We start from the raw sequence: 72,089 nt of genomic DNA, 5'->3' as shown, positions 1-72,089 counted from the left end.
GATCACCTCGCTAGTGCATTGCTTGCATCTATTCCCCCCTCTAATCACACCTTGAGACACCCATCAATCACCTCCTGTCACCCTCTAGCACACCTACCCATCAGATCAGGCCCTAATTTGCCCCGTGTGGGCTCCTGATCACTCGGCCAAACCCTTAGATCCCCCTCAGACCCCCTTCCGATCACCTCCCCAGTGCATTGATTGCATCTATTTTCCCCTCTAACCACCCCCTGAGACACCCATCAATCACCTCCTGTCACCCCCCTAGCACTCCTATCCATCAGATCAGGCCCAATACAACCTGTCATCTAAAAGGCCACCCTGCTTATGACCGGTTCCACAAAATTCGCCCCCTCATAGACCACCTGTCATCAAAATTTGCAGATGCTTATACCCCTGAACAGTCATTTTGAGACATTTGGTTTCCAGACTACTCACGGTTTTGGGCCCGTAAAATGCCAGGGCGGTATAGGAACCCCACAAGTGACCCCATTTTAGAAAAAAAGACACCCCAAGGTATTCTGTTAGGTGTATGACGAGTTCATAGAAGATTTTATTTTTTGTCAAAAGTTAGCGGAAATTGATTTTTATTGTTTTTTTTCACAAAGTGTCATTTTTCACTAACTTGTGACAAAAAATAAAATCTTCTATGAACTCGCCATACACCTAACGGAATACCTTGGGGTGTCTTCTTTCTAAAATGGGGTCACTTGTGGGGTTCCTATACTGCCCTGGCATTTTAGGGGCCCTAAACCGCGAGGAGTAGTCTAGAAAACAAATGCCTCAAAATGACCTGTGAATAGGACGTTGGGCCCCTTAGCGCACCTAGGCTGCAAAAAAGTGTCACACGTGGTACCGCCGTACTCAGGAGAAGTAGTATAATGTGTTTTGGGGTGTATTTTTACACATACCCATGCTGGGTGGGAGAAATCTCTCTGTAAATGGACAATTGTGTGTAAAAAAAATCAAACAATTGTCATTTACAGAGATATTTCTCCCACCCAGCATGGGTATGTGTAAAAATACACCCCAAAACACATAATACTACTTCTCCTGAGTACGGCGGTACCACATGTGCGCCACTTTTTTACACCCTAAGTATGCTAAGGGTCCCAAAGTCCAATGAGTACCTTTTAGATTTCACAGGTCATTTTGCGACATTTGGTTTCAAGACTACTCCTCACGGTTTAGGGCCCCTAAAATGCCAGGGCAGTATAGGAACCCCACAAATGACCCCATTCTAGAGAGAAGACAACCAAAGGTATTCCGTTAGGAGTATGGCGAGTTCATAGAAGTTTTTATTTTTTTGTCACAAGTTAGCGGAAATTGATTTTTATTGGTTTTTTTTCAGAAAGTGTCATTTTCCGCTAACTTGTGACAAAAAATAAAATCTTCTATGAACTCACCGTACTACTAACAGAATACCTTGGGGGTGTCTTCTTTCTAAAATGGGGTCATTTGTGGGGTTTCTATACTGTCCTGGCATTTTAGGGGCCCTAAACCGTGAGGAGTAGTCTTGAAAACAAATGTCTGAAAATGACCTGTGAAATCCTTAAGGTACTCATTGGACTTTGGGCCCCTTAGCGCAGTTAGGGTGCAAAAAAGTGCCACACATGTGGTATCGCCGTACTCAGGAGAAGTAGTATAATGTGTTTTGGGGTGTATTTTTACACATACCCATGCTGAGTGGGAGAAAGATCTCTGTAAATGGACAATTGTGTGTAAAAAAAATTAAAAAATTGTCATTTACAGAGATATTTCTCCCACCCAGCATCGGTATGTGTAAAAATACACCCCAAAACACATTATACTACTTCTACTGAGTACGGCAATACCACATGTGTGGCACTTTTTTGCACCCTAACTGCGCTAAGTGGCCCAAAGTCCAATGAGCACCTTTAGGCTTTACAGGGGTGCTTACAAATTAGCACCCCCCAAAATGTGAGGACAGTAAACACACCCCACAAATGACCCCATTTTGGAAAGTAGACACTTCAAGGTATTCAGAGAGGGGCATGGTGAGTCCATGGCAGATTTCATTTTTTTTGGTGCAAGTTAGAAGAAATGGAAACTTTTTTTTTTTTTTTTTTGTCACAAAGTGTCATTTTCCGCTTACTTGTGACAAAAAATAATATCTTCTATGAACTCACTATGCCTCTCAGTGAATACTTTGGGATGTCTTCTTTCCAAAATGGGGTCATTTGGGGGGTATTTATACTATCCTGGAATTCTAGCCCCTTATGAAACATGACAGGCGGTCAGAAAAGTCATAGATGCTTGAAAATGGGAAAATTCACTTTTTGCACCATAGTTTGTAAACGCTATAACTTTTACCCAAACCAATAAATATAGGCTGAATGGGTTTTTTTTTTATCAAAAACATGTTTGTCCACATTTTTCGCGCTGCATGTATACAGAAATTTTACTTTATTTAAAAAATGTCAGCACAGAAAGTTAAAAAAATCATTTTTTTGCCAAAATTCATGTCTTTTTTGATGAATATAATAAAAAGTAAAAATCGCAGGAGCAATCAAATAGCACCAAAAGAAAGCTTTATTAGTGACAAGAAAAGGAGCCAAAATTCATTTAGGTGGTAGGTTGTATGAGCGAGCAATAAACCGTGAAAGCTGCAGTGGTCTGAATGGAAAAAAAGTGGCCGGTCCTTAAGGGGGGTAAAGCCCTAGGTCCTCAAGTGGTTAAAAGCCAAAATAAACATACACAAGTCATACTTACCTCCCATGTAGTCTACTCCTCAATCTCTTTCTCCTCTCCTGCGTCCTGTTTGTCCACTGTGATCAATTAAATTCTCCGTCCTCCATTTTGAAAATGGCCATTACCCCATAACAGCTTTCTGGTCAGCACACTGTTAAACTGTAACATCGCCCACTTGAGCCACAGGGAAACATGGACACATCAGTTCTCCTCTCAGCTATAACTGACAGCAACTGATATATTTCACTTCTGACAAAATGTTGTCAGAACTAGAAGGGACAATTGTCAGAAGAAAATGGTGAGCTTCTAAAGAGGAACTGATGGCAAGGTAACTATGTAATGTTCATTTGAAGTTGCCTCATGTGTTTATTTTAAATAATTTTACTCAGTACAGGTTCACTTTAAGAAAAACCTACTTGAGGTTCATTCAGCCCATGGTGGGAATAAATGGAATTATGAAGGATATGCAGTGTTGTATTTTGTTGCAAAAATGTCTGCAGAATACATTTTTATAGTTTTTGTTTTTTTTTACAGCACTTTCAGCTATATACACTCAGGTCTGTAACTGTCAGCTTAAAGAGACTCTGAAGTCTCCCGAAAATGAGGTTTTTACTTTAAAAACCTCATTAACATTATTGCCCCTCTTAAAACGCCGCAGAATCACGGCTGAAAACCTCCTCAATCACCCCAAACTCACCCCACTTTCTTGGTAGTGGATAGGCGGGCGGGGGGGAGAGACGGCGATCTGGGCTGATTGATGCGCATATAGGCAGAGCTGCGCTGCCTCTATGCGGAAGGAGCCTGCGATGTACCCCCGTGAGTTTGGGGTGATTGAGGGGGTTTTCAGCTACGGTTCTGCGGCGTTTTCAGATTAGATAAGCAATAATGTTAATGAGGTTTTTAAAGTAAAGACCTAATTTTCGGAAGACTTCAGAGTCTCTTTAAGGCCACGTTCGCATCATGAAACGCGGATGGCCGTGCTTTCCGAACGCAACGTGTACAAACGCACGCCATCTGCGTTTGTATGCATTGTGTGGCTGATCCCATTCACTGAAAGTGAATGAGTCAGCCGCCCGTTTTGTTAAAAAATGCGTGCAGCATGCGTTTGCGGACCACACTGGTCCGGAGCGCATGCAGTGTGAACATCAGAAAGTGCACTCTATGCACTTTCTGATGTCGTGCGTGTCTGCCTCCTGCACGCGTTGCCAAAACATGGACGGCAACCCATGCAGTGTGAACGGGGCCTTAATTTGAAGGTATTTACATCCAAATCAGGCGAACAGTGTAATAATTACAACTCAAACTGCAGAGTTTCAGATAGGTTGGAGTAAACTACGTCCACACTATTCGACCAATCACTATGTTTCTTGCTGTAAGAGGGTGCTGTGATTAGAGAACTGTTCCCTATGAGGTTTCCTGTTGGGTCCCCTAAACTAGACTAGTGCCACGCAGTGGGCCAAAGTGAAAGCCCTAGTGTGCAATTTTAGCGTGTGTCCCGCTGGGTTTCTATTTTGTAAAAATTAGTGGACACGACTAAAAATCATTGGATTCATTAGTACTGGAGGTGCAGAGCCAGCCCGGTACATGCATGTACAGGTCCTTCTCAAAAAATTAGCATATTGTGATAAAGTTCATTATTTTCTGTAATGTACTGATAAACATTAGACTTTCATATATTTTAGATTCATTACACGCAACTGAAGTAGTTCAAGCCTTTTATTGTTTTAATATTGATGATTTTGGCATACAGCTCATGAAAACCCCAATTCCCATCTCAAAAAATTAGCATATTTCATCCGACCAATAAAAGAAAAGTGTTTTTAAAACAAAAAAAAGTCAACCTTCAAATAATTATATAGCACATAGAAGAAATGCTGTGCACCTTTCTCTTGCAATGCTTTTATTCAATCTTTCAGCCAACAACCAGCGTAAATGACATTAGAAACAAGAATTGTCAAACCTGGATCAGTGAAGGTGCTGGGGTGAGCGGGGAAGAGGTAACCAGGGGAGGGACTAAGGGCGGTTCGGAGGTCCTGGACAGGACGAACAAGGACGAAGGGTACAAAGACTTCATCTGTGATTGTCTGAGGTTCATCCTAACACACAATGCGTTTTTGTTTGATGGAAGGTGGTACCACCAGATATCTGGGACGGCCATGGGGGACATCTGTGGCATGTACCTATGCGGGCCTCTTCCTGGGAGCATGGGAGGAGGACTACGTGTCGAACTCTAGGAACCCCTATAGATGTAACATCAAGATTTGGGCCCGGTATGTGGATGATGTGTTGGTCGTGTGGCAGGGGGGCATGGAGGAGTTTGAGGCCTCCATGGGTTACCTCAATGATAACCGGGTAAACATGCGTTTCACTTCGGAAATAAGGGAGGACTCCATCAGTTTTTTAGACCTTAAGATAAGGCCAGATGGAACCAACCTGGTGTGTGAGGGCTTCAGGAAAGCGACAGCTGTTAACTCCCTGCTACACAGGAGTAGTTTCCATCCAAAACATGTCAAAACCTCCCTGCCATACGGCCAGTACTTGCGATTAAGACGGAATAATTCCAGTCTGGACACTTTTGAGCTACAGGCACAGGAGTTGACCGTGCGACTGGAGGCAAGAAAGTATGATAGACGCTCCCTTGAGGTGGCCCAGGATAGGGAGAGAAGAGCAGATAGGAGCTCCCTCCTCACCAGAGGTTCCGAAAGCCGGGAGGAGGATACTTTTACCTTCACTTTTGATTATACTCCGATGTCCAAGAATTCGACCCAAATTATTAAGAAAAACTGGGGGATAATAGCGAGAGAGCCTACCCTCCAGAAAGTGTTCCCTGACCCCCCCCCCCCCCCCCAGAGTAGCATATAGGAGAGCTCCGACCCTGGGGGGGTACTCTTACACGGAGCGAGTATCGCTCGCCCCCCGTCCACAATTGGTTATCAAGTAGACGCCCTAGGGGGAACCATAGGTGCGGCAACTGTAATTTCTGTGGGAATATGTGGGAGGGCACTAACTACCGATTGGGTGGCAGTGGGAGGTGAGAGCCGTCATTACGTGCCAAACCAAGTTTATTTCATATGTGATTTTTTTGCCCCTGCCTCTTCTATTATGTGGGCAAAACCACTCGCCCCTTAAGGGAAAGAGTAGGGGAGCATTTTAAATCGATCAAGTCGGGCAAAGGTAGCCCGAGGTTGATCGAACACGTAACGGAGGCCCATGGTGGCAGGGCTAGATGTTTGAGATTTTCAGGCCTCTTGCACGTTGCCCCATCACGCAGGGGAGGTGACCGTGACCGAGAACTAACTAGACAAGAGTCACAGGTCATCCTACGTGCAGAGGCCATGGGGCCGCTAGGCCTGAATGATAAACTAGAGCTATCTTGCTTTCTGGATCCTTGAGGATCCCTACTAGGTCTTTTAAGTTCCTCCGTTCACTTTCCATCCTACTCTATTGCTTAACCCCCTTAATCTTCTGGTCTGGGTTAATTACTTTCCTCTTTTGGGTCTGCTTTGGGTACATCTCCGTTTCTTGAACCCTCCTCTATCGGTGTATGAGTGTGCCCAACATGGACTGGTTGCGGTGAAGTAGGTGCAGTACGCACAGCCAGGTTCTCAATAGTAGACTAGGCTCTCCTTCATTTTTCCTTACTACGACTGCTACCAGTTGTCTGACATTTATGTTGAAATAGTCTTATCACCCAATGACTCATGCATGCAGTGTTCTACTTTCCCCCCTTTTTAGGTAAGGGGTGGAGCTGCCCCTGAGATGGGGCTTTGGCATACACGGGCCGGGTTTGGCAACTGGTCCTGGATTTTGGGACACCCTCTTTGGGGGACTTCGTGGTGTTTTGGTCACCTTTTTCCCATGGATTCGACCACCCTGGTCTGTCTGGTGTTGGCTGGGTCTGCCCCCGCATGGAGCCCACGAGTGTCCTCTATTTCTGATTTCTTTTTCGCTCTCTTCCCCTTCCATATTGGTAAGCCAGACACCTGTTAAAGTGTGGACCTGGTTTGATACACCTGGCTAGGGACCAGAGTGCTGGTTCTTTAGCCACCTCCCTAATGAGGGAATGACCTGTCCCCACTTTTGGCAAATGAATGGGGTAACTTCCGGTCTTTTGCTTATGGTGTGGGCTGTCTTGAATTCCCATCTCGATTCTGCAGGACGCAGATATAATATAAATAAAAGGAGAATGGGTATACTTTTGAAGGCGAATACGCCCTATTAGGTCTCGCTGCCCGCAACTTTGCCCCCTGGTCTTTTTTAATGGGAGCCCCTTTAGGGTGGGTCTAATGGGGTGATCCTTTTTAGGGTATATGTTAATAAAATGTATAGTTTTAAAGGATACCACAACCGAATGGTTGTGGTAAAATTGATTGCTGGACTGTGTAGGGGGTGATGAGAACATACCTGCATTTCCTCCCGCCCCCCTCCGTCTGCCGCCGTTCATACGTTATACACTCCGGTGTGCAGCGACTTGCTTGACCTCTGCCCCGGACATACTGCGCCCTGTGTGCGCAGTATGTCCTTCCCCCTTCGCTTCTGGCCGGCGCATAGTGCCAGGCTCAGAAGCACGCTGTCCCCTTTTTGCTGCATGTGCGCTCCATTACACCGAGCGTCACATGATTAGCATGTGACGCTCGGTGTAATGGAGCGCACACGCAGCAAAAAGGGGACAGCGTGCTTCTGAGCCTGGCACTATGCGCCGGCCAGAAGCGAAGGGGGAAGGACATACTGCGCACACAGGGCGCAGTATGTCCGGGACAGAGGTCAAGCAAGTCGCCGCACACCGGAGTGTATAACGTATATGAACGGCGGCAGACGGAGGGGGGCGGAAGGAAATGCAGGTATGCTCTCATCACCCCCTACACAGTCCAGCAATCAATTTTACCACAACCATTCGGTTGTGGTATCCTTTAAACATATGGTATTTAGGATACAGTCCAGCTATGTTACAATGCCAGCGCTTGTGTATGCACTCAATTATGCACTGTTGCACTTTGCAATTTAAGCACAGTAATTTTTCCATTATGTTGTTTAGGAATATGAGTGATGTTTTAGATGTTAATATGTTCAATATTGTATATGGACAATGCGCAATCCTGTTCCTGCACGTACACTTTACTTTTATTCTGGCTGCATAGTTCAGTCCAGCACTATGACACAAGCTGGACGCCCCTTCACCCCTGACCTTCACTCTCATGCACTCCACACCAATGGGACAGCGCTGGGGGCGGGGCTTGAAGACTATGTAGGAAGCCGCGCAGCGCTGCCCCGTAGTGCCGCCCGTACATCCCCTGGTTACCTCTTCCCCGCTCACCCCAGCACCTTCACTGATCCAGGTTTGACAATTCTTGTTTCTAATGTCATTTACGCTGGTTGTTGGCTGAAAGATTGAATAAAAGCATTGCAAGAGGAAGGTGCACAGCATTTCTTCTATGTGCTATGTGTCTAAGTTTGTGCTCTGCACTGCCAAAAGCTTGCTGCACTTCTCTCTGCTTGGACTGTAAAAGAGCCAACCTATAGGTGTAAACGTATGGGGTGAAGTTTTCGCAGATTTATTGGAGCCAGCTCTACCCCCTGCTTAACCAGCTGTGTGCCGAGTGACTTTTTCTACTAAAGTGTGCTTCAAATAATTATGTTCAGTTATGCACTCAATAATACTTGGTTGGGAATCCTTTGGCAGAAATGACTGCTTCAATGCGGCGTGGCATGGAGGCAATCAGCCTGTGGCAATGCTCAGGTGTTATGGAGGCCCAGGATGCTTCGATAGCAGCCTTAAGCTCATCCAGAGTTTTGGGTCTTGCGTCTCTCTATGGGGTTCAGGTCAGGAGAGTTGGCAGGCCAATTGAGCACAGTAATACCATGGTCAGTAAACCATTTACCAGTGGTTTTGGCACTGTGAGCAGGTGTCAGGCCGTGCTGAAAAATGAAATCTTCATCTCCATAAAGCGTTTCAGCAGATGGAAGCATGATGTGCTCCAAAATCTCCTGATAGCTAGCTGCATTGACTCTGCCCTTGATAAAACACAGTGGACCAACACCAGCAGCTGACATGGCACCCCAGACCATCACTGACTGTGGGTACTTGACACTGGACTTCAGGCATTTTGGCATTTCCCTCTCCCCTGTCTTCCTCCAGACTCTGGCACCTTGATTTCCGAATAACATGCAAAAGTTGCTTTCATCCGAAAAAAGTACTTTGGACCACTGAGCAACAGTCCAGTGTTGCTTCTCTGTAGCCCAGGTCAGGCGCTTCTGCCGCTGTTTCTGGTTCAAAAGTGGCTTGACCTGGGGAATGCGGCACCTGTAGCCCATTTCCTACACACGCTTGTACACAGTGGCTCTGGATGTTTCTACTCCAGACTCAGTCCACTGCTTCCGCAGGTCCCCCAAGGTCTGGAATCGGTCCTTCTCCACAATCTTCCTCAGGGTCCGGTCAACTCTTCTCGTTGTGCAGCATTTTCTGCCACACTTTTTCCTTCCCACTGAGGTGCCTTGATACAGCACTCTGGGAACAGCCTATTCGTTCAGAAATTTTCTTTCTGTGCCTTACCCTCTTGCTTGAGGGTGTCAATGATGGCCTTCTGGACAGCAGTCATGTCGGCAGTCTTACCCATGATTGCGGTTTTGAGTAATGAACCAGGCTGGGAGTTTATAAAAGCCTCAGGAATCATTTGCAGGTGTTTAGAGTTCAATAGTTGATTCAGATGATTAGGTTAATGTCAGGGATGGTGGAATTACCTTCCGGGCGGATGGCGGCGCGTCCGCCGCTTCCACGTCGAACGTCACGACGGTCGCTGCTGCGGTGTCTCCAGCCTCTCCGCGGTCTCTAGCAGGTCCGGGCTGTCTGAGGCGCATAGAGGGCGGCTGGCTCACGCTCGCAGCGCCAGCATCTTTATGGGCTGCGGAGACGTGTCAGCTGACCTGGAGGTCGGCTGACAACAGCCTGTCTTCTGATTGGCTGGACCTTCTGGGCGGCTTTGTACCTATACTAACCGATTTGTTAACGACATTGCCTGTACGACTACGCTCTCAGTTAGTGATAGCCCCTGTCACTAAGGGCTATCACTTGCACGTATTCCAGAATATTGCTGTGCACCAAATCACGTGTGATCACACTCTAAATAAAGTACTGACTATTGTGCTGATAGAGCTTGTTCTGTTTATCAGATACATCACTGATCATTACAGTTAATAGCTCGTTTAGAGAACCTTTTCATGATATGCTAATTTTTTTGAGATAGGAATTGGGGTTTTTATGAGCTGTATGCCAAAATCATCAATATTAAAACAATAAAAGGCTTGAACTACTTCAGTTGTGTGTAATGAATCTAAAATATATGAACGTCTAATGTTTATCAGTACATTACAGAAAATAATGAACTTTATCACAATATGCTGATTTTTTGAGAAGGACCTGTATAATGCATCCAGGGCTGCCATCAGTAATTTCTGGTGCCCATGCTGGACAGAACAAAAACAGCTGTCCAGTGGTCCAACTCCTCCCTATAGTATTCCTTGGTAGTCTAATGGTCCCACAATCCTCATATAACTTTTCTGGTGTAATGCTTTCCCCTAACAATATTCTGTGGTGATCTTGTGGTACACCCATATAACTCTTCCTGGTGGTCCCCCGATCTCCCTCACAGTATTCCCCGGTGGATGGTCTAATGCCCCTTCCTCCCCACATAATTTTCCTTTTCCTAGTGGTCCACCAGTAAGGTGTGTACACACGCACTACCAAATGCAACGACAGGTCCGCCGGACGCTCCCGCTGGGCAGTCTTTAGCCGACAGTATGCGCATGGTCGATACGACAAGAGGGGAGGTTTAGGGAATATCTTTCTCAGTCTGTGATCTTTGTGTAAAATGGGATGAATAGATTGTGAACCTGGTATCGTTACACAAGCATCACACACTGAGAAAGATATTCCCTAAACCTCCCCTCTTGTCATATCGGCAACCACACAATCTAAAACAGATGATTGTCAGGAGTTCTTTGAATAGGCCTCAACAAAACGGAACATCACCCTGCCGACAAAAAATATGTGGGACCTGCAGACACATTTACTCCACTGACAGGGTAACGATACCAGGTTCACAACAGGAGTACAGAGTACAAGGTACATTTCCCTGTGGTTCCACCAATCTGGTATATCTGATCATGTGTGCTAAATGCCCCAATATTCTGTACGTGGGAGAAACTGGACAAACTCTGCACAAACGTATGAATGGACACAGGCACACTATTAATGATACCAAATCTGGACTCCCAGTTGCTACACACTTTCGTTCCAACGGACACAGCATGGATGATCTTCGTGTCACTGCCCTGAAGGGTGGCTTCAAAAAGTCAAATGATCGTTTAATAGCAGAAACAAAATTTATAAATTGGTTCAAAGCTGTGCAGAACGGTTTGAATAAGGACAACAATTTTTTATATTGGTATGAGACTGATGATATTTAAACCTTCTCAGCCATTCTAGCTGAACTTGTGAACTAAGAATTTACGATACCTCTGGGTCAATCCTAATCCCAGGTCTGTGAGCATGGCGTAAACAAGGATCCTTATCTTAGCTAATAACCTCTAACCCCATTCAGATGGTCTGTTAGAATTAAGGCATCTTAATGACATGTATTTATGCTTGGAAAAAAATATCTGTTTTCCCTTTTGATGTTGCATGTATATAAGCTGTCTGTACCACCAGCCTGCAAACTAACAGGATATAAGCCCGATGAAGGCTGCAAGGCCGAAAGCTTGCTTATTTTTATTCATTTTTAGTTAGCCAATAAATGGTATCATCCTGATTTAAAACTTCTTGCTTTTACTGATGGCTAACACGGTACAATACCCTACTGCTACAATATATTAACATGCACATTGATAATACAGCAACTAATGTGATTCCATAAAGCAGAGTTCCCCAACCCTCTCCTCAAGGCCCACCAACAGTGCATGTTTTGCAGGAAACCACAAGAATTCACAGGTGAGGTAATTAGTTCTTTAGCAGAGCTGATTAACCACTTGAGGACCACAGTGTTAACCCACACCCACACTAGTGACCAGGCAATTTTTAACTAAATAGGCCACTGCAGCTTTAAGGGCTCGCTGCAGGGCCACACAGCTCAGCACACAAGTGACCCCCCCCCCCCCTTTTCTCCCCACCAACAGTGTATACAATGAACAGAGGCGCTAAAAGTATAAAATTAGATTAAATGAGTTTAAAAACCAACTCAAATAGCAAAAATGAAGGAGGAAGTGGTGGTCTTACCTCCCTCAAGCAGACACAACGACTGTGATTCAGACAGTCAAACATTTATTTGAAACTCCCAAAAAATTTTGCAACACGTTTCGCAGGCTCAATCCCGCCCCATCAGGCAAAACAGGGAGGAGAATCAAGCGATCTGCACAAGGATTCAAGTTAAGCACCTCTGTTGGTGGGGTCTGATGGCTCCCCCAATGTTGTTGGTTTTTTTTTTTTTACAAATATTTCTTATTTTTATTAAAAATAAAGCCTATTTTTTTTCAGCCTATCACTGCCGATCGCTTCTGTGTGCATACATTTGAAATCGGCGCCGGTAGACTTGGGCGTAGGATACAGCCGGTATATGGCTGATCCTGCTTCTGTGCACAAGGCCGTGTTAATTACTATTCCCCCTCCAGGCCGCCATAGATAGTGGGGAATGATATAATTCGGCTTCCAAATTATTGTTTTTAACCACTTAAGCCCGAAGGGTTGAAATTTTTTTACATCCGAGCAACTTTCACCTCCCATTCATTTGCCAATAACTTTATCACTACTCATCACAATGAATTGATCTATATCTTGTTTTTTCCGCCACCAATTAGGCTTTCTGTGGGTGGTACATTTTGCTAAGAGGCACTTTACTGTAAATGCATTTTAACAGGAAGAATAAGAAAAAAACTGAAAAAATTCATTATTTCTAAGTTTTCAGCCATTATAGTTTTAAAATAATACATGCCTCCATAATTAAAACTCACGTATTGTATTTGCCCATATGCCCCGGGTATTACACCATTAAAATTATGTCCCTATCACAATGTATGGCGACAATATTTTATTTGGAAATAAAGGTGCATTTTTTCCGTTTTGCGTCCATCACTATTTAGAAGCCCATAATTTATTAAATCATATTGATATACTCCTTTGACATGCATATTTAAAAAGTTCAGACCCTTAGGTAACTATTTATGTTTTTTTTTTTTATTATTGTAATTTTTTTTTTTTTTTATTTAAACTTGTATGTGGATATTTTTTGGTGTGGGAGGTAAACAGGGGTTTTTTAATGTATTTAAATATATTTATTTAATACCAAGTGTGTTTTGGGTGTAATTTGCTATTTGGCCACAAGATGGCCAGAATCAAAAAGTCCTGGGAGCGATCGATCTCGCTCTCAGGCAGAAGAAAGGAGACCAGAGCTCAGAAAAGCTGCAGCGCCTGAAGAGACGCTGTCGGCTTTTCTCCGGGGGGGGGGGGGGGGGGCGATCAATGAAAGGGATTTATAATCCCTTTCACTGATCGGTGGGCTAGCGGCCAGCAGCGGGGGCGCACACGGGGGGGGGGCCCGCGGGAGCGAGCGCGACCCGCGGGAGTGCGCGCAGCCCAACTGGACGAAAATTTTCGTCCAGTTGGGCTTAAGTGGTTAAGCAACTTCAGCTTCGTCTTCTGACGTCGCCGACATTATTCACTGAGAGCCACTATAGATGTGATTCCCATTATAGTCTATGGTGGCGCTGGCTGCGCCCAAATCTAGCAGCACTGGAAAGCGCTGCTCCATTCTGTGTCCCCCCAAGGGGACAGGTGTGCCACAGAGCTGCCTTAGATTGTAGTGTTGTACAGCCCTATTAGACGGCGGTTTTGCTGTCCAACAGTCTCCGAGCGGCGATCGCTGCTGCGAGACTGATGGCGGAGCTGAGCGAGAGATGCGTGCGCGTTGGCATGCGCACTCTCCTGCTAGCCCCATAGAAGGCCGTTCACGTTAGTCGGCGTGGAGCGGTCCTGGGGCTGCCGCCGCGTTCACGCCAATTGCCGTGGATCGGTCGGCAAGAAGTTAACCACCTCTGTGGATTTCGACAAAACATTCACCGTTGGTGGGCCTTGAAAACAGGGTTGGGGAACACTGCGCATAAAGCATAGAACAGATAGCACAGATTAAAGCGGAACTGTAAACTCCTTCAAAAACAAACATCCTTATATACTGAACTAAGATCCCTCAGAGTCTTATTGGGAAAAACCTTGCTTCTAATGCGCTCTGGTCACACCTAGGGTTGCAATGGTATTAAATATTCACGGTATGATAACAAAGTTAAAAAATACCACAGTATGACGGTATACGGTATTACTGTTCCGCCCACCCCCTCCCCCGTTCCTTCTACTGTCCAGTAATAATGGTATTATTACCATGCACAATCAAACCACTGTATACCATGGCAACACTACTCACACCATCACCCCATTCCTTTCACCTCTAATTTTCTCTCTTAGGCCTTGTTCACAGTGGTCAGTTGCACAGCAGAATAATTCTGTCTGTCAACTCACTGCCCATACAACTCTTTGGACCTGTTCACAATAAAACTTTGCATTATTCTAGCTCGCTACATACAGGCTTTGTTTTAAAGAAATCCTGTAATAAAAAATACCCCTCTGGGGGATACGTACCTTGGGTGGGGGAAGTCTCAGGATCCTAACAAGGTTTCCCCCATCCTCCTCCGTTGTTCCGTTAGCCTGCCCGGGTCGGAGCAGTGCTTTTCAGCGCTGCTAGCTTTGGGCGCAGCCAGCGCCGCCATAGACTGTAATGGGAATCAGTCTATAGCGGCGCTCAGTGAGGAAGGTCGGCTCCGTCAGAAGACGGAGCCAAAGTTGTTTAAAAAACACAATAATTCGGCCTCCAGCAATCGCTGGAAGCCGAATTATTTCATTCCCCCACTATCCATGTCGGCCTGGAGGGGGAATAGTAATTAAAACGCCCTGGACTTGTGCAGAAGCAGGACCAGCCATTTAACAGCTGGATCCTGCGCCCAAGTCTACCAGCGCCGTATTCAAATGTATGCGCCCGGGTCCCCCGAAGTGCGGAAATGTAAATATTTACCTCTCCACAATCCAGCGCAGGCATACTAGTGGCTTTTCGTTCTGGTAAGGCGAAAAAAGCCGAACCTGATCGATCCGCTCCACTGCGCAGGCGCAAAAGGACTCTCGCCTGCGCAGTAGAGCGGATACGATCGGGTACAGCTATTTCCTAGTCAGAAGGAAGAGCCGCTACTGCGTCTGCGCTGGATCCCGGCGAGGTAAATATATCAAGCCTTGTCAGGCTTGTAGGGAGAGGATTGTGGGAGGTTTCGGGGGAGCCAGCGCCGGATTGCCTGCAGCTACAGGGATGGGGAAGCCTCACTGTGACCCTGAGGCTTCCCCCTCCCGAGGTAAGTAGCCCTCAGGGGAATTTTTTTATGATACAGAGTCTCTTTAAAGTCTATGTCCAGTCTGCATTGTAGTTTACAGCTCGATACATACACTATTCGATACAGTACAATGTTACGGGCCGTCGATCTACGACCACTCCACCACTGTGTGCAATTGACTGAAATTTACTGTTTGATTTGCCACGGATCGATTGAAATTACAATTGATGTGGAAAGTAGATAACCAGCAGATTCGATCATAGTGAAGAATCTGTCAGTAAAAATCAATGCATGCTTTAGGTTAGGGTTACTAATAACAGGATTGGGGTGATTACATTGTGAGGGTAGAGGAGAGAAAAGTGGAAAGGCAGTAAGGGGAGAAAAGGGGAGAGAGAAGAAGATATTTGCCTCACCAGGATTACACTACTATTTAGCTTTTCTACATAACAAAAAGACACAGACACCCAGCACTAGGAGAAGGGAGGACGAAGCAAGCGAAAACAGCGACAGAGATTTCGGTGCAGCCATAGGCCGTAATAGGAATTACAGCTAAAGCGGCGCTTAGACAAAATTTGGGCACAGACAAAAGATGAAATCCAAATTACTTTAAAAACCGCTTACTTGCTGGCAGCCAAATTACATTTTTCCCCAATGTCCATGACAGCCTGGAGGGGTAATAGTAATTAGCCGTTTTTCAGTTTCACCCTGCGCCCAAAATTCCCTGCGGGTTAAACATAGGTAAGCAAGGAGGAAACAAAGGTGAATGAGGGAAAGAGGAGTGGAAAGAGACTGAGGATAACAGAATAGCTTGAGATGGAGCAGAGCTCTACTCTGTATTGCAAAGTCCAACATAACACAGAAGTTGTATTTGCTGCTAATATGACTCCTGCCCCTGCCAAACTCTCACACAAGAATGCAAGCAGCCATCCTAGAGACTAGGGATAGTGTAAAACTTTTCAACCTGCGTAATACCTCATCTAGCTGTATACATGCTGTCTTTAGAACAATGGCGAGAGAGCACATTTTTTTTCTACGGACCCTACAAGAGGCAAGCCTCTGCTTTTCTGCTATGTAGTTTTAGGAAAGCAAATTTTTGTTTTTCTTAACATCTTAGTAAGGGGGCTTTTAGGACCATTGTAGTCCCTTACACACTCCAATGAGTTCTGGGTCACCATGAGCTTGCTGGTTAGTCTGTACTGCTATGTATATGTAAATCTCCCCTTCCCCGTCTGCGCATGCCTGTAGAAGAGCGTCTGGGTGGGAAGTCCTCAGGCTGCACGTTACTGGGGCATACAGATGCTGGCTCCATGTGACGAGTGATCGACTGTACTCTGCACTGGTCTTTCGTGCGCCATAACATGGAAAACAAAGGGAGTGGAGTGTACCAAAAGAGAGGGCCTGCTGAGCCGACTGAGTGTTCGCTGGAGACAGGTAAGCAATCCGGAACTAGTTTACACAGGATGTGACGTACACGGGGTAACCATTTCTATTATGGGCAACAGAAATGCTGTTGAAACAGTACTGAGTGTATATAGGTGTGCAATACATAATACTGTATATTACTAATGCTGGCATTAACAGGTCAGCTGAAGAAACTTTGCTAATTCATGAGATAATTAAAAACATATATATATATATTTATCATTGCTGCTACAGTGCACCATTTAAAACTTGAGTTTCTATTTTTTACATCACAGCTTCTGCAGTACTAGGAAGTTTTTATGAGTAATATTAATCAATTCAGATGCTTTTGCAGAATCCCAATATATTAGTAGTTTAACAATCAGAGGTTGTGACTGCACCTGGAGCACAGGAGCAGCTGCGACCCACACATGACGAGTTCACCTCTGTTACTATGGAATGTCTCCAATGTTTACCAGTGAAATACATTTAAAGGACAACTGAAGTGAGAAGAATATGGAGGCTGCCATATTTATTTCCTTTTAAACAATACCAGTTGCCTGGCAGTCCTGCTAATTTATTTAGCTGCAAATCTGTCTGATTCACAGAAACAAGCATACAGCTAATCTTGTCAGATCTGCCAATAATGTCAGAAACCTCTGATTTGCTGCATACTTGTTCAGGGTCTATGGCTAACAGCATTAGATGCAGATGATCGGCAGGACAGCCAGGCAACTGGTATTGCTTAAAAGGAAATACATATGACAGCCTCCATAGCCCTCTCACTTCAGTTGCTCTTTGAAGCTAATGGGAGTCGTTTAAAAAAAAGTGAAGTAGATACTCCCCTAAGGAGAAGGAAGGCTCTGGGTTCTATAGAGCCTTTTTTCTCCTCTCCCGGTGCCCTCGGTGCAGCACTAGCTTCCCCTTACGAAACCCCTGCTGTGGGGAACACCAGGAGCCGAGTGCTCCTGAACACGGGTGGCTCTGTACTGTGCCTCCGTAATCATGTTAGAGAGCGTGATCGCGCAGTATGGAGCTGATCGCCTTCGGGAGCACTCTGTCTCCCCAAAGACTTCCGAAGCCTGTTTTGGCAGCGAAAGAGCAGTATTTGACTAATTTAGTTAAATATTGCTACCAGGGGAGCCAGCGCTGGAAAAGGGGATCCTTGAGGAGACTGGGAAGGCTCTATAGGCGAGTATCTACTTCCTTTTTTTAAAATTCAGTTCCCATTGATTGTAATGGCACCAGCATTCATGTCCAGACCTATAGCACAGGGATATGTGTTGGAAACTGGGGGGGGGGGGGGGGGGGGAAACAAAGCAGCCCCTCACACATAAAAGTATAGATAGTAAGATTACTCTGTCAAGGTAATCAAATTTGCAGATGACACCACCATAGTCGGCCTGATCTCCAATGATGACGAGCAGGCATACCGCCACCAGGTGGACAGCATCTGCCACTGGTGCAAGGTGAACAAGCTGGTCCTCAACAATGCAAAAACGGTTGAGATTATCATTGACTTTAGGAAACATGCCTCCACCCCACCTCCACTGCACATTGGTGGAACGGAGGTAGAGAAAGTGCCCTGTGTCCGCCTCCTGGGCTCCACCATCTCCAACACCCTGAAGTGGAAGGCAAACACTGTTTCCACCCAGAGGAAAGCCCAGCAGAGGCTCTTCTTCCTCCGCCAACTGAAGAAGTTCGGCATGTCACGGGAACTCCTGACGAACTTCTATACCGCAACCATCGAATCCGTCCTCTGTTCTTCCATCACTGTCTGGTATGCTGGCTCCACCGAAGACGACAGACGCAAACTACAGAGGGTCATCAGGTCAGCGGAAAGGATCATCGGGAATACACTCCCTGCCCTAGACTTCCTCTATAATGCCAGACTACGCCCCAGAGCACTGAAGATCGCCAAGGATCCCTCCCACCCTGGCCACCAGTTTTTCAATCAGCTCCCCTTGGGGCGGAGGTACCTGAGGTACCGGTCCATCGCCACAAAGACCACGAGACACAAAAACAGCTTCTTCCCCTCAGCTGTAACTTCGCTGAACTCTATAAACTCTGCCCGTGCTCTCCCCCCACAGACCCCCCATGCTGACTTTCTGCCTGTAAACCACATGGCTGATGTTTGAAAAAGTATTATGTATGTTTTGAGATTTGACTAGGTTCTATGCTCTTGACTCCTATGTTCTATATATATGCCCTGTATTCATGTGCCAAACCCAATTCCGGGCACGAACCAGTCGTGCTTGGCGAAATAAATGCGATTCTGATTACGTAGATGCTGCCTTTGATTTTTATTTGTCAGCAAGGGTCCTGCCAAGGTTTTTGCAGCCCCAGCTGGGAAATTATGCTATACTGAAGGGAGCGGTGCACGCTGTGGAGAAAAATGTGCATGTGTGACCCCCTGAAAATGGGTGTGGCCTTGACATGATGTGAGTGGAGCCAACTGCATTATGCTAGCATGTCAATATAGACCAAAAATCTCTGAAGAATAGCGATGCTCATTACGAGGAGCTACGTCCTTGTAGCTACTCGTAATCAAAATTTAAATTAGTTCGGATGTTAGTTAGATGCTGGATCACTTAAAGGAGTGGTCCAAGGAAAATAAAAATAAAAAATCCACTTACCTGGGGCTTTTTCCAGCCCCTGGCTTCCGTCCTGTGCCCTTGCTGCAGCTCCAATGGCTCCCTGTCCCCTCCGGTGGCGAAGCCAACCTTGCTAGGTCGGCTTCCGTGTTGGCTCCCTCTACGCTCCAGTGTGTGGTTCACTGGTCGAGCTGATGTCATCTGGACTGTACAGCGCAGGCACAGTAGTTCTGCGCCTGCGCTGTACAGTCCAGATGACGTCAGCGTGGCTCTGAGAGTAGGAATCCTGCGCCGGAGGGGACCCAGGACCACCAGCTTGGAGCAAAGCTGTGGCATGGGCACAAAACAGCAGGCAGGGGCTGTAGGTAGCCCCAGGTAAGTGGTTTTATTTTATTTTTATTCTGCTTTAAAGGGCTTGTCTTGCTTGTCCTTTAAAGTGAGCTCAGTCCACCCACACTGACAAACAAGGGCGCCGCCAAGGTACAAGCAAGACAAGCCTTTGCTTGGGGCCTCACTGTCCCTGGTGACTGCCTTGTGGTCTGCAGCCCCCGGCCCCCTCTACCGTAACTCACATGCCCCCATCCAGCATCAAATATCACCGCTCTCTTGCTGTCACTTCGTGTCCTGGCCGGGAGTAACCATGGTGGCTGGAGCTAAGCGGCTGGCAGGAGAGTGGTGAGATTTTGCACTGGATCGGGGGCCGCCCCGATCTAGTGCCAAATCTCACAGCTCTCACCACAACCACAGCTGTGGTCAGGGATCGTTCGCAGTGGACAACAGTACCCTATAGGGCAGTGGAACTACAGCGAGGAACCTGATAGACTGCTAGGGGCTGAAAAAAGCCCAAAGGTAAATAAATCTAAACTTCCCCCTTTCCCAACCCGGATATCCTTTAAATAGTAAGGTCGTGACTGCTCTTTCCAACAGAAAAATTAGATCTTCCAATCATGTATGTAACATACCCTTAGAATCTGATTTTAAAAAACAGCAAAAGTCAAACTTACTGGTCTATAGTTTTCTACTTGTAGCCATTTGCCCTGGTACAACTTCAGCTAAATATACTTACAACTGTACTTTGCTTGTAACTTGCAGCATAGGGCTTCAATTATGCAGTTATTTTTATGATTACCTCACAAGTAATTATTGGGTTTCTGTTAGAAATATCTTCTTCAAAAGCAATACGCCTGTCAGGCAAGTTATTCACTTAATGAACTAGTAAATCAAGTGCTTGGAAACCTTGACAGTTCATTATATGCTGGTCCTGTACCTGAAAAGCAGGGTTCTGCAGGGTTGACTCTCTAGTGTTCCAAAATATACAAGGGGTGTTTTACTTTACAATGACCCTGTAGTACATCTGTGCATATGAATCCACTCTTATACTGCAGCAAACATATTTATTACAAGCACAGATGTTGTTTCTTATCCTGAACACAATATCTTCTATCCAGCTTGGTCATTTCTGGGACTGAACCCCATGTGCTTACTCCTCACATTTTTGATGACTCATGCTGTCATCTCTCCACCCAGACAGCAAAAGTCCTCTGGTAAGAAGAAGGGATCAGCAAGTTCTGCATGACTTCACCACAGAGTAGTTGACTAGAACTCATGCCTGGATTTACATCACAGGAGCCTATAGGCACAGATGTCCTGGCACCCTAGACTTTGCACTCCATGAGCCTACAAACCCCCTCCGAACCGTAGTACAGGTGTGCTTTCTAGCCCAGCTGTCACTTGTTCATTACTTCCCTTGCCCAGCATAGGTAGCTTACAGGACACTTACATGGCACAGCAGTGAATTCATATACCTGGATTCACTGCAGGGTTACTAAATGTGAACCGTTTCATGTTCCCAACCACAACTTATAGCTGGAGTATACTGTCTACGCTGCCTTATTCTAATGGTAGGTCAGGGGCTTCTCTGCCTGTTTACAAAACAACATTAGCCCTAAAGGAAGTAATTTTTTCTAATATATATTTTGTATTTATTTATTAACAGGTCATCTGCTAACCAAGCCAATTGGATACATTGAATCCTGCTTTGCAGCAAAAAATGGGACACCCAGGCAGCCGTCTGTTTGCAGTTTATCTCGTGGCTGTTTGAAAATAAGCAAGACTATTTTCAATAATCCTGAGCATTCTTTGATGGACCTGCAGTTCTTTTCCCATGTATGGTGAGTCCCCCTTCCAAGCCTCTTTAACCCCTTGTCCCCCATGCAGGCTGCTTAACTAGTTAAGCCTTTTGAACGTAGCTGCTAAGCCCAAAAGTCTGCTGCATGCTCCCGGGGCCGATCACATGTGCTCCTGTGCCGCCGCCCGTTAGCCCGGAGATCAATGAATGTAGGATCGAAGTCCCTGTTAGAAAGACCGACGGCTTCTATGAGAAGCCGCGATCATTCTATGTTCTACATCCCCCTCTGCACTTCCTGTAAGCGTACATGTTACCCTTGCAGGACGCATAAAAAAAAACTGAGGGCATCTTGTGGCCAAATAGTAAAACTACATCCACATACATTTATTGTAATAAACAGACACACAATTACATTTAAAATTAACAGTTTACCTCCCACACTCTTCAAAAAATACCCAAATAACCTTTTTAATAAAAAAAAAAATTACAATAAAAAAACAACAACAAAAACATATAGTTACCTAAGGGTCTGAACATTTTTAATATGCATGCCAAGAGGGTATATTATTATTATTTTTTAAATTTTAAGCTTGTAAATAGTGATGGATGCAAAACTGAAAAGATGCACCTTTATTTCCAAATAAAATATTGGCGCCGTACATTGTGATAGGGACATAATGTAAATGGTGTAATAACCGGGACAAATAGGCAAATAAAATACATTGGTTTTAATCATGGTAGCATGTATTATTTCAAAGCTATAATGGCCGAAAACGAAGAAATAATGATTTTTTTTCCATTTTTTTTCCTTAATATTCCTGTTAAAATGCATGTAGAAAAAAAATAATTCTTAGCAAAATGTACCACCCAAAGAAAGCCTAATTGGTGGCTGAAAAAACAAGATATAGATAAATTCATTGTGATAAGTAGTAGTCATTGGCGAATTAATGGGAGGTGAAAATTGCTTGGATGCAGAGGGCGAAAAAACGCTGAAGTGCTTAAAGAGAATCTGTACTCTAAAATTCTTACAATAAAAAGCATACCATTCTATTCATTATGTTCTCCTAGGCCCCTCTGTGCTGTTTATGCCTTTCCCTGCTGCAGTCCTGGCTTGTAATTGCCAGTTTTAGGCAGTGTTTACAAACAAAAAACATAGCATGTGATAGGCTGAGAGGAACTCAGTCTGTGACCCATACTGAGCCTGCAGGGGGCGTGGAGAGGGTGTGTATAGCTTCTGGCTATAACAAGCAGAGAAGCACATTCTTGCCTGAGTGCCTGAGCCCGACAAAGCCGTCAGAGGAAAGAAGATTAGATTATATAACAGAGATAATACAGCCACTGTGCAACTAGGAAAGGCTGCAGTAAGACAGACCACATTAGAACAGGTATAGGAACTTATAGGATAGAATAAATAAGGCTGAACATTTTGTTACAGAGTCTCTTCAAAGGAAACCTGAGATAAAAAAAAAAGAAAAATATATACATACCTGTGGTTTCCTCCAGCCCCCTTCAGGCTGATTGGTCCCACGCCATCCTCCCTGGCTGCCTGAATCCTCCGCTAGGCGGACAGGTAATTTAGCCAGCCGGTGCAGGCACAATCTGGCCACGTGTGCTCCCCCTTCGCGCTCCTGTCCCCAGGAACATTCTCCCCCCACCATATATACTTCATATCATATATAAACCCCCCTCCCCCATATAAACACCCATCAGATGTCACTGCTACCGATTGAGTGTTGTGATTGGCCGGTCTGGTGCCAGCAAACCCACCTGATTGCTTACATGCTAAAGCTTCCCCTCTGACTATCCATGGTGATCTCTCGCCAGTGATTGGGTTGTACCATAGCATGCCTCGATAAGGGGCATATATCCACACCTCACATGCTTATGATGTCATAGAGAAGGGCAGCAGGTGCCGTCGGTGGAATGAGGACCGGGATGCATGGATGAGGAGGGTAGTGTGTGCAAGAAAGGAGGGCGGTAGATCAAAGAGGAGGCAGGCGCCAGGTGGCCCAAACTGTTTGTTCAAATGCCACCCCCTAGATTTTGCCATCTGACTCGCGTGATTCAGGTGGCTTTATGGTAGGTCCGCCCCTGATATATATCATGCAGCAAACCTGCACTGAACTTTTTAAAGATTGTCTTTTATTAAAAAATTAAACATTCCTGCCTGGGTCATATTGGACATAGTTGGAGGTTGCTGAAAGGTTAGTGAATTAGAAGCATGAATGCCAGCGTGTAGCTTTATGTAAAAAGGAAATATGTTGTTGATGGAAATGTTATCACAATTTTGTAGAATCCGTACTATTATCTGATATGACCCACATGGTGTTGGTAACCACTTACTAACAGAAAATTATTAATTTAAGCAGTCCGGGATTTCTGGATCAATTACGATATTGTCACTGAAGATCCTTAGAGATCTCTGGAGATTACTTGGTAAATCAGAAATTGGTACTCCCAGAGTACTGTTAATGTAGTGAACCAAATGGCATAGTAAGCAAGGGTGTTCTTTACTGCAGAACTAGAACAGACGACAGCAAATCTAAACTGATGCAAAGTCTACCAGCACTATACAGTGGAAATAAGGGAATCATTCATAAAATGGATGCCAAGGCACATCCTACAGTAGATGGCCTCCACTCTGAAGTATTTGCATGTGCAGAATAGCTGCTGCTTGCCTGGAGCTGTCTAATATGCAGATCAGAAATGCAGGATGCTTTTCAGAGAAACAGTGGCCTCCATATGTATTCTTAGCCATCAGATGTGTGTTGCTTCCTGTCCTATGGGCTCTGTATTAAACAACTTGGTTTATTGTGGAGGCTTTTACTTAGGAGTCTGTTTGTTAACTGAAGATTGGGTGCTGAACAATTTTTTCACTTCAGTTCCTACACTCTGATATGATTTATTCATTCAGTATGAAGCATAGTCATAGCTTTAATGTAATATGATTGAACCACTTCAGGACGAGAACAATTTTCACATATCAGCGCTTATCCCATTCATTCACCAATAACTTTATTACTACTTATCAGACCTAAATGATCTATAAATTGTTTTTTCAAGACAAATTAGGCTTTTAGCGGGTAATAATTTTGTATAGAAAAAACACACTATTTCTCAATTTACATCCAGTATAGCTTTACAATAAACAGTTCTAACTATAAGTTAAACCCACACATTTTATTTGCTTATCCATCCTGGTTACAACAACATTTAGATTATGTTCCTAGTACAATGTATGGTGACAATATTGTATTTGGAAATAAAGGTGTCTATTTTCTGTTTTTCATTTTCTCATTGTACACTATCAATTACACATTATTTGCAAAAATAATAGAACTATACCTTCATGGCATACATATTTAAAAAGCCAAGTTCTTAAAGGGAACCTTAACTGAACGGGGGGGGTAAAGAGTTTCACTTACCTGGGGCTATTACCAGCCGCCTGCAGCAGTCCTGTGCCCTCGGAGCCGCTCTGGAATCCTCCGGTCCCCCGCTGTCACTTAGTTTTGTTTTTGACGACTCGCCAGTCGGCCAGCCACCATGCGTATTATTGGACGCATTCCCTACAGCAATTAGCACTGTTTCGGACCGCAATGCATATAAAAATACGCGTTGCCGCATTCTGCACGCGTAGATTTGCGGCAACGCGTATTTTTGTACGCGTTGCGGTCCGCAACAGCGCTAATTGCAGTAGGGAATGCGTCAAATAATACGCATGGCGGCTGGCCGACTGGTGAGTCATCAAAAACGAAACTAAGTGACAGCGGGGGACCAGAGGATTCCAGACCGGCTCCGAGGGCACAGGACTGCTGCAGGGGGCTGGTAATAGCCCCAGGTAAGTGAAACTCTTTACCCCCCGTTCAGTTAAGGTTCCCTTTAAGGTAAAAATATATGTTTTCTTTTATATTCTGTAACTTTGTTTTAATTTCTATTGTGGTACAGAATATGTAATTGCTTTTGATTCAGTTGGTGACTAAAAAGAATACACAAGACATGGGCCTCAACCTTAACACTCTTCAACTTTATTCTACTACCTATCATGGTTAATATGTTACCACATATGTCTCTTGTAGTTTTCCTACAACTTTTCCAAGTGTGTTTAAAATTTTGAAATTGACTTTTTCTGTTTTGATTGCGTTTGTCCCTACCTATTTTTTTTATGTGACGTGGATAGAAGCTTTAAGAAGCTCCAAAATGTATTCTACAACTTGTCACGGTTAAAATGATACCACATGTGCCACATTTATTAACAAACTGGAACACTCTCCACAAATACAGTGGACGTATATATACATCGTGTTGTCATGAAGTGGTTAAAGAATGACAATAATTAATAATCGGTGCATGGAGCTTTCATGCAACAATGTTTAGTAGCACACACACACACACACACACACACACACACACACACACACACACACACACACACACACACACACACACACACACACACACACACACACACACACACACACACACACACACACACACACACACACACACACACACACACACACACACACACACACACACACACACACACACACACACACACATTATACAGCTCACCTATTCCTCCTCTCTATTACATATTGCATCCCCACGTAGTCACAGATAAGGAGAGCTGCCAAATTATCCATCTGAGCCCTGCACATGTCACTGACTGAGCAAGGAAGTGGGTGCTTGTTGCACATCTGTAGCTTCCTGCTTCCTCTCCAGTCAGGTTGGTTTCGGCAAGTAAGAGGACACTGCAGCAAAACATACTAGGAATTTCCCCCTGAAGGTGGCTGGTGAGCGTTCACAGGTATGAATCTAGGTGAATGCAAGCATGTGCCCTGCACCCCCAGTCATCTGGAGCCCATGGCACAAGCCATGTCTGCCCTACCCTATAAATCTTAGATTGCCTAGCAATCTAACTGCTCCAGTATTGTCAGATGGGCCTTGGAGACTTGGCTACAGTCCCAAATTTGGTCATAAGCCTATACCAGAGAAATTACAGAGGGCACAGGAAAGTAGCGCTACCCCTTTACATATGCTAAAATTTACACTGTCGCTTATTTTGCAGGATTTTGTTTGTTTTTCACAAAAATGGACGATTGAGTTGCAAAGCAAAGGTTCAGCCACCAAGACTGAATGGAGCAAAAACTGGAGTGTTCTCTACAAGAAGTCCTCATAGACCCAATGCAATTGGACTGACCCTTGCTAAACTGGATAAAATAGAAGGTAACTTTAAAGTATTGTAGTGAAAATACAGAGTGCACTGATCCGCTTCTCTTACTAGCAACGCTATTTTAGATGAGAACATGAACAGATCAGGATAACTGTTGAAAAAAATGTGAAAAAATTGAAGCATAGTAAAAGAATCTTTTGTTTTGTACTCCTTTAACGAAGACAGATATGCGGCTCTATTTGCGTATTAAGGGGAAGTTAAACACCAGCTTTTTTAGTTCATGGATATGTCAAGACTCAGGGGGCACTAATAGTTTATCTCTTTTACTCAAGAAGGTAGCCCTTATTTTTTCAGATAAATGTAGGATACAGGGTGTAAGTGTATATAGACACTTAGGGTCAGCTCACATATCTATGTTTCACTGATACGTACAGTCAGGACATCATAAGTATGACTGGTATACACTTTGCTGTGGTCTTGTGTGGAGATGTGCTATTCATCGTGATGAATGGCAGCTACTTCTACTGCCTGAAAAAAATGTCCCTGCTTGCACTGTTGTGCAGCGCACAAAACCACAGTGGTCCGATTTGAAGGGGTTCATGTGAAAATATGGATGCATATGAAAATATGCACATGGATCCATATGTCCATTGCCCGCTGTTGTACACCGCATCACAGCAGAGCCATTGGAAACCGACTCTTAAAGGACAGTAGTGATAAAGTTATTGGCGAATGAATGGGAGGTGAACGTTGCTCGGATGCATAAGGTGAAACGACACTGTACAGGAAAATTGTAGGAGGCGCCCTTGTTGTAGGTAGAATGTTGTTTGTACACAGTGCAAAGTATAATGGTTAAGTAAAACCGCCTACCTTATGAACCGACACTTCACTCAGTAGGGGTAACGAATAACATTTATTGGTAGAATGCACTCAGGACAACGCGTTTCACGGCATAAACCGCTTCATCAGGTCTATATATGGTGCTTTGGGAAAAAGAACATAGCAATAATGGACACTCAGTACGCTACCATAGTAAAAACATAATCTCATTAGTCAAAAAATAAATAAATAAATAAAATTACAATTCAGATGAGTAGAGAGTATATGGATTAAATAAGTAAAATATAAATAAATACATTGCAGTTATATTTGCTGTAGATCCCAGGTTTAAAACCATGTAAACAAAATACCATTAGTGTGTGTATATGTATATCTATATCGTTCTAGGTTTGTATTCCCCTTATCAGTAATTGTGACATGTACGGATCCAGGCTTCCCCATCCCGTTCTTTATATGAAGGGGTCCTAATGTGGAAAAGTAGTGTGACTCCAATGTACTAGCTAAATAAAGAAGAGAGCCTGTAGAGAGCAATATGAGTGAGGTGGTGGGTAGAAGAATCCCTCTGCGCTGTTCTTATCCTCCTATGTATAAAAGTCAGTTATAGAACAGTGCGGGCTGAAATGGTAAGGTAGTGACACTAACCTGATCTTAGGAGTAAACGGACTGGGCGCCAAGCCGAACTGTGGCTGAGCGCTCCTAGATATAGTAATCCCTTTTCTGGTAGAGAGAGAATGGTAGAGCGGCGTGGACATGAGGGGGTGGGTTGTCCGCCCTGTGATACAATCGTGGATAGGTAGATAGGCCTGTCAACATAGGCTGTCTCGTATCTCTAACTGGTTTGGGGGTGTGTCTGCACTTATGTGATTGGCCAGTATCGCCTCAGCGGGCGGGAGTTGGCCGTGACTGTATCCGGAGAGGTACAAATGTACCTAGCGCATGCGCGGAATTCCGACGCGGCCATGTTGGTAAAGGGCAGGTTTCCGGGCAATAAGTTACATAGTGGAGAAAGAGCGGAGGTCTGAATAGACGCAGGGAAACGTAGTATACATGCCCAGCGCTAGACAGGGAGGTGGTAGTGGCCATCATAATGAAAGGCAAGGAGCTGGATAAGGGATGAAAGGATTTCGGTATATAGATGGGTGTATGAAAATGGACGATTTAGGGGATAGTGAAAGCCATAGTAACAGCTAATAAATAAATTACAGCAACCAGTTCAAAATATGTAGTTATAACACCGGGTGAAGGCTGCCACCCGGTGGGGAACAAATACATTACAGAGAATTCAAGATTTAAATTTGCTAAAGATAAATAAAACTAATAAATATATGTATATATATATATATATATATATATATATATATATATATATATATATATATATATATATATATATATATATATAATAAAAGGTATATGACCATAATATATATACATATATACATATATTTATTAGTTTTATTTATCTTTAGCAAATTTAAATCTTGAATTCTCTGTAATGTATTTGTTCCCCACCGGGTGGCAGCCTTCACCCGGTGTTATAACTACATATTTTGAACTGGTTGCTGTAATTTATTTATTAGCTGTTACTATGGCTTTCACTATCCCCTAATCGTCCATTTTCATACACCCATCTATATACCGAAATCCTTTCATCCCTTATCCAGCTCCTTGCCTTTCATTATGATGGCCACTACCACCTCCCTGTCTAGCGCTGGGCATGTATACTACGTTTCCCTGCGTCTATTCAGACATCCGCTCTTTCTCCACTATGTAACTTATTGCCCGGAAACCTGCCCTTTACCAACATGGCCGCGTCGGAATTCCGCGCATGCGCTAGGTACATTTGTACCTCTCCGGATACAGTCACGGCCAACTCCCGCCCGCTGAGGCGATACTGGCCAATCACATAAGTGCAGACACACCCCCAAACCAGTTAGAGATACGAGACAGCCTATGTTGACAGGCCTATCTACCTATCCACGATTGTATCACAGGGCGGACAACCCACCCCCTCATGTCCACGCCGCTCTACCATTCTCTCTCTACCAGAAAAGGGATTACTATATCTAGGAGCGCTCAGCCACAGTTCGGCTTGGCGCCCAGTCCGTTTACTCCTAAGATCAGGTTAGTGTCACTACCTTACCATTTCAGCCCGCACTGTTCTATAACTGACTTTTATACATAGGAGGATAAGAACAGCGCAGAGGGATTCTTCTACCCACCACCTCACTCATATTGCTCTCTACAGGCTCTCTCCTTTATTTAGCTAGTACATTGGAGTCACACTACTTTTCCACATTAGGACCCCTTCATATAAAGAACGGGATGGGGAAGCCTGGATCCGTACATGTCACAATTACTGATAAGGGGAATACAAACCTAGAACGATATAGATATACATATACACACACTAATGGTATTTTGTTTACATGGTTTTAAACCTGGGATCTACAGCAAATATAACTGCAATGTATTTATTTATATTTTACTTATTTAATCCATATACTCTCTACTCATCTGAATTGTAATTTTATTTATTTATTTATTTTTTGACTAATGAGATTATGTTTTTACTATGGTAGCGTACTGAGTGTCCATTATTGCTATGTTCTTTTTCCCAAAGCACCATATATAGACCTGATGAAGCGGTTTATGCCGTGAAACGCGTTGTCCTGAGTGCATTCTACCAATAAATGTTATTCGTTACCCCTACTGAGTGAAGTGTCGGTTCATAAGGTAGGCGGTTTTACTTAACCATTATACTTTGCACTGTGTACAAACAACATTCTACCTACAACAAGGGCGCCTCCTACAATTTTCCTGTATATGTATAGCATCCCACTCAGCTGGAGTGCTATTCTTGCCACAAGTTTGTGGTAAGAAACTTTTTCCTAAGGAGCTGCGACCTTCTATCCCAAAGACCGAGTGGGGACGGGACTTCCCCACATGCGTACTTAAGTGGTTGCCTATCAGCAACCCACACTTGTGAGTAGTTTTTTATCTACTTCTAGACTGATTTGCGAAGTTAATACACTATAGGGGCTCCCTGTGTCTCTGTGGTTTTTTTCGTTTGTTATCACAGCTCCCATAAACGACACTATAGGCTGAAGTGGTTAAAGAGAACCCGAGGCGAGGTTCTCACAACGAAATCCCCATACAGAGGCTGGCTCTGCTGCTAATCAGATCCCCCCTAAATCCCCCCCTGCGCTCAGCCAGACCCCATAAATTACAGCCGCGCTGTGTGGCTGTGTTTACCTTTCTAACGTCAGTCTCGGCGCTCCCCCTCCTCCTGCTGAGCTCCGTCCCCGCCCGCATCCCTTTCCTCCAATCAGTGGGGAGGGAAGGGACGCGGGCGGGACAAAAGCGAGGCAGGAGGCGGGGGGAGCACCGAGACTGACGTTAGAAAGGTAAACACAGCCGCTGCTGACACGCTGCGTGTCGGCAGCGCGGCTGTCATTTATGGGGTATTGCGGAGCACAAAGGGGGCTTAGGGGGAATCTGACTAGCAACAGAGGCTGGGCTCTATAGGCAGAGCCAGCCTCTGTATGTGGATTACGTTGTGAGAACCCCGCCTTGGGTTCTCTTTAACCACTTCAGCCTACAGTGTCGTTTCACCTTATGCATCCGAGCAACGTTCACCTCCCATTCATTCGCCAATAACTTTATCACAATTAATTGATCTATATCTTGTTTTTTCTGCCACCAATTAGGCTTTCTTTGGGTTATACATTTTGCTTAGAATTATTTTATTCTAAATGCATTTTAACGGGAATATTAACCACCCTGGCGTTCTATTTAAATTGCCAGGGTGGCGGCGGCAGGGTTTTTTCCATGTCTTTTTTTTTTTTTATTTTTCATGCTGCCAACTGAAAGTTGGCAGCATGAAAGCCCACTAGAGGGCGCACATGGTGCGCCCTTCTGATCGCTTTCGGCGATCACAAGTAACAAGAAATCCCGCAGAGAGCGGGATTTCTTGTTGGGCTTACCCCGTCGCCATGGCGACGATCGGGATGACGTCGTGGACGTCAGCCAACGTCATACGCCTAAGAGGGGGGGCCTCTTTCGCCGCTGCGTGTGGGCGATCTCCGCTGAGCGGCGGCGATCGAAGACCACACGCAGCTAGCAAAGTGCTAGCTGCGTGTGGCACAGTTTATTTCAAGTAAATCAGCCCAGCAGGGCCAGAGATATCAGCCTCGGTGGCTATGGACGAGCTGAGCTCGTCCATACCGCCAGGAAGGTTAAGAAAAAAATTGATTATTTCTCAGTTTTCTGCCATTATAGCTTTAAAATACTACATGCTACCGTAATTAAAACCTATGTGTTTTATTTGCCCATTTTGTCCCCGGTTATTACACCATTTAAATTATGTCCCTATCACAATGTATGGCTCCAATATTTTATTTGGAAATAAAGGTGCATTTTTTTGAATGTGCGTCCATCACTACTTACAAGCTTATAATTTAAAAAAGTATAGTAATGCACTTGCTTGACTTGCATATTAAAAAAGTTCAGACCCTTAGGCAACTATTTATGTTGTTTTGTTTTTTTATTATAATTTTTTTATTAAAAATGTTATCTGGGTTTTTTCTGAGTGGGGAGGTAAACAGGGGATTTTAAATGAAATTGATTGTGTATATTTAACAACAACAAAAAAGTAGATGGTTTTACTATTTGGCCACAAGATGGCCACAGTGAGTTTTTGATTTTCCGTCCTGCAAGCAAGAGCTCTCGCTTGCAGGAACAGAAGGGGTAACGTGGCACATAGAAAAATTGTGGTTTTCCAGAGAAAACCGTCGGTTTTTCTTAGGGGGACATAGATCAATGAATGGGATCTGTATTCCCATTCATCGATCTCAGGGGCAGCAAAAGGCGCCGGGAGTGCGCGCGGCCCCGCAGCAGATGTGCAGTCTATCTGGAAGGATATATCCGTCCAGATAGACCGAAGTGGTTAAGCTATACCAGTTGACTGGCAGTCCTGCTGATCCTCTTCCTCTAATAATTTTAGCCATAGACCCCAGGGGCGTAACTAGAAGTCCCCGCGTCCCCCTGCAAGAATTTGAGCGGGCCTGCTCATGGCCGTTTTGGGGGGCAGGAGGGGTCGCAGCATGAGGGGAGAGCTTTGCACATCAGCGGGAAGGGGGGACGGTCCCCCCCCCCCCCCCCCCCCCTCCTCACCTCGGACTCTCCATTCTGCATATATCTAAGTGTCAGCATCGAAGGCTACAGCAGCAGCTATAATTACCTCCATTCACCACCGGAGGTCTCCGATCTGCAAGGGCTTCACATTCCTTCCTGTTTTAACAGGAAGTAATGAGAAGCCCTTGCAGATCGGAGACCTCCGTGGTGAATGGAGGTAATTATAGCTGCTGCCGCCACTGCTGCTGCCACTTAGATATATGCAGGAGGGGAGCGCAGAGGGAAGAGCCCGAGGTGAGGGAGGGGGCTGTCCCCCCTCCCCGCTGATGTGCAAAGCTCTCCCCTCATGCTGCGACCCCTCCTGCCCTCCAAAACGGCCATGAGTGGGCCCCAAGGCTGCTTCCCCTATTGTTACGCCAGTGATAGACCCTGAACATGCATGCAGCAGATCGGGTGTTTCTGGTATTATTGTCAAATCTGACAAGATTAGCTGCATGCTTGTTTCTGGTGTAATTCACACTACTGCAGCCAATATATCAGCAGGGCTGCCAGGCAACTACTATTGTTTAAAAGGAAATAAATATGGCAGCCTACATATTCTTCTCACTACAGTTGTCCTTTTAGTTCAATTCAATGTCATTTTAATATCAGTTTGACTGTAGTGTGCCGTAAGTTTATCAGTTTGGCTAGATACACACTGTAGATGACACTCGGCCGTGGTGGTTGTTAAGAACCATCTGCGCCGAGAATCTAACGTGTGTACAAGCGCCCCTGCTATCTAGCTACGACACCCAATTGATCCCAAAAGCATTGATTTTTCTCCCTACCCTTCCCCCTGGAAGCTGCCCCATTGTGGGTCATCCTTCCTTCACCTTCCATAACAACAAATGCATCGTTAGCCTGTAGGCTAGCTATACATCTGTACAGCACTCAACCCCAAACTGTCATCCGAGCTATGAAGTCTCGATCCCTGTGGCCGACAGCAATTGCGAGGCTGCACAAAGCTTTAGAGTTTAGGCTGACCTCAGGACAGGTCACAGTTTACTATTGATTAGTATGGACTTGAACTAACTGTATGTAAACTGAAGGCAACCAGGTAATTAAAAAACAAATGTTACATTAATAGTGTCTGGAACATCAGACAATTTTAAGTATGCTGAAAACTTCTCATGTTCATATTTATTACAGGTGGAACGCTGTATTTGTCTGGAATTGATATGATACAGGGGACTCCAGTTATCGATATAAAACCGTATATAGCAGAATATGACTCGCCACAGCAGCCAGCTCTTCCCATTGTAGAATTGCCACAAGAAGATGATAACCAGATGGAAAAAAGCATTGATGGCTCAGAAGAACAACAAGAACAGTCTCCCAAGCACTTCAATAATATATGCCATAATACAGAAGACATACCAGAAGATAAAAGTGAAATATCTGGCAGTCATACTGAAATATTAGATGACCATAAAGAGAATGCAGCTTTAAAGACTGATGATAGATTATCACTTCTCACGGAAGATTCATATTTTTTGCAGAACTATTCTTCCAAGCAGCCCAAAGAAAGTTTAAATACTCAGAATCTAAGTGAAAAGATTATGAGTCACATAAGCACAGGTAGAAAAGCTGAAGAATGCACAGCAGGTGAGAGCGTGGTTCCACCATGGGTGAAAGAATCTCCTGTAGCAAGTTTAAAGGTCAGATTTACGTCACATGCAGAGAGTGAGTTGAGACAGTTCCAAGCGCCAGGTGACTCAGGTGAGACATTTACATTCAATACTATTCTGATAATTACTGCAAACATGATTGACTACTGAATGTGAAATATTTGATGTAAAATATTTTGCACTGAAGAATTTTAAGATGTGAACAACAAATTACAAAAACAAACTTAAAGATGTGAGATCAGTACTTAACCTTTTGGGGACCAGCAGCCTAACCCCCCCTTAAAGGGAAGATCCACCGTCACACGGAGTTGTTTTAAAAAATAAAAATACTAATCCACTTACCTGGGGCTTCCTCCAGCCTGTGGCAGGCAAGATGTGCCCTCGACGCTGCTCTGGGGGCTCCTGGTTTTCTCCGGTGGCTCACCCAAACTGGCCATGCCGGCTTCCTGGTCGGGCTTCTCCTTGTGCTCCAACGTGCATCTCACACGGTCGCGCTGACATCATCGGACGTTTTACGGACTGTACTGCGCAGGCGCAGAACAGCCTGGAGGACGTCCGATGACGTCAGCGCGACCGCGTGAGACGCACGTTGGAGCGCACAAGAGCCCGACCTGGAAGCCGGCCTGCCTAGGTTGGGTGAGCCACCGGAGAAGACCAGGAGCCTCCGGAGCAGCATCGAGGGCACGTCCTGCCTACAACGGGCTCCAGGTAAGCGAATTCGTATTATTATTTCTCTGTGAACCCTGGGTCCTGCGATGAGCAGCTCTGGCCCCCTCCGCTCTGGCCAGCATCCCCACTCTCAGTTCCGGGTCGCGGCTTGATGACGTCATTAGAGTCAGAGCGAGCAGAGATGCCGGCCAGAGCGGAGGGGAGCGACGATTGTCGGAGGAACGTCAGGAAGGTGAGCAGATCCTCTTCTTCCCCGCCTACCGCAGCTGCTCTGTAGTGATCACTACGATCCGCCGGTGATCGTAGTGATCAGGAGCCAATCGCGATGACTCCTGATCACTGACGGTAGATGTCAGCTGTCATATGACAGCTTAATCTCCCTTCTCGGGTGCGCACGATGGCGGCGGGACGAAGTGAAAACAAAGCGTTTACGAGGATGTTGGATCTACGTCCAGTCAGAATGGCGTCAGAATGGCAGCACCACCTGCTGGTCCTAGATTCATACTGCGTTGGTCCGCATTTGGTTAAAAGGTTATGATCCTTTTTAGCACCTGTCATTGCAAGAAATAAAATCCTACACTGTTAAATGTATATGGTACGGCCAGAACCCGAAGTCTGGCCACTGCTTCAATGCCCGAAATGAATCAAACACTGGCAGTTCCGGCTCTGGCTTCTCTTATATCCCCCCCCCCCTCCCCCCCCCCACCTCCTATTGAGTTCTGTCAGCCAGGGATACTCATGCAACCAGAGTCGTTATTCGCGGCAGGAAAGCAGGGATTCGTGATGTTTGTTCCTGCAGAGCGGGTGCTGTGCAGGAGCAATGTCTGCAGTGTTCCTACTCTGCTTCCCCACCACAGCGAATGACTGAATGCATGCATGTCTGTGGCTAACAGAAGTCAATAGGAAGGGGTCGGGGGAGGAGCCAGAGCCGTAGATGAAGAAAGCAGAGCCACCAGGATTTGATTCATTTCAGGCATCCGCCGCAGTGGCACGGCCACTTCTAGTTTTTGACCAGCCAGAACCTAAAGTGGCCAGACTTCGGGTTCTACACACACACACTCACACTATATATTTTGTGATTGCCAATTCCCTCGCCAATTTACCTCAGTCGGCACCACCATAGCCACAAATTACATTGCGACATTTCAAAAAGAAAACCATCTGGCATGAAAATACACACAAAAGAAAGTATATACCATACATTTGTATCAGAAAATACTTTGTTTTTGCATATATTATACATATTTTTAGTTTGTGTTTTCCTGTCAGTTACCGTAGTTATTTTTTCTTTTGGAATACAGTAGTCGGATTTGGTATATAACTAGCAATTACTTAGACTTAGGAACTCATGTATATATAGTATATTACTTGTTTATGACTGATCTTTTTACTTTTACATATAGCTATGATTCAGAGTTTTGCTTTCAGTTTGACAAATTACATTGTTGTCTATGGCAGCGCCAAATTTAACTGGACTGTGTACCCAAATTAACTGCTGTGAAAATGTGTAGATTTCAGTTGGTACTTTGATTTGACCAAGGTGACCCAGCAGTAAGGAGCAGGAGCCAGAATGGGACTTCTATAGAGTTTAGTCTCTGTATATAAATGAGTGCTCCCTGTAAGCTTAAAGGTTTCTAAAGCTATGTTTACACACACTGACAGGTTTTCCATAAGTCAAGAACCTAAATTTATGTAGAGAGAAATGATCGTTGTTTAATCTAGAGAAAAATGATCGTTGTCCTATCCAGTTGTTTATGCTCAGATTGGGCAGCAGTTGTATGTCTGTCTACCAATATCTGGAGCAAACCCCAGTTGTATTAACTGACTGAAACGTCAGACACATCCGGGGGGGTGTGGACACACAAGTAGGGGGAGTGGAAACACAGGGTGAGCCAGGGACACACTGGGGACAGAAGGGGACACACTGGGAACAGAAGGGGACACATGGGAGACACAGGAGGACACCAATTTGGCGAGAGCATGTACAAGATGCTCCTGGAACATGGACGCACCAAGTTTAGTAGATATATATATATATATATATATATATATATATATATATATATATATATATATATATACATATATATATTTCCCTTAGTTTATGCCCTCTAAACCAAGGTGCGTCTTATATTCTGGAGCATCTTATAATGCGGCAAATACGGTACTTTTTTCGATTTTATTTTCAACTAATGGTCGGGAACATTAGCTGAAGTGAAATGGTAACTTCAACGTATCTAGAGATATTTTTGTTCCATCTATACAATAAGTGAAAACGAACCAAGCAGAGTAAAGTCTGGTACACACTTTCAGTTAAGATTGGCCAATTTTACCACCTAGAACATAATTAATGTTTTACATACATTTTCAGCACTCTGCAATTGAAATACCGTAAGTACTGTCAAAATTATCCTGTGTATTTTCTTCCTAGCTGGTGGCTTGAAGGGCATTTTACTGTATTGAGAGGGTGTGAAAATATCACCTAGAAAAAAAAGGTAATTGAATAAGGGCCTGGGTGAGGTAGCCCTGAGTGAGAGATATGTGACGTGACTACCTACTAGAAAGCAGTAAGGGACTACTATGTCCATTTTACAGGCTACCAGAGGAGGTTTCTTGTCTGCAATAACAAAATGTCAACGTTTTTAGCAGGCTACAGTGTTTGTGGGGCAAATTGGACGCATGCGGCTTCAGGACAAATCAGGCACCACCATAGACTTTAATTTAAAAATTTCAACAAGCTGGTGCCAATAGGAAAATTCGGGCGCCAGGCGACTCCCAATGATTATCGTTTTTTTGCGGTTTTTTTATATCTCTTTGTAAGAAATGTGGCATTACTGTTTTTGGTACTTCCGATTATCCGTTAGCCGGGCGCATCCGGTAGGTGGCGCTAATTACTATTACCCCTCTAGGCCTCTATGGATAGTAGGGAAAGATGTAACTCTGGTGGAGTTTTGTCACCACCTGCCGGATGTGCCCAGCTAACAGATAAGTACCCTGTTTTTTGCTGTTTTCTGGCGGGGGGGGGGGGGGGGGTGGTTTGGGGGTGTCTTAGTGATAGGCAGCACCAAGGGGATCTTAAGATTAAGGTTGGGCAACACCTGGGGGGGGGGGGGGTCTTAGGGTTAGGCACCACCAGGGGAGGTTAGGGTTAGGCATAGGTAGTGGAGGGTTTGTGTGAGAGTAGGGTTAGGTTTAGCTGTAGTAAAATATTGGTAACAATTACTGATATTTTACTAATGAAAATGAACACTTTTTAAATAGTAGAGTATTTGGTAAATTTACCGATATTTGACTATCAGCACTGTTCATGTGCCCAATTTTTTTTTTTCCCATTACACCTGAAATTCACGTATGCTTCTTTGTGGCATGTACTTTCCACACTACGGCTTGCTAACACTGCAGGGCATCATGCCTTATTGCGGTTGTGTTGTTATCCAATAAGGGACTCAAGTACAATAAATAGGGTAGCACTGTGTGCGCTGCTGCATGATAAAGCATCACACAGCAACGTAGGGCTTTGGTGTGAGCTTAAAAAAGGCTGTCTATGGTTTTGCAGATTGCACATCATGTGTGGTGAGCTGTACTGAACAGCACTGCATGTAGTGTGTGTTAGTTCTTAGGATGCTTTTTTGGGGGTATCTCTTCAGCCCTCTCTTTGCATTGTCTGTATACTGTAAGCGTGTAATATAATGTATGTAGAAAATGGGGAACTCATTCAACCTGCAAGCACACTGCTGTGAGTTAATGACTGTTATTTATTTATGTTTTCTCAGGAGAACCATCCTTCCGTTACTTTCAGTCATTTGAAGAAGCAAAATGTGCAGTGAGCACAGTGCTGTCTGCAGACCCTCGCTCCGTATATAGAAGAAATCGCTGCCTGGATCGTCTGTTTTACTTTAGCCTTGATACCATGCATATCACATGCTGGTTTGGAGATGGATTTGCAGAAGTAGTTAGAATACAGCCATTTGCAGAGCAAGCCAAAACCTGACAGCTGTACTTCTCACCTTGACTTTGTTTTAATATGTGAATTCAGTATTTAAAAAGTCCAAGGGAACAGTGAATCCCTATTTTCCATCATTGGAATGACTGCAACAGATTCATAATCAAGCAGCCTGCCTGAGATACAAACTGTAACCTTTCTACCTTATTTCTATCAGACCATACATATGGATAACCATGGGACAATTCGACTAAAAATTTACATTTTCATAGGAAAGTTTGTTTTATAATTTATCTGAAGCTGTTTCACCACACGAACAGGATGGCAGTAAGAAGAAAAATGTTCCTTTTGCAAGTCGCACCCTTTATATGTGTTGCAAAAGTACGGCGCCTGCGCAGAACGCTTCAGGCTACGTGAGCGGAATTGCGAGTGGTGCGGCTGCGCACTCGCAAAAGCGCGGGAGATCCCGACCTGGCGAGGTTGGCATCTGTAACAGAGGGGATCCTGGGACACCGGAGCTGTGGCGAGGGACAGCTAGCCTGCTAAGGGCTGGAGGAAGCCCCAGGTAAGTAGGTCTTGTTTTTTATTTTGCTTGCACCTGTTTTTTAAAGAATGGTAGACATATTACAAAATATGCCAGGGTATGTATGTACCTTTATGGGCACAACCATACACTAATCCCTATTTATTTCAGTGATGCCTGCTAATCCTGACAGAAATGGGATCCCATCCTGCCTAGCAACTGCTTTCGCAGACTAAACCAAAGGATCTCATTTAGCATTTACTTGGCTTAGTAAGGCCTCTTTTCCATGGACTGTTGATAGGCATTGAAATGCCTCAAATTCTCACAACTGCTTGCTGCTGCCTGGACAACTGCTTGCTGAGCACACAGTTCAACAGTCCGTGGAAAAGAGGCCTAAATCAGGCTCTGCTTGACAATAAATTGTTCAGGTGATTCATATATTGATCAGTAGCTGTCCTATTTATGAACTGGGCTGACACATTTGCACCTCATAGAGTCAGTTGGTGCTCGTGATTTGTAGAAGAGCTCCCCAACCCTGTCCTCAAGGCCCACCAACAGTACACCACGTGCACACATGCCAGAAACGCTTGCAGAGTGTTATGCAGCAATGTTAGTCTATGGGATGCAGAAGTACCAGCGTTGCACTTGTGATTTACACTAAGCATTCTGCAGACGCTGGTAGTGTTGCATTATATGCAGGCTGGCTGCCAAAACGCACATAATGAAAGTTTATGGTAACGCATATGCATTGTGTTTTCCATGCGTTTTTTCATTAAAAAGTAAAGATCTGTGATGTGTTTCCGCTTCCTGTTGTTTTCCTAATGATTTGTATAAAAAAAAAAAAAAGCATACAAAACGCATATGCATTTTCCATTAGCGAACCGCAAATGCATTAAAACGCATAAAAACCGCATCTGCGTAAAAAAAACCCGCAGAACATAGGGCCCGTTTCCACTAGTGCGGTGCGAATCGCTGGGATTCCACCGCTGACAAAATCGCATGCAGATGCGATTCCGCATGCGATTTTTGCCGCGATTTCGCATGCGATTTCGCATAGACAGGCTATCAGCGATTTTAACCATGTCACTGCCTGGCTCAATGTACATTAGTTTTAGTGCGATTTCGCACGCGAAATCGCGGCAAAAAACGCATGTGCGTTTTCCCCTATTAAATACATTGCCTGCGAATCGCCTGCATTCCACAAGCAGGCGAATTCTGCAGGCCCTACCGTGCAGAAAAATCCTGCACAGAAAAACGCACCAAAAAACTGACAAGTGGAAACAGTCTCATCCACTTGTATTAGTTATGCGAATCCGCATGCAGACAACGCATGCGGATTCGCTCTAGTGGAAACGGGCCCTAAAATCGCAATAGCAAACGCACCAGCCGAAAATGCTACTTTTTCACACTGTAGTATGTGAACCCAGCCTACATGTTTTGCAGGAGACCACAAATATTCACAGGTGGGGTAATTAGTGCCTCAGCAGAGCTGATTACCTACATGTGTGAATTTCCATGCACTGTTGGTGGGCCTTGAGGACAGGGTTGGGGAACTCTGCCAGAAACACACATAACAGATACGACATACACGATACTTTGGGGAGAAGCAAAATTCAAATTCAGCTAGAAGCATAAGGGCACATTTATTAATAACCATAAAAAAAAAAGCTATTGGTCTCCGTGTTGCCATCTGCAGCAGTTCCAAGGACATGTTTTAGTCTCACTAGAAGAAAGCTTGATGCACACCTATGATTGCTTGCTACACCAAAACATGGCTTAAAGGAAACATCCAAGCAAAAAAAAAAAAAAAATCCTCTTACCTGGGGCTTCCTCTAGCCCCTGGCAGCTGTCCTGTGCCCTTGTCGCAGCTCCGGTGGCTCCCGGTGTACTTCGCTGCAGAAGCCGACCTCGCTAGGTCAGCTTCCGGGTCAGCTTCTTGTGCGCTCCAGGGCGCTGGTCAGGCCGACGTCCTCAGGCCTGTACTGCGCAGGCGCAGTAGTTGTAAGAATCGTTTGCATCACAATATATGCAAAGCAACCAGGGACACTGAACGGACAAGGGAGTACCAGACCTTCCCCACCTGTAACAGAACAAGGGAGAATGATTGGAGAGTCTAATCAGCTGATAATGCAGCTACTATTCTGCTAAAATCATGGTCTTCTATGTCCCAAGGACCCCTGTAGTAGAAGAAAGTAGAAAAGTGTTTCAGTTATATGTTTCAAAGTCTGAATATTTTGCTGATGCTGTATTGAACAATGTCAGTAAAAAACTGCTGTAGATTTTCCCGGCACTTATGCTGAGTTTACACAATACGTTTTTTTTGCGTTCGATTCAGCGCACGTTTTATTAGCCATGCGATTTTCTGCTCGATTCTCTTATCTTCCACTCGTTTTTCTTATCTTTTTTTTCCAATTACTTCTATAAGAAATGAATCGAGCGGAAACATTGGACATGGCAGAATTTTATCATCGAAGGCATCTATCGGAACGATTCTTACAACAAAACGTATCGTGTAAACCCAGCATAACTCGTAGTCAGAAGGTTGATAGATTATGTGCAAAAAGGCACCTGCAAGTTGCCTATAAACAAATTACTAAATATGCTTGAACTTATATCATGCAAATCTTCTGCTCATTTACAAATATGCGTGTAATAAATATGTTATTATATGTCATGCGATTGCACATTTGTACTCCTAACTTATTATTTTAACAGCTAACACTGTTCAATTCATGGTTTCTTCTAGAACTTTTTCAAAGCAAAATTATATTCCAGACTGCCCACTGGGTGTCAGTATAGGAAAATACTTCTATGTCATTTTTTTATGTTTAGGTACTTTGGGAAGAAACATGATTTTCAAAGTGCAGAATGAACCATCAACCCTAGATTGGTTTAATTCAAAATTGTCATACAGGAATGATATCTACAGACTATTACACATTGCAAACTTTCTACAAATCACCCACACACATGCAATCTCATGTTTCTGCCAGCAGAACTGGTGTATCTCCCTTGTCCACAGCCTAAAACTCACTCTCTATATCTATTTATTTGATAATTGCTACCACGTCATCTATTTAGCTATATGCCTAAAGGTGGCCATACATTGTACAACCACACAGCCGATCAACATGATAGATATATATATATATATATATATATATATATATATATATAAAGTCGGATGTACTGTATGTGTGTGTATGTATGTGCTGAGATATCTAGAAAACGCTTTGACCGATTTTGACGAAACTTGGTATACAGATCTCTTACTGCCTGGAAGGATATGTTTCAGGGGTTTTTTGTCCCCCCTGCACACTTGGGCGGAGCTACAAGCAACCAATCAGATTTCACCCATTCATGTCAATAGAAAAAATATAAAAGGCTGGCATTCTCACAGTAATCAAGCCAGTCACCACACTTGGCACAGTTGGTCACTTGGTGACTGAGGCTACAAAATCAGGAAAAGTGGGTGGAGCAAAAAACAGCCAAGCAAATTTCAGCCATTCATTTTCAATGGGAAAATGAAAACTCACTGAGCTATCGTTCCCCTATTGTGTTTGAAGCAGAGAGAAATAAGAAAAGGGGATACATGGCAGTGACTGCAAGCCAGAAACCTAGAGATTAAGGTGTTGGGGGGGGGGGGGGGGTAGGGGCTCTGGGGCGCCTCTTGGTCTAATAGCAATTAGTGTGTGACGGGAGGGATGGTGGAGCGTACTTTGGTGTCTCAGCCTTGGGTGCTGGAGCACCTTGTCCCCTCTCTGGTTGATCACTGGGTGACTGGGATAAAAATTCAGAAAAGTGGGTCGAGCCTAAAAAAGCCAATCAAAATTCACATATTGATTTGAAAGGGGATTATTTAAATTGCTGCCATTCTTGCACTGTTAATGGTACAAGCCTCTAACCTGGTACAGTTGGTCTTTGGGGAACTGGGGTTCAAATTCAGAAAAGGGCATGGAGCCACAAACAGCCAATCAGATTTGTTTCATTTCAGTGGCAAAATAACGGAAATTTGTATACTTACCTACCGGTAATTTTCCTTTCCTGATGCATCCATGGCAGCACCTACGGGGTTAGTTGCTCTGCCCACTCACCCCATAGGACAGGTAACTAGATAAGTTGAAGCCACCCCCTCTGCTACCTGTCTACTTCTTTTCGACCTCACCGAGCAGTAGGGTGGGTCCTATGTGCTGCCATGGATGCATCAGGAAAGGAAAATTACCGGTAGGTAAGTATACAATTTTCCGTTTTCCTAATGCCTCCATGGCAGCACCTACGGGATCTAACTAGCAAATCCTCTGTACAAATCAAGGGCGGGACAAATTCTGCGAGTGCACCAACATAATCTTTAATAAACAAATTTTATAGTTTTACAACAAGAAAAGAAAGTTAATCATTTTTCTGCAAATTTTGCAATGACAACACTGTCCTGCCAAACTCCACTGATGAGTTGACGGCAGGGTCTACCTTATAATGGTGCATGAATGTATGTGTTGTTTTCCAATTAGCCGCCTGACATATTTTGTCAGCTGAGACCCTGGCATATGCTGCCCAAGATGTGGCGACTGACCTGGTAGAGTCCGCCGAAATCTCCTGGGGAGGATCTAGGTTAGCCGATCTATATGCGGCTTGGATCACTTTAATTATCCAGGATGCTATAGATCTCGATGATGCTGGCTCACTCTTTCTATAGCCGGACACACGCCGGACTGGAGGCAACGACAAGTCCGTCGTCATCTCCCGCTGGGTGGGCGTTCCAGCGACAGTCCGGCGTGTGTACAGTCTGTTGGCGGACTGATACGGCTGTTTCTGAGCGATACCCTTCACCTAACCCCAAGCCTAACCCCAAGCCTAGTCCATATCACTAGCAATAGTCTCCAGGCACCCATAAATCAATAGTAGCCTTTGTGATCCGCTCTCAAATAATTAGTATAAGGAAATATTTGTGTCCGCTCATTCCCCAGACATCAGTATTATATAGTTTTTGAGCCACTTTATAGCGGTGTTCAATAGCCTTGGTATCACCCACCCACTGGTACATAGCACACTCTGTATATACTGGACTAGACCACCAAACAGAAGAGAATACAAAGGCTTATATATGCCATGCAATTTTCCCATCAGAACGACGGATTGATTGACTGTAGTATTGGGTAGCTTATGGGCCCCATCTTTACCCCTTAAACTCAAATAATAGTATTGGGTAGCCAGGTGTGACCCTAGATATTAATATCTGCTAATCCTGTGAATCCCCACATAAAGTATGAGGTAACCAGATGTGTTCTCAAGTAGTATTAAGTAGCCAGAGATGCCCCCTCCCCCCCCCCCCCCCCACACACACACAAAAGTATTAGGTAGCCAGCGGTTCCCCAAAACAGTATTGAGTAGGCAGATGTTAGGAATCCAGAGGTGCCCTCCAGTATTTGGTAGCTAGAGGTGCCACCAGTATTAAGTAGCCAGAGGTGTCACCCCAGCCCCATAGTCTTGATAGTCAGCAACGGCCCCAGTTTTAGGTAGACAAATGTGCCCTCCAGTATAGGTAAACAGAGGTAACCACAAGAATTTGGTAGCCTAAAGGCATACATGTAATAAAAGTGCCTGGGAAAAAGGGCGCAAGATATTGGCAGTAGTAGAATATAGTAAAATATTGGTAAAAATTACCGATATGTTACTATAACCTAACGCTACTCTCACACAGAACCCTCCCTCTACCAATTCCTAACCCTTAACCCCCCCTACCGATGGCTTACCCTTAACCCTCCCCCTACTGATTCCTAACCCTTAGGTGGTGCTTAACACTTAATGCCAAACTCTTAACCCTCCACCTTTGGTGGTGTCTAACCCTTAACCCCTACCCCCCTACCAGTGGTGCTTGACCCCTTATCCCCCACCACCACAAAGCTGCAATTAGCAGCATTAGGAGTACATTAAAGCACCTGATAAAATAGCAGGGGCTACCTGCTATGCAGATTGCACATCCGCTATGTATAGCAGCAGACACGGCTTCGGATGTACGGGGGGGGGGGGGGGGCGTGGAGGGGCACAGTGATTATCAAATGTGGAACAGGCCCCAGCATGCCCCAGTGTAGAGCTGCCATGGCAATGTATAAGATAATCCTTAGGTTGAGCTTTCTCTGTCTATAGCCCAATAGCTTGTATGGAAAAAGAGTTTGTTAAAATAGAATACTTTTCATAATGGATAACCATACAGTGGGCTGCAAAAGTATTCGGCCCCCTTGAAGTTTTCCACATTTTGTCACATTACTGCCACAAACATGCATCAATTTTATTGGAATTCCATGTGAAAGACCAATACAAAGTGGTGTACATGTGAGAAGTGGATCGAAAATCATACATCATTCCAAACATTATTTACAAATAAATAACTGCAAAGTGGGGTGTGCGTAATTATTCAGCCCCCTGAGTCAATACTTTGTAGAACCACCTTTTGCTGCAATTACAGCTGCCAGTCTTTTAGGGTATGTCTCTACCAGCTTTGCACAGCTAGAGACTGAAATCCTTGCCCATTATTCTTTGCAAAACAGCTCCAGCTCAGTCAGATTAGATGGACAGCGTTTGTGAACAGCAGTTTTCAGATCTTGCCACAAATTCTCGATTGGATTTAGATCTGGACTTTGACTGGGCCATTCTAACACATGGATATGTTTTGTTTTAAACCATTCCATTGTTGCCCTGGCTTTATGTTTAGGGTCATTGTCCTGCTGGAAGGTGAACATCCACCCCAGTCTCAAGTCTTTTGCAGTCTCCAAGAGGTTTTCTTCCAAGTTTGCCCTGTATTTCGCTCCATCCATCTTCCCATCAACTCTGACCAGCTTCCCTGTCTCTGCTGAAGAGATGCACCCCATGAGCATGATGTTGCCACCACCATATTTGACAGTGGGGATGGTGTGTTCAGAGTGATGTGCAGTGTTAGTTTTCCGCCACACATAGCGTTTTGCATTTTGGCCAAAAAGTTCCATTTTGGTCTCATCTGACCAGAGCACCTTCTTCCACATGGTTGCTGTGTCCCCCACATGGCTTGTGGCAAACTGCAAACGGGACTTCTTATGCTTTCTGTTAACAATGCCTTTCTTCTTGCCACTCTTCCATAAAGGCCAACTTTGTACAGTGCATGACTAATAGTTGTCCTATGGACAGAGTCTCCCACCTGAGCTGTAGATCTCTGCAGCTCGTACAGAGTCACCATGGGCCTCTTGACTGCATTTCTGATCAGCGCTCTCCTTGTTCAGCCTGTGAGTTTAGGTGGATGGCCTGGTCTTGGTAGGTTTACAGTTGTGCCATACTCCTTCCATTTCTGAATGATCGCTTGAACAGTGCTCCGTGGGATGTTCAAGGCTTTGGAAATCTTTTTGTAGCCTAAGCCTGCTTTAAATTTCTCAATAACTTGATCCCTGACCAGTCTGGTGTGTTCTTTGGACTTCATGGTGTTGTTGCTCCCAATATTCCCTTAGACAACCTCTGAGGCCGTCACAGAGCAGCTGTATTTGTACTGACATTAGATTACACACAGCTGCACTCTATTTAGTCATTAGCACTCATCAGGCAATGTCTGTAGGCAACTGACTGCACTCAGATCAAAGGGGGCCTGAATAATTATGCACACACCACTTTGCGGTTATTTATTTGTAAAAAATGTTAGGAATCATGTATGATTTTCGTTCCACTTCTCATGTGTACACCACTTTGTGTTGGTCTTTCATGTGGAATTCCAATAAAATTGATTCAAGTTTGTGGCAGTAATATGACAAAATGTGGAAAACTTCAAGGGGGCCGAATACTTTTGCAGCCCACTGTATGTTTTTATGGTTAAAGGATATCCGTGTTGAAAATGTATATAAAAAAAAGAGTCTATACATACTTTCTTTAATGAACACCGTTGCTGCCTCCGTTTCCCATGCCTAACTCCATTTCACAGCAATCAATCCTGGACTAGGCCCTGACCACATGTAGTCGTGGCCATTGAAGCGGATTACGAAGGCACTAGCAGAGCGATGTCCAAGAGAGAGCTATTCACGCACAGGTACAGAATATTCGGTTTAACGGTCGCTGACTACTTGGGGTCGGGGCCTAGTCCAGGACTGACTGCAGGGAAACAGAAGTAGAGATGCTGGTGTGGATACCTTAAAGTATGTATAGACTCCTTTTATGCATACATTTTCAACTTGGATATCCTTTAAAGGATACATGAGGCGGAAAAAAAAAAGTTCAACTCACCTGGGGCTTCTTCCAGCCCCTAGAAGTGTCCCTCGGCGCAGCTGCACATTCTCCCATTTGCCAGCTGTCACTTGCATAATGGCCTAGGTCATGGGAGCACAACCTCAAGTGGCACGTGCGCACACGCGCACAGAAGAGGCCAACTGGCTGGGTCGCCAACCATTAAGGATGCAACAACTGACGACTAGGAGACTGTGCAGCTGAGCCGAGGGACACAGACACTACTAGGGCCTGGAAGAAGCCCCAGGTGAGTTAGACTGCAGTGGCGTCGCTAGCATTATATATTAAGGGCCCGTGCCCCGAATATGGCTTTGGGGTGCCCCTAATTCAGTTCTGGGGTCCACCAACGGGGGTGCCCCGAATACATTGGACGCTCAGCACGTCCGAGAAAGCGAAACGGCGGCCGCCATGTTGTGGATGGCGCTCACCGCTCATAATCATCAGTGGCCAGCCTGTGGTTGGAGAGAGCCTCCTTCCATCCGCCCCTTGACCAATCAGCGTGGTTTTGATTTGAAAAGGCAGGGGGCTGGAGAGCGTCAGTAGCCCACCCCTGCACATAGAGGAGATGCCGCACATGCCCGCCCAGCGACCGCTGATCCCCGCAGACTTCCACACTTCCTCGCCCTTGGTCCTCACCACAACTCAGGACCACCGGACCAGGCATTTGCCAACTCCTCAACCCAGCGTCCTCTGTGTCTAACTCCCTGCTGCCCATCAGATTGGTCCCCCAGGACCCAGATGCAGCCACACCGCCACACCATAGGTGCCAAACCGGCAATTGCCTCTTCCCCTCCAGAAGCAGCCAGCAAGTAAGTAACTGTGAGTGGTGGGAGAGAGATAGTGACAGAAAAGTAGTGGAGCAGCAGGCTAGGGAGATGAGTGCAGCCAGCCACAGACAGCCTTACCTATACTGTTGGCTAACTGCAGCATGTACTGATCACTCCTGCCTCCAGTATGTACAGTATAAGCTATTAGTTATTATGTGCCTGTACTGATAGTAAACTACCTGCAGTGTAGGCCGATCTCTGCTACTCCAGTATGTACAGTATAAGATGTTACTCTGTACCTATACTGATAGTAAACTAGCTGCAGTGTAGGCTGATCTCTGCTACCCCCAGTATGTTCAGTATAAGCTGTTACTCTGTGTCTGTACTAATAGTAAACTACCTGCAGTGTGTGCTGATCTCTGCTACCCCAGTATGTACAGTATAAGATGTTACACTGTGCCTGTATGGTTAATAATCTAGCCACAGCATTTGCTGATCCCTGCTACCTTCAGTATGTACAGTGTAAGTTGTTCTCTATGCCTGTACTGATCGTATGCTAGCTGCAGTGTGTGTTGATCTCTGGTACCCTCGATATGTACAGTATAAACTGGTGCTCTGTGCCTGTACTGATAGTAAGCTAGCTGCAGCTTGTACTGATCACGGCTGTTTCCAGTATGTACAGTATAAGCTGTTACTCTGTACTGATTGTAAACTACCGGCAGTGTGTGCTGATCTCTGCTACTCCAGTATGTCCAGTATAAGCTGTTCTCTGTGCCTGTACTGATAGTAAGCTAGCTGCAGTGTTTGCTGATTTCTGATACCTCCAGAAGGTACAGTATAAGCTGTTACTCTGTACCTGTACTTGATAGTAATCTAGCGGCAGGGGCGTAGCAATAGGGGGTGCAGAGGTAGCGACCGCATCGGGGCCCTTGGGCCAGAGGGGCCCTGAAGGGCCCTCTTTCAACTACAGTATTAGCTCTCTATTCGTCCTGTGCTCATAATAATCACTTCTATAGATACTTTGAAGAATGATTATCATTAACAAACTCTTCCCCAACCCCTTCTTGCACCTCTGACACTGTGGTTGCCATTGGCAAGTTTTGGTGCACCGTATCAATTGTTATGTATAGAGTGCTTGGGGGGCCCCATTGTAAAACTTGCATCGGGGCCCACAGCTCCTTAGCTATGCCACTGTCTAGCGGCAGTGTTTGCTGATCTCTGATACCTCCAGTATGTACAGTATCAGCTGTTACTCTGTACCTGTACTGATTGTAAACCAGCTGTAATGTGTGCTCATCCCTGCCACCTCCAGTATGTACAGTATAAGCTGTAAAGCCTGGTACACACATACAATTTTGATTAGCCAATTTTACTACTTCTAGGAATTATGAGAGCTCATCTCTGTTCATGGTATTCAAAGTCTATTAGCCTTCAAACTACATGGGGGTGGTAAAATTGGTCAGTGATTGACCAATCAAAATTGAATGTGTGTATTTATCTTTACTCTGTGCCTATACTGAAACTATCTAATTAAAGGACAGGGGCTCCATCCAACATTTTGATGGGCAGGCCCATTATCTTTACCTTACAAAATTCATGTACATTTGCAAAATTAATGTACATTTGGCCACGCCCACTCCCTGCATGGCCACGCACATCTTTTACACGCGCCGCAGGTGCACGCCACCTGGTGCCCAAAGGTGCCCCGGATCTCCCAGGATCCTCTGTTAGACTGACTATGAGTGGTTGAGTATAGGGTATTAGGGGGGCACCAGGCAATAAGGGCTGTAGTTTGGCTGCACAAGCTAGTATTGGAGGTAGGATAGGATTAGATTAGGCACCAACTAGGGGTAGTTAGGTTTGGCTACAAAGCAGGAGACAACAGGATTATGCACACCATGCATCAGATTGATTGATAATTTCCAGCATGTCCAATCTGCTTCTGATCAAGAAGGGGATCAATTTTGTGCAGTACTGATCTCAAAATTGATCTTTCACTATTTAAAGAAAGCGCAAGGTGGGCTAAAAATTTTTTTTTTTAAAGTAGGCTACCTGATCCGGGGAGCTGAGCAGATCAAGTAGCCGCAAAAAACACCACTCCCCGCACCTCTTGTGGGACACAACGGCCCACTTTCACTTTGTGTGTCTCTTATAGCGTGCAGGGAGGCGGGGAAGTGACAGGGGGCGTGGTCATGGAGAGAGAGCTGCCCGATGGCAGCTCTGGAAACCCTGCAGAAACGCCCCTGGCAGGCGTTTTGAACAGGGAATCCCTCTCCCTGTGTTCACCTCCGAGATAGTGACAAATATTGTACTTACACTACATAATATAGACATATGGCAATGGTAGGGATTAGATTGTGAGCTCCTTTGAGGGACAGTTAGTGACAAGATATATATATATATATACACTGTACAGCGCTGCGTAATATGTCGGCGCTATATAAATATTAAATAATAATAATATTGTTGCTAATCTTGGTGGCTATAGCGTGGCGGTGAGGGGCAGAAAGCGGCGGTGTGGGGACACAGAGGCATGTCATGAGTTAGAGAACATGACTCTGTGTCCCATCTGCCCCCCATCTGCCCACCTCAGGTTCTCTTTAAAGCAGATCAAACATGCTTAAAATTACATATCAAACTGATGGGAAAATTGTATGGTGTGTATAAGTTTTTAGATTAGACACCACACCAGGTACTTTGGGTTATCTTTAGTTTTGAACTAAAAGGATCTTGGTTGGGGTTACTGCTGGCCATGCAGAATGATGGTAGAAATGCAGATCTTTTGGAGAAGATCACAGCTCCCCAGGAATTATGTGCTGCAATAATGGCCTCTGAAAGTGTTTTTGACCAGGTACTTGAAGTGAACCTCCGGACTAAAAATCTACTCAGCAGAACTGAAAAGGCTTGGTGTTTCTTTAACAGTTTCACAGCATCAGAACTTTTTTTTTCTTACCAAAGCATCATTTTTAGCTGCATTTTTAGCTAAGCTCCACCATCAAAGAAAACTGCCTGGGCTTTTTTCCCCTGATGCTGTGCAAAGCATGATGGGATTTCCTATGTTGTTATTCATGTTGCCTAGCAACTGGGAGGGGTGATCAGCATACAGGACAGTTGGAACTGTGTCTCATGCTCCCTGTCACCTCCTTTCAACCAAAAAGATGGCTCTTTAAAAACAGGATGTGTAAGAGATTATATTACCTATCTGTTTTAATTATCATAACTTATGTAACATAATGACAGTATTTTTGTTTAGGCTGAAGTTCCTCTTTAAGAATTGTATTTTTTTATGTCATAATTGCTCAGATTTGCTGCATTTGTCACATTTGGGGTAAGAAAAGTCCCTCAGTATTGCTGCATTTTGGACCCCACCTCACGGTTGCCAAATTTGTCATTCAGGGCCTTTTTTACACTTAATGCGTTGTTATGCATTAGTGTGTGTTAGTTCGCATTGGTATGCATTTTTCCATAGCAGCGCATTGTGAAAAAGCTAGTCATAACGCATATAGTGGGAACTTATCCATAGGAAAACATGAACATTACTTTGAAAATCAGTTTTCTTTCAGCTATAAGTGAGAGCAAATGATTAAGTTTAAAGGACCTAAGGGTCCTTTAGCGTTAGTATGCGTTAGTAGGTAGGCATTGGGTATACATTTTTTCCATAGCAGTGTATTATGAAAAAACTTTCAGTTAAAACGCATATAGTGGGAACTGCGCCATAGGAAAACATGGGTATTACTTTGAAAATCAGTTTTCTATCAGCTATAACTGAGAGCAACTGAATAAGGCTTCTTTTCCACAGACTGTTGATAGGCAGTGAAATGCCTCTCGGACTCTTACAACTGCTCATTGCTGCCTGGTAACTACTTGTTGCTGCCTGGTAACTGCTCAAGGCTGAGCACACAGTTCAGCAGTCCATGGAAAAGAGGCCTAAAAGTGTAAAAGGGCCCTTAGGGCCCATTCACACTAGAAGTGCTTTTTTGAGCATTTTGCGATTGATTCGCGGTTTTTTAAAATCGCTCCTATTCATCATTTCATTAAAATTGCGGTAAAAATTGCAGAAAAATCACCACGATCGCGAAATCACAGTGATTTTTCTGCAATTTTTACCGCAATTTTTATGAAAGTGAATGGGAGGGGTTTTAAAAAATGCTAATCAATTGCAAAACACTCAGAAAAGCGCTTCTAGTGTGAATTCAACTGTTGGATTGACTTGACGTACAACTGAGAGAAGTTGTGTCCAACATGGCAATGTGTACAGAAGTCTCCTATGACTTTTCAATGACTTCCTTTACTAACTAGACAAAGACAAGACAAATAACATTTATATCACACTTTCTCCAGAGCTGCTGCCACTAGGACACATCCTATAGGCAGTAGCAGTGTTAGGGGGACTTGCCTAAGGTCTCCTACTGAATAGCTGCTGGCTTACTAAACAGGCAGAGCTGAGATTTGAACCCTGGTCTCTTGTGAGGCAGAGCCCTTAACCATTACACCATCCAGCCACTAAAATATATTGTTAGAAAAGAATATCACCGCTGTAATAACGCCAGTAGAACTAGAAAAAACATAGAGAGCCGCCTCTCATAGCATAAAAACCTTTTTTAATATGGCTAAAAGCCCCACATAAAATTTGCGTACCAGATTAAAAACATATCAAGCATATCTCACACATCCGGAGTGTCAGCCAGGTTCCTTGCTTCAGCGGCGTAGACCTCCGTCTATGTTTTGACCAGGAAGCGTGCGTATCCAAGGCTCCGCCCTACGCATTTCGTCACTAAGGGGCGTGACTCATCAGGGGCAATGGACACGCTCGCACGCTCTCTCCTTACATATGCGAGTGCCCGCCCAGACGTCCTCCCACCTCCGCAAGCCCCTATCTCGGGTGTACATCTATACGGCCAGCCGGCGGTGAAGGCGGGGATTCTGGCAGGCAATCCCTGTATAGAATTCCTATACTTTACAACTAACAAATAATAACAATAAAAAATTTACATAGACTAAACATCAAAACCCTCCCTAAAATGTTGTACACGGCGTCGCCTGACCACATCAAGCATATTGGTTAACAGTAACTAGTGTGTAACACCAATGATTATTTCTAAATTAACATTGAGCAATATCCTAGCCTGCTCTTTATTCACCGCTGCCCTACCACTTCCTCACACAGTTTGGGAAGCAGTATTCCCATTCCAATCCTCTATTAAAAGGACCCAGTGTATGATTGAGCAACAAACACCAATTGATTGCAGTATCCTATTCGTCACTGCCGGTCTCCCCCCAGGTGACCACGTCATACAAGATGTGGGCCGACAGATTCCACTTTTACCGTTTTACTGTATTAACAAACATTACTTCACATTATTCTCCACTCCCATACAGTGCAAATGTGAGTATAGTGCACACCAAATGTCAGTGCATTGCTCAACAGCAGCTTACCCTCCTCCCCCAAGGAATACCCCCACCCCCTAGGGCCACCCCCCCCCCCACACACACACACACACACACACACGCACACACATGTGCATAACAGTTGTGAGAACATTTCTCCGTCATTTAATCATTCGTGATGAAAGAGTTAATGTCTATCTCTATGTTTAGGCCACATGGTGTCAGTGTCCCCAGTTTATATATCCAGGATGTCTCCAGTTTTGACAATTGTCTTAGGCGATTACATCCCCTCCAGCTTGGGGACAGTTTCTCCAGCACACAGAATTTTAAGCCAGTGGGGTTGCGGTCATGGAAATTTTTAAAATGAGCTGAAACACTATGGTCTTCATGTCCCTTTTTTATTTTATAAATGTGTTCTCCAATGCGAGTTTTCAGGTCTCTCGTGGTTCTGCCCACATATTGCATTCCACATCCACACCAAAGTAGATAGACCACATATGTGGACGTGCATGTAACAAAGTTTTTTATCTTAAAGGGCTTGTGATTATGGTAGGAAGTCACCTCTCTCACAGTCTCCCTCCTATTATGCAGATTGCAGCCTTGACAGTTGCCACATGGATAAAAACCTGGCTGTTGCCAGGCATTAGATAATCGGCCCACTGGTAGGTCTACACAGCTGGGCACGAGTCTATCCCTGAGATTTTCCGCTCTACGATAAATGAATTTAGGTTTGTTGGGAAGGACTCGTGCAAGGGTAGGGTCACTGGTCAGAATAGACCAATTTTTCTTGACAATTTTCTCCACTTTTCTAAACTGTAGACTATAGTCACTAATAAAGGATAGCTCATTATATGTAGGAGGGGCTGGTGGCTTTCCAGCAACCAAACCCCTTCGATCCATGCCTCTTACATCCCTGATAGTATTAGCAAGTGCTTCTTCTCTGTACCCCTTTTTCATAAAACGTGTCTTCAGAATTTCTGCCTGCTCATCATAGTCAGAGACGTGTGTGCAATTTCTACGTAATCTGACCATCTGGCCCCTTGGGACCCCTCCTATCCACTGCGGATTTGCACTAACTAGAAATTATTTTTGGTATAGAGGTGACTATTACCAACAGAGGTACGGATGTGCGATGGGGGCGTCCTTCGCTCCCTCTATGGAAAACTTGTACATGGCCAGATGGGAGGAGCTAGCTATAGCGAGGGGCGCCCCCAACATCATTTCTTGGGGTCGTTATATTGACGACCTCTTGGTCTTATGGCGAGGTGAGTAGAGATGGGCCGAACCTCCGATTTTAGGTTCGCGAACCGGGTTCGCAAACTTTTGCGTAACGTTCGGTTCGCGTTAAAGTTCGCGAACCGCAATAGACTTCAATGGGGATGCGAACTTTGAAAAAAAAAAAAATAATTATGCTGGCCACAAAACTGATGGAAAAGATGTTTCAAGGGGTCTAACACCTGGAGGGGGGCATGGCGGAGTGGGATACATGCCAAAAGTCCCGGGGAAAAATCTGGATTTGACGCAAAGCAGCGTTTTAAGGGCAGAAATCACATTGAATGCTAAATGACAGGCCTAAAGTGCTTTAAAACATCTTGCATGTGTATACATCAATCAGGTAGTGTAATTAAGGTACTGCTTCACACTGACACACCAAACTCACCGCGTAACGCACCGCAAACAGCTGTTTGTGTAGTGATGGCCGTGCTGGACTGGTGCGCACCATGGCGAGAGTGCAGGTTTTGGTGGCTTTACAGCCCATATGGTCGCCTGGCTGATGTAGCTGAATGACAGAACAGTGACTGTCCAGCTGATCAAATTTGGTCTGACCACAATGAAGCAACGACCTTATTATCTTTTGTGTGCCCCCCGAGACACTCATCTAGGCGCCGGTCATTGCTTCATTGTGATACGCAAGCCCCTTCACCACGGCAAGGTAATGATCACGAAGGGGAATGGGCGCATGTACATGCCTTTTCTTTTGTTGTTGCAGCTGCCCGCAGTGCAGCCAGAAAAATTAGGCAGTCATGTACACGCACCAGAAAAATTATTACAGCGGCCGCTGCTAGCAGCGGCCTAAAAAATTCAGCAATCCGCCTGGAGTCCCGGACCCTGTTGGTGGTGGCGGAGAAGGAAGTCAAGCGGCCTGTAGGCAGACATGCTGTGTGGAGGGACTGGGAGCGACTTAGTCTTCTTGGGGCAGGCCAGGCAGCCCGTCACACGGCGTGCAGGCAGAGATGCTGTGTGTGCGGGGACTGACTTAGTCTTGGGGCGGGCAGCAGCCCTCCGGGATCCATGCCTCATTAATTTTGATAAAGGTCAGGTACTTAACACTTTTGTGATTTAGGCGACTTCTCTTCTCTGTGACAATGCCTCCAGCTGCGCTGAAGGTCCTTTCTGACAGGACGCTTGCGGCAGGGCAGGAGAGAAGTTGGATGGCAAATTGGGACAGCTCTGGCCACAGGTCAAGCCTGCGCACCCAGTAGTTCAAGGGTTCCTCATCGCTGTTCACAGCAGTGTCTACATCCACACTTAAGGCCAGGTAGTCGGCTACCTGCCGTTCCAGGCGTTGGTGGAGGGTGGATCCGGAAGGGCTACAGCGAGGCGTTGGACTAAAGAACGTCCGCATGTCCGACATCACCATGAGATCGCTGGAGCGTCCTGTCTTTGACTGCGTGGACACGGGAGGAGGATTAGTGGCAGTGGTACCTTGCTGGCGTTGTGCTGTCACATCACCCTTAAAGGCATTGTAAAGCATAGTTGACAGCTGGTTCTGCATGTGCTGCATCCTTTCCACCTTCCGGTGAGTTGGTAACAGGTCCGCCACTTTGTGCCTGTACCGAGGGTCTAGTAGTGTGGCCACCCAGTACAGCTCATTCCCCTTGAGGTTTTTTATACGGGGGTCCCTCAACAGGCAGGACAGCATAAAAGACGACATCTGCACAAAGTCGGATCCAGTACCCTCCATCTCCTCTTGCTCTTCCTCAGTGACGTCACGTAAGTCAACCTCCTCCCCCCAGCCGCGAACAATACCACGGGAAGGTTGAGCAGCACAAGCCCCCTGCGACGCCTGCTGCGGGTGTTCTCCTGCCGCCGTCCCCTCCTCCTCCTCCTCCCCCAAAGAAACACCTTGCTCATCATCCTCTGAGTCTGACTCGTCTTCTGCACACGACTTCTCTTCTTCCTCCTCCTCCCCCCTCTGTGCTGCCGCAGGTGTTGAGGAAACAGCTGGGTCTGATGAAAATTGGTCCCATGCCTGTTCCTGCCGTAACGGTTCCTGGTCACGCTCATTCACAGCTTCATCCGCCACTCTACGCACAGCACGCTCCAAGAAGTAAGCGTAGGGAATTAAGTCGCTGATGGTGCCCTCACTGCGGCTCACCAGGTTGGTCACCTCCTCAAATGGCCGCATGAGCCTGCATGCATTTTTCATCAGTGTCCAGTTGTCGGGCCAGAACATCCCCATCTTCCCAGACTGTTTCATTCTACTGTAGTTGTAGAGGTACTGGGTGACGGCTTTCTTCTGGTCTAGCAGGCGGGAGAACATGAGCAGGGTCGAATTCCAGCGAGTCGGGCTATCGCAAATGAGGCGTCTCACCGGCATGTTGTTTTTCCGCTGAATTTCTGCAAATCGTGCCATGGCTGTGTAAGACCGCCTCAAATGCCCACAGAACTTCCTGGCCTGCTTCAGGACATCCGCTAAGCCAGGGTACTTTGCCACAAATCTTTGAACAACTAGATTAATGACATGTGCCATGCAGGGTATGTGTGTCAGCTTCCCCATATGCAAAGCGGCAAGCAGATTGCTGCCGTTGTCGCACACCACGTTGCCTATCTCCAGGTGGTGCGGGGTCAGCCACTCATCCACCTGTTTCTTAAGAGCAGCCAGGAGAGCTGCTCCAGTGTGACTCTCCGCTTTGAGACAAGACATGTCTAAGATGGCGTGACAGCGTCGTACCTGGCATGCAGCATAGGCCCTGCGGAGCTGGGGCTGTGTAGCTGGAGAGGAGAACTGCCACTCAGCCAAGGAGGAGGAGGACAGCGAAGAGCATGTAGCAGGAGGAGAGGAGGTGGCAGGAGGCCTGCCTGCAAGCTGTGGAGGTGTCACAATTTGGTCCGCTGCGCCCTGCTTGCCATCGTTCACCACCAGGTTCACCCAATGGGCTGTGTACGTAATGTAGCGGCCCTGCCCGTGCTTGGCAGACCAGGCATCCGTGGTCAGGTGTACCCTTGACCCAACGCTCTTCGCAAGAGATGACACCACTTGCCTCTCAACTTCACGGTGCAGTTGGGGTATGGCCTTTCTCGAAAAATAAGTGCGGCCTGGCATCTTCCACTGCGGTGTTCCAATGGCCACAAATTTACGGAAGGCCTCAGAGTCCACCAGCTGGTATGGTAACAGCTGCCGAGCTAACAGTTCCGCCACGCCAGCTGTCAGACGCCGGGCAAGGGGGTGACTGGCCGAAATTGGCTTCTTCCGCTCAAACATTTCCTTCACGGACACCTGACTGCTGCTGTGGGCAGAGGAGCAGGAACCGCTCAAGGGCAGAGGCGGAGTGGAGGAGGGTGCCTGTGAAGGTGCAAGGGAGAAAGCGGCAGAAGCAGATGATGCACCTGAAGGAGGAAGAGGAGAAGGAGGGTGACTTTTCTTTTGTGTGCTGCTGCTGCTTTTGCTCAGGTGGCCATCCCATTGCTGTTTGTGCCTTTTCTCCAGGTGCCTTCGTAAGGCACTTGTCCCAACGTGAGTGTTGGCCTTTCCACGGCTCAATTTTTGTTGGCAGAGCAAACAGATGGCTTTGGTCCGATCTGAGGCACACACATTAAAAAATTTCCACACCGCTGAGCCACCCTGGGATGTGGGCACTATGGGGACCTCAGCAGCTGATGCTGAAGGGCAAGTTGGCTGGCTGTACATAGGTGGCGATACATGGTGCCGGACACTGCCACCAGCTGTTTCTGATGAAGAGCTGCCCCAGCTTCTTTCAGCAACTTCTCTCCTCCTACTACTCTCTGACTCCCCCTCTGAACTGTCCCCCTCTTCATCTCCTCTATTGGGAACATACAGAGGATCCCTATCATCGTCATCATCGTAATCATCCTGCCCAGCTTCGCTTGCCTCAGACAAATCCAAACATGCACCATCAGTAGGTCCTTCATCCTCCTTACACGTTACATCCATAGTGTTGCCGGGTAACTCAAATATATGAGCTGGTGAAAATTCATCTGGCTGTAACAACAATGGCTGTGCATCAGTGATTTCAACACTAAATAATTCTTGCGAAGTGTCAAATGCAGCGGAAGTGGTGCTAGTAGTAGCGCTGGTGGCTGAGCAAGATGAGGTGTTCTGTGTCGCTAAATACTCAACCACGTCCTGACAATCTTGGGAGGTGATGGGACGTGCCTTCTTCCGAGCACTGTACTGTGGGCCAGGTCCACACGAAATTACATTTACACGACCTCGCGCAGACCTGCCGGGTGGCCTTCCTCTGGCTCTAGCACTACCTCTTCCTCTACCTGTTTTGTCCATATCGGGTATGCACGGAGTGGTATATCACACTGCGTGCACTCATGTAGGTAGGTGGGTTCACTTAACTGCACAGGTATGCGCACTGATGCGGTGGGTTCACTGAACACAACAGGTATGCAGTGGCGGGTTCACTGGACACAACAGGTATGCAGTGGCGGGTTCACTGAACACAACAGGTATGCAGTGGCAGGTTCACTGAACACAACAGGTATGCAGTGGCGGGTTCACTGAACAGTACAGGTATACAGTGGCGGGTTCACTGAACACAACAGGTATGCAGTGGCAGGTTCACTGAACAGGTATACAGTGGCGGGTTCACTGAACAGAACAGGTATACAGTGGCGGGTTCACTGAACACAACAGGTATGCAGTGGCGGGTTCACTGAACAGGTATGCAGTGGCGGGTTCACTGAACAGTACAGGTATACAGTGGCGGGTTCACTGAACACAACAGGTATGCAGTGGCGGGTTCACTGAACAGGTATACAGTGGCGGGTTCACTGAACAGAACAGGTATACAGTGGCGGGTTCACTGAACACAACAGGTATGCAGTGGCGGGTTCACTGAACAGGTATGCAGTGGCGGGTTCACTGAACAGTACAGGTATACAGTGGCGGGTTCACTGAACACAACAGGTATGCAGTGGCGGGTTCACTGAACAGGTATACAGTGGCGGGTTCACTGAACAGAACAGGTATACAGTGGCGGGTTCACTGAACACAACAGGTATGCAGTGGCGGGTTCACTGAACAGGTATGCAGTGGCGGGTTCACTGAACAGTACAGGTATACAGTGGCGGGTTCACTGAACACAACAGGTATGCAGTAGCGGGTTCACTGAACAGGTATACAGTGGCGGGTTCACTGAACAGAACAGGTATACAGTGGTGGGTTCACTGAACAGAACAGGTATACAGTGGCGGGTTCACTGAACACAACAGGTATGCAGTGGCGGGTTCACTGAACAGGTATGCAGTGGCGGGTTCACTGAACAGTACAGGTATACAGTGGCGGGTTCACTGAACACAACAGGTATGCAGTGGCGGGTTCACTAAACAGGTATACAGTGGCGGGTTCACTGAACAGAACAGGTATACAGTGGCGGGTTCACTGAACACAACAGGTATGCAGTGGCGGGTTCACTGAACAGGTATGCAGTGGCGGGTTCACTGAACAGTACAGGTATACAGTGGCGGGTTCACTGAACACAACAGGTATGCAGTGGCGGGTTCACTGAACAGGTATACAGTGGCAGGTTCACTGAACAGAACAGGTATACAGTGGCGGGTTCACTGAACACAACAGGTATGCAGTGGCGGGTTTACTGAACAGGTATGCAGTGGCGGGTTCACTGAACAGTACAGGTATACAGTGGCGGGTTCACTGAACAGAACAGGTATACAGTGGCGGGTTCACAGAACAGGTATGCAGTGGCAGGTTCACTGAACACAACAGGTATGCAGTGGCGGGTTCACTAAACAGGTATACAGTGGCGGGTCCACTGAACAGAACAGGTATGCAGTGGCGGGTTCACTGAACACAACAGGTATGCAGTGGCAGGTTCACTGAACACAACAGGTATGCAGTGGCGGGTTCACTGAACAGGTATGCAGTGGCGGGTTCACTGAACAGTACAGGTATACAGTGGCGGGTTCACTGAACACAACAGGTATGCAGTGGCGGGTTCACTGAACAGGTATGCAGTGGCGGGTTCACTGAACAGTACAGGTATACAGTGGCAGGTTCACTGAACAGAACAGGTATGCAGTGGCGGGTTCACTGAACACAACAGGTATGCAGTGGCGGGTTCACTGAACACAACAGGTATGCAGTGGCGGGTTCACTGAACACAACAGGTATGCAGTGGCGGGTTCACTGAACAGGTATGCAGTGGTGGGTTCACTGAACAGTACAGGTATACAGTGGCGGGTTCACTGAACACAACAGGTATGCAGTGGCGGGTTCACTGAACAGGTATACAGTGGCGGGTTCACTGAACAGAACAGGTATACAGTGGCGGGTTCACAGAACAGGTATGCAGTGGTGGGTTCACAGCACAGGTATGCAGTGGCAGGTTCACTGAACAGGTATGCAGTGATGGGTTCACAGCACAGGTATGCAGTGGCAGGTTCACTGAACAGGTATGCAGTGATGGGTTCACAGAACAGGTATGCAGTGGTGGGTTCACAGCACAGGTATGCAGTGGCAGGTTCACTGAACAGGTATGCAGTGATGGGTTCACAGCACAGGTATGCAGTGGCAGGTTCACTGAACAGGTATGCAGTGATGGGTTCACAGAACAGGTATGCAGTGGTGGGTTCACAGCACAGGTATGCAGTGGCAGGTTCACTGAACAGGTATGCAGTGATGGGTTCACAGCACAGGTATGCAGTGGCAGGTTCACTGAACAGGTATGCAGTGATGGGTTCACAGCACAGGTATGCAGTGGCAGGTTCACTGAACAGGTATGCAGTGATGGGTTCACAGAACAGGTATGCAGTGGTGGGTTCACAGCACAGGTATGCAGTGGCAGGTTCACTGAACAGGTATGCAGTGATGGGTTCACAGAACAGGTATGCAGTGGCAGGTTCACTGAACAGGTATGCAGTGGTGGGTTCACAGTACAGGTATGCAGTGGTGGGTTCACAGAACAGGTATGCAGCCAGCCAGGAACAAGTTAAGCCTAACTAATCTTTCCCTGAGAGACAGTCTGCAGCAGCTCGCCCTACTCTCACTAACGCAGGCAGCACACGAGTGACCGTAATGGCCGCCGCTGCCTGCCTTATATAAGGGGGGGGTGGGGCTCCAGGGGCTAGTGTAGCCTAATTGGCTACACTGGGCCTGCTGACTGTGATGTAGAGGGTCAAAGTTGACCCTCAAGGTGCATTATGGGGCGAACCGAACTTCCGCAAAGGTTCGCCAGCGGGACGCGAACGCGAACCACCGAAGTTCGCGTGGAACCGTTCGCCGGCGAACCGTTCGGCCCATCTCTAGAGGTGAGTACTAGTACTATCAGGGATGTAATGGATCGAAGGGGTTTGGTGGCTGGAAAGCCACCAGCCCCTCCTACATATAATGAGCTATCCTTTATTAGTGACTATAGTCTACAGTTTAGAAAAGTGTAGAAAATTGTCAAGAAAAATTGGTCTATTCTGACCAGTGACCCTACCCTTGCACGAGTCCTTCCCAACAAACCTAAATTCATTTATCGTAGAGCGGAAAATCTCAGGGATAGACTCGTGCCCAGCTGTGTAGACCCACCAGTGGGCCGATTATCTAATGCCTGGCAACAGCCAGGTTTTTATCCATGTGGCAACTGTCAAGGCTGCAATCTGCATAATAGGAGGGAGACTGTGAGAGAGGTGACTTCCTACCATAATCACAAGCCCTTTAAGATAAAAAACTTTGTTACATGCACGTCCACATACATGGTCTATCTACTTTGGTGTGGATGTGGAATGCAATATGTGGGCAGAACCACGAGAGACCTGAAAACTTGCATTGGAGAACACATTTATAAAATAAAAAAGGGACATGAAGACCATAGTGTTTCAGCTCATTTTAAAAATTTCCATGACCGCAACCCCACTGGTTTAAAATTCTGTGTGCTGGAGAAACTGTCCCCAAGCTGGAGGGGATGTAATCGCCTAAGACAATTGTCAAAACTGGAGACATCCTGGATATATAAACTGGGGACACTGACACCATGTGGCCTAAACATAGAGATAGACATTAACTCTTTCATCACGAATGATTAAATGACGGAGAAATGTTCTCACAACTGTTATGCACATGTGTGTGCGTGTGTGTGTGTGTGGGGGTGGTGGCCCTAGGGGGGGGGGGGGGGGGGGGTATTCCTTGGGGGAGGAGGGTAAGCTGCTGTTGAGCAATACACTGACATTTGGTGTGCACTATACTCACATTTGCACTGTATGGGAGTGGAGAATAATGTGAAGTAATGTTTGTTAATACAGTAAAACGGTAAAAGTGGAAGCTGTCGGCCCACATCTTGTATGACGTGGTCACCTGGGGGGGGGGGAGACCGACAGTGACGAATAGGATACTGCAATCTATTGGTGTTTGTTGCTCAAACACTGGGTCCTTTTAATAGAGGATTGGAATGGGAATACTGCTTCCCAAACTGTGTGAGGAAGTGGTAGGGCAGCGGTGAATAAAGAGCATGCTAGGATTAGTGTTGGGCGAACAGTGTTCGCCACTGTTCGGGTTCTGCAGAACATCACCCTGTTCGGGTGATGTTCGAGTTCGGCCGAACACCTGACGGTGCTCGGCCAAACCGTTCGGCCATATGGCCGAACTAAGAGCGCATGGCCGAACGTTCCCCGAACGTTCGGCTAGCGCTGTGATTGGCCGAACGGGTCACGTGGTTCGGACCCGAACGCGCTCTGATTGGCCGAACTGTCACGTGGTTCGGGTAAATAAATACCCGAACCACGTCATATCTCCGCCATTTGTCTGTGGGTTTAGCTTTGGGTAGGCAGGCAGGGTAGTTCGCGCTCCAGCCACGCTAGCCAGGGTCCCCCCCAGTCATTGTGTGTCGCTGCTGGGAATAGTAGTACACCGCTCGCTCAGCATTCTGTTTACTGCCACTCTGTGTACCTCGCTCAGCCACACTATATAGCATTCTGTTTACTGCCACTCTGTGTCTGCTGGGAATAGTGGTACACCGCTCGCTCAGCCACACTATATAGCATTCTGTTCACTGTTCTGTGTCTGCTTGGAATAGTGGTACACCGCTCGCTCAGCCACACTATATAGCATTCTGTTTACTGTTCTGTGTCTGCTGGGAATAGTGGTACACCGCTCGCTCAGCCACACTATATAGCATTCTGTTCACTGTTCTGTGTCTGCTGGGAATAGTGGTACACCGCTCGCTCAGCCACACTATATAGCATTCTGTTTACTGTTCTGTGTCTGCTGGGAACAGTAGTACACCGCTCGCTCAGCCAGAGTATATAGCATTGTGTTTACTGCCACTCTGTGTACACCGCTCAGCCAGACTATATACCATTGTTTACTGACACTCTGTGTACACCACTCAGCCACACTATATACCATTGTTTACTGACACTCTGTGTACACCGCTCAGCCAGACTATATACCATTGTTTACTGCCACTCTGATTCTGCTGGGAACAGTAGTACACCGCTCGCTCAGCCAGACTATATACCATTGTTTACTGACACTCTATGTACACCGCTCAGCCAGACTATATACCATTGTTTACTGCCACTCTGATTCTGCTGGGAACAGTAGTACACCGCTCGCTCAGCCAGACTATATACCATTGTTTACTGACACTCTATGTACACCGCTCAGCCAGACTATATACCATTGTTTACTGCCACTCTGATTCTGCTGGGAACAGTAGTACACCGCTCGCTCAGCCAGACTATATAGCATTGTGTTTACTGCCACTCTGTGTACACCGCTCAGCCACACTATATAGCATTGCGTACTCTGCCAGTCAGTGTGTATATTGCTGGGATCAGTAATACTCCACTCACCGTCAACCACTATATGAGCTCAACATGAGTTCCCCAGAGACCTCCGCTGTGAGCAGCACTCCCAACAACAGCAACAGCCAACGCCCCACGCAAGCTATAACATCCACCCCAGCAGCCAGTGGTCAGCAGCAGCCCTCCCCGGAGGAGAACGTTGTGTCCATCAGTCCGTCGCCAGAGCGATTAATGAGGGCTGCCATTGAGGAGATGATGGGGCCTGATGTGGAGGAGGAGGTCTGGCTCAGGCCAGCATCCCAAGTTAATGTTGAGGACGATGAGGGGTCTGTGTCTGGGGATGTTGGGGTGGCAGAGGTGGTGGGTGGGTCAGACTCAGGAGAAGAGTTGTATGATGAGGATGATGATCGGGACCATCTGTATGTGCCTCAGAGTCCGACCCCGGAAAACATGTTGTATCGTGTGTTTAGGTACTAAAATCTGCGTTCCCTCCCAGTAGTGTTGGGCGAACAGTGTTTGCCACTGTTCGGGTTCTGCAGAACATCACCCTGTTCGGGGTGACTATATAGCAGACTATATAGCATTGTGTTTAATGCCACTCTGTGTACACGGCTCAGCCACACTATATAGCATTGTGTTTACTTCCACTCTGTGTCTGCTGGGAACAGTAGTACACCGCTCACCCGCCACTGTATAGCATTGTGCTCTGTGTCACTGCTGACAATAGTGGTACACCGCTCACCCACCACTGTATAGCATTTCTGTACTGCCACTGTACTGCTGCCAGTCAGCGTGTACTTTAAGGATAAGTGAAATGAGGAAGAAATCCGGTGAAAGAGGGAGGGGCAAGGGAAGAGGTGTTTCCCCTGACGGTTCACGTACAGGCCACAGGGGAGCACCCAAGAAAACCCACTCAATACTGCCCATGTTGTCCAGGACAACAACCCTCACAGATCCAAAAGAACAGGACCAGATAATTACTTGGATGACCTCTCAAGCGTCCAGCAGTGGGTTAAGCAGCACCAGCACATCACGCACGAGGTCCGAGTCCTCAGCCAGTTAAAGTCTGGGCTTTCTTTGAAGACTGCACTGAGGATGTTACCATGGCGATTTGCAAGGTGTGCAAGACCCGCCTGAGCAGGGGGAAAAGTATTAACAACCTCTCCACCACCAGCATGAGCCGCCACATTCTATCCAAACATCCCACTCTGTGGGCAAACGCGGCAGGACAGGGTACCACCAGCAACACTGCCTCCCTTGGGTTCACCAGACTCACCACCAGACCCGCCTCAGCAGCAGCAGTAGCCCAGCCATTGCGTGGTTCACAACATTCACAAACATCAGACGATGCTGACACTGTCACTTTCCGGACTAGTGCTCTTGAGGTCTCCCAGTGTTCATCAAACACAACAACCAACAGCCCTTCGGTGTGCAGCGCTACGGTTGAGTTGTCTGTTTCTGAGATGTTTGAGCACAAGAGGAAATTGCCAGCAAATGACCCCCGGGCCGTGGCAGTAACAGCCAGCCAGCATAGCCAAGCTTCTGGCCTGCGAAATGCTGCCATATCGAGTGGTGGAGACAAACAGCTTCAAGGGCATGATGTCAGTGGCCATCCCACGTTACGTGGTTCCCAGCCGCTACCACTTTGCGCGCTCTGCAGTGCCTGAGTTGCATGAGCACGTGGTCAGCTAAATAACCCGAAGCTTGAAGAATGCCGTTGCCTGCAAGGTTCACCTCACCACTGACACCTGGACGAGTGCGTTCGGCCAGGGTCGATACATCTCCCTTACCGCGCACTGGGTGAACCTTGTGGAGCCTGGCAGCGATTCCTCACCTGCTACGGCGCGGGTGTTGCCCACGCCGCAAACAGCTGGATAACAACAGCAGCACCTACCTCTCTGACTCCTTCTCCTCCAACGCATCTCAAAGCTGTACCTCATCCGGAAATGCTAACCCAGCACCAGCAGCAGTAGGATCGTGGAAGCAGTGCAGCACAGCTGTTGGCATGCGTCAGCAAGCGTTGCTGAAGCTGATCTGCCTTGGGGATAAGCAGCACACAGGGGAGGAAATTTGGAGGGGAATAAAGGAACAGACGGATTTGTGGCTGGCACCGCTGGACCTGAAACCGGGCATGAAGCTAGACACCTGGCACGAACTGGCAATGTACGCAATAGAGGTGCTGGCTTGCCCGGCAGCCAGCGTTATGTCGGAACGCTGTTTCAGTGCTGCCGGAGGCATCATCACAGATCGGCGTATCCGCCTCTCCACAGAAAATGCAGACCGTCTGACTCAAATTAAAATGAATCAATCCTGGATTGGAAACGACTACGCAACACTCCTGGACCCCAACCAAGTAACATGACCGATGAACATCTGGGATGGTTTAGCGTTTCCGGTCCCTGTTTATTGAACCTCTCATCTGTATTACATTTATGACTGCATGGCGGCAAAAAGCATTGCTGCTATATCCGCACGCTTTTTGTCCTCATGCAAGGCCTGGGTTGTTGTGTCTCACAAAGCGTGGCCTTCTCCTCCTGCGCCTCCTCCTGTTCCATCACGTGTGCTGCTGCTGCTGCTGGGTTACCGTTGCCGCGTGGTCCCTGTTTATTGAACCTCTTATCTTTATTACATTTATGACTACATGGCGGTACAAAGCATGCTATCCGCACGCTTTTTGTCCTCATGCAAGGCCTGGGTTGTTGTGTCTCACAAAGCGTGGCCTTCTCCTCCTGCGCCTCCTCCTGTTCCATCACGTGTGCTGCTGCTGCTGCTGCTGCTGGGTTAGCGTTGCCGCGTGGTCCCTGTTTATTGAACCTCTTATCTTTATTACATTTATGACTACATGGCGGTACAAAGCATGCTATCCGCACGCTTTTTGTCCTCATGCAAGGCCTGGGTTGTTGTGTCTCACAAAGCGTGGCCTTCTCCTCCTGCGCCTCCTCCTGTTCCATCACGTGTGCTGCTGCTGGGTTAGCGTTGCCGCGTGGTCCCTGTTTATTGAACCACTTATCTTTATTACATTTATGACTGCATGGTGGTACAAAGCATGCTATCCGCACGCTTCTTGTCCTCATGCAAGGCCTGGGTTGTTGTGTCTCAAAGCGTGGCCTTCTCCTCCTGCGCCACCCTCCTCCTGTTCCATCACGTGTGCTGCTGCTGGGTTAGCATTACCGGTCCCTTTTCCTGGAACCTCTTATATGTATTACATTTATGACTGCATGCCGACAAAAAGCATGTTACCTGTGCAAAGAAAACAGACATTTCCCGCATTTAAAAGACAGTTTTCCCTTTGAAACTTTAAAATCGATTTTCTCAAAAACTATAAGCTCTTTTTGCTAAATTTTTTTTTCCTCTTGTACCCACTCCCAAGGTGCACATACCCTGTAAATTTGGGGTATGTAGCATATAAGGAGGCTTTACAAAGCACAAAAGTTCGGGTCCCCATTGACTTCCATTATGTTCGGAGTTCGGGTCGAACACCCGAACATCGCGGCCATGTTCGGCCTGTTCGGCCCGAACCCGAACATCTAGATGTTCGCCCAACACTAGCTAGGATATTGCTCAATGTTAATTTGGAAATAATCATTGGTGTTACACACTAGTTACTGTTAACCAATATGCTTGATGTGGTCAGGCGACGCCGTGTAGAACATTTTAGGGAGGGTTTTGATGTTTAGTCTATGTAGAATTTTTATTGTTATTATTTGTTAGTTGTAAAGTATAGGAATTCTATGCAGGGATTGCCTGCCAGAATCCCCGCCTTCACCGCCGGCTGGCCGTATAGATGTACACCCGAGATAGGGGCTTGCGGAGGTGGGAGGACGTCTGGGCGGGCACTCGCATATGTAAGGAGAGAGCGTGCGAGCGTGTCCATTGCCCCTGACGAGTCACGCCCCTTAGTGACGAAACGCGTAGGGCGGAGCCTTGGATACGCACGCTTCCTGGTCAAAACACATAGACGGAGGTCTACGCCGCTGAAGCGAGGAACCTGGCTGACACTCATCCGGATATGTGAGATATGCTTGATATGTTTTTAATCTGGTACGCAAATTTTATGTGGGGCTTTTAGCCATATTAAAAAAGGTTTTTATGCTATGAGAGGCGGCTCTCTATGTTTTTTCTAGTTCTACTGGCGTTATTACAGCGGTGATATTCTTTGATATGCCTGACTCAAGAATTTATCTGGTGAGCAGGGGAATGAAGGGGGGAGTCTGACCCCTGTCCTGCATGAGGTGGAGGTTCATTTCAGCCGCACAGAGTGTGGAAATCAGCACTGGGTGTACAAGTAGTGAAGGTTTACCCGCTATGTGCGTTTATGTTTCCTTGTTTTTTTAGGATTACACCGTTATCCCCTGAGGATTAACCTACCAGTACGCGCTGCTGTGTTTTCTAACATTTTTATAGGAGAAAGAACTGCTTTGCCCTTTAAACAGCTAGCAGCTGACTGGACTCTTAAGGTGTTATAGTGGTGAGCGCTGTATCATTATCTGAATCACTAAAATATATTAGTTGTTCACCAGTTGAGTAACAATATGTAAATTTGTATGTGTCCGTCAAGTCGTATAATAGTTGTTTGCACGCCAAGACTTATCTTTTCAACTTTTTTAATCGTAGTTGTTTATAGCATGGATCCCCAACCTGTGGTCCGCGGCCCACTGGTGGTCCGCGGGACGCTCCCAGTTGGGCCGCAGGACTGTCCTCTTCAACCCCGTCCCGCCCGTCCCCCGTCCCCGCGGCTGCCGCTTTTATTACCTTAGCAGCGTCCGCTCTCCCCTCTCCAGCGCATGTATTTATTCAAGCAGCGTATCTCCCGGCTGCTCTGTGTGATGCGCAGGAAGAAGGGCTTGGTTACCATAGTAACGGCGATACATATCGCTGCTACAGGAAGCCGCTGCCCTGCTTCCTGTCGCATCACACAGAGCAGCCGGGAGATACGCTGCTTGAATAAATACACGCGCCGAAGAGGGGAGAGCGGCCGCTGTTAAGGTAATAACAGCTGCGGGGACCACCACCTGGCTATACCGGGGCGCTATCCTGGGGCACTATACTGGCTATCCTGAGGCACTATACTTGCTATCCTGGGGCACTATACTGGGGCACTATTCTGGCTATACTGGGGCACTATTCTGGCTATACTTGAGCACTATTCTGGCTAAACTGGGGCGCTATACTGGGGCACTATACTGGGGCACTATACTGGGGCACTATACTGGCTATACTGGCTCACTATACTGGCTATACTGGGGCACTATTCTGGCTATACTGGGGCACTATTCTGGCTATACTGGGGCACTATACTGGCTATACTGGGGCGCTATACTGGGTCGCTATACTGGGGCACTATACTGGCTATACTGGGGCACTATACTGGCTCACTATACTGGCTATACTGGGGCACTATACTGCCTATACTGGGGCACTATACTGGCTATACTGGGGCACTATACTGGCTATACTGGGGCACTATACTGGGGTACTGGGGCGCTATACTGGGGCACTATACTGGCTATACTGGGGCACTATACTGCCTATACTGGGGCACTATACTGGCTATATTGGGGCACTATACTGGGGTACTGGGGCGCTATACTGGGGCACTATACTGGCTATACTGGGTCACTATACTGACTATACTGGGGCACTATACTGGCTATACTGGGGCACTATACTGGCTCACTATACTGGCTATACTGGGACACTATTCTGGCTATACTGGGGCACTATACTGGCTATACTGGGGCAATATACTGGGGCACTATACTGGGGCACTATACTGGCTATACTGGGGCATTATACTGGCTATACTGGGGCACTATACTGGCTATACTGGGGCACTATTCTGGCTATACTGGGGCACTATTCTGGATATACTGGGGCACTGTTCTGGCTATACTGGGGCACTATACTGGCTATACTGGGGCACTATACAGGCTATACTGGGCACTATACAGGCTATACTGGAGCACTATAATGGCTATACTGGGGCAACTAAACTCCCTATACTGGGGCAACTATGCTAGCTATGCCACTGCACCCTCGCCAGCCCCCCCCCCCCCCGTAACCCACTCCACTGTCCACAAGGACCGCCCCCAACGTCCACTCCCCCCGCGGCGGTCCCCAAAAAAAATTTGGTCAGAAAGTGGTCCCCGGGCCGGGAAAGCTTGGGGACCCCTGGTTTATAGTAAAAGACTTTTGTTGAGCGTACGTATGTGGCTTTACTCTGTGCTTTTACTGATAACAAGCAAGCTACAGTGTTAGCTAAAATAAATATGTAATAATTCAATAAAGATAGTGTGCTGCCAACATTATTTTAACTTGAATACTTTGTCTTACGTACAAAGAAAGCAAAGCCATTTCTCTGTGCTTCTAATAGAAAGAGGAAAATGGCTGCTGCCAGTCTGTAAATTAGCTGAGATGCTGAAAATAAGTAACAAGGCCTCTTGCCCTGTGCATCCAATTACTCCCGCGGCATGGTAGCCGTTTCCAGACGGTTACCTAGCAAACTGAGCACTCAGAGTACTGTAGTCAAGGCGTACAAATGGAGCAACTTGCGCTTACGCTCAGTTTTATAAATTCTTATCTGGCCACAGATTGACATGTACATTTAATTTTTAATTACAGCAAATCTAGAAAAGATTTGTGCAGCACTGATCTATTTTTGTGATCATTTTGTATTGAAAGTGGAATTTCCCTTTAAGGAAAAATGACTCTGACACTCAACAATAGCACCTTGCTAAATATGTGCATGCACGCTATTTACTGGAAAGGTATGTTGTCCTTGCCCATGACATTATACAGGTTTAACAGACATTTATCTGATCGAGTTATTTAAAATCTATAGTGTGACGCTTCTTGCTAATGTGAAATTTTCCTTAGAAACTTCCTCAACCAGATGGTTTGTGTTTCACTGTGCTGAAGAAGAAAACAGATTCATGTGACCAGATCACCATGAGTTAACATTTTCCGTGCTGTTTTTACATACCGTATATCAGTTTGAGGTAAGTAGTTAGTTATCTTGTCCAAGTGCCAAGTGTACACTGGACCTGTTCAAGTGTTATACTCCTACTGTTGAATGCCTGATGAAGCGGGATTGTGCCCGTGAAACGCGTTGCGATTTTGTTCATTGGAGTATGTGAATAAATTATATGTTCCTTAACTGACGCATCAAGTCCATTTTTGAGTGGCTGGTCCACCGCCGCCACCCGAATATTTGTCCCATATGCATTAATCTCCTTGGCTCTGTGCTGTTCTTTCTCCACTGTCATAAACTTCCTCATAATTCTGTAAAAAAACACTATGTTGGTTTCCTTGTATGAACCACCAAGGAGAGGAACCACAGCACTCCCCTAATGAAGCATGCATACCACAAAACATATTGAAAGCTGTAAGTGGATACACAAGTGTGCATTGGATGTATTATGAGCAGTACACACCGTAATGCTTACACCAACTGTGTTGTACTAAGTAGTACCTGTATGACAGTGATATTTACATCTCT

General features: G+C 46.1%; 1 protein-coding gene across 2 annotated transcripts; it reads left to right on the top strand.

Annotated features, from left to right (window-relative positions):
* Positions 1-16,371: 16,371 nt before the first annotated feature.
* On the top strand, positions 16,372-41,874 carry TRMO (tRNA methyltransferase O). Of its 2 annotated transcripts, none has more exons than XM_068234325.1 (5): positions 16,372-16,557; positions 21,118-21,292; positions 26,318-26,475; positions 33,587-34,156; positions 38,508-41,874. In XM_068234325.1, exons 1-5 carry the CDS (start codon positions 16,485-16,487, stop codon positions 38,723-38,725), a joined length of 1,194 nt encoding a protein of 397 aa, XP_068090426.1. In that variant the 5' UTR covers positions 16,372-16,484; the 3' UTR covers positions 38,726-41,874. The 2 variants fall into 2 exon arrangements, with proteins under 2 accessions (XP_068090426.1, XP_068090427.1); XM_068234326.1 differs by lacking the exon at positions 16,372-16,557 and adding an exon at positions 16,599-16,661.
* Positions 41,875-72,089: the final 30,215 nt, after the last annotated feature.

This window comes from Hyperolius riggenbachi, chromosome 1 (genome assembly GCF_040937935.1).
Source record: "Hyperolius riggenbachi isolate aHypRig1 chromosome 1, aHypRig1.pri, whole genome shotgun sequence".
Classification (NCBI taxonomy): Eukaryota; Metazoa; Chordata; class Amphibia; order Anura; family Hyperoliidae; genus Hyperolius; species Hyperolius riggenbachi.
Note: the sequence above shows the minus strand (reverse complement) of the source record. Positions and strands in the feature narration are given on the sequence as shown.

Excerpts from the sequence above, each read along its gene's own strand:
- TRMO (XM_068234325.1), top strand. The coding sequence starts at position 16,485 with ATGGAAAACAAAGGGAGTGGAGTGTACCAAAAGAGAGGGCCTGCTGAG. Across the intron at positions 21,293-26,317 it reads CAGTTCTTTTCCCATGTATG|GATTTTGTTTGTTTTTCACA; the intron begins GTGAGTCCCCCT and ends CTTATTTTGCAG. Across the intron at positions 26,476-33,586 it reads TAAACTGGATAAAATAGAAG|GTGGAACGCTGTATTTGTCT; the intron begins GTAACTTTAAAG and ends TATTTATTACAG.